Here is a 72,089-nt window from a genome sequence, read left to right as displayed (position 1 = left end):
AGAAGCAAAGCTACAGGGAACCAGGCAGAGGGCCTTCTCGGTAGTGGCGCCCGCCCTGTGGAACGCCCTTCCAGCAGATGTCAAAGCGATAAACAACTACCTGACATTCAGAAGACATCTTCAGGGAAGTTTTTAACGTGTGATATTTTACTGTATTTTTGGTTTCTATGGAAGCCGCCCAGAGTGGCTGGGGAGGCCCAGCCAGATGGGCGGGGTATAAATAATAAATTGTTATTATTATTATTATTATTATTAGCAAGTTCTACAAAACCAAGAATTATCAGTAATATTGATGTCGCCCCGTTGGAGATCTATGAAACCCAAAGAAGAGGAAAGCATCTGCACAGCTGCTGATGGGTTGTACGGTTCTGAGTTTGAGGAGGCAATGTTGTAAATCATCCTGGTAAGGGTTTTTTTTTCAAAAGCCCACCAAGCCGGTTTGAGAACCCATGTCACACCCAGATTGCCTATTCTTCTCCCTCTCTCACATGCCCCTCCTCACATCAGAGGCATCCAGGCCAAAGGACCATCTAATCCAGCACCCGGTTTTCACACAGTGGCCAACCATGGGAAGCCTGCAGCAGGAGCTAAGTGAAATAGCCCTCTTCCCATTTCTGATACAGATGCATTCTGCATCCAACAGTGGAGGCAGAACATAGACATTGTGGCTAGTAGCCCATAATAGCCTCCTCCTTCATGAATGTATCTACAGTATCCTTTTCAAAGCCACCCAAGATGGTGGCCATCACTACCTCTTAAGGGAGCAAATGCCATTGCTTAACTAGAGTTAATTCTCTTTCTAACTCATTTTTAATTTTGGGCATGAAACATTCTGCGAATGTAAACATTTAAAAATTACCCTGCTAATGCAAATTCAAATAAGAGCCATTGTTATCCTACAGCACAGTGCAGTGTTAAATTTCTTGGTGTGTTGTAGATTTTTAAAGGGAAATGCAGTTGCAGGGTATTAAGATGGTTGTAGCAGCTACGTTTGGGGAGAGGGATTCATTGCTGTCCTACCCATAGAAGAAAATAGGATACTTGGAGCAGGGGTTGTTGTTACTGTACACACAATATCCTCACATTGCCCAGTGCACTATAAAGAGGCCTTCCTGTTATAATGACACAATGATTTTGCTCCGTAACTTATATAAGATTTATAGATTCATAAAGAAAAAATAATTGTAAGTTAATTTCAGGGTCGGCTTTTGTTGGTTGGTTGTTTGCTTGCTTGTTTTGTAAAGCACATTGAACCAATGCCATTGTATATAGGTGGTTGTGTAAGAATGAAAAATTTACAGAAGTACCAGTTTTCAGAATTGCCTATCCAGTGCTTTTTCAGGAATGTAACAACACACCACTAAAATCTGAGAAGGCTAAGGAAGAGAACAATTATTCCAAGCTGCATGATCCATCAAGGACCATGCAAACTGTCGTTGAAGAATATAAGCCAGCATAACTCAATTGACTTCATTGAGAACAAATTGTCTTTAAAACTTTTCAACGTAGCTGGCTCTGGATTGAGCTTTTTCAATACAGTATCCCCCAACATTTAAATCAAATCTTGACTATTTTCCTTTCCACACAGGAAGTATCCCTAATTATCTTATGAAAATCCTCTGATACATATCCAGTAATTTAACTACTGGAGATTGGAGGCTGTTCTATACCAGCTGGTATTTCCTGTGCTTTCTGGAAATGATGCAAGGAGAGTCTTTCTTGTGGTATTTTGATATTTGTTTTCCTAGCCAATCATAGGAAGTGGAAATTAAAAATTTGATCCATTCTATACCTCAAAAGAGAAATCAGCTCAATTGGGGGGGGGGCAGTTATTAATTACATTCCCTTTCTTCCCACCACCCAAAAATAAAATATCTAATATTGTTTCCATATATGTATTGCATCTGCTAGAATGGAAGTAGTATTTGTTCTCTAATTGTTTAATCCTGTGAAGTCTTACACACAGAATATTTTTAAAGCACATTCAATATGTGTGAATGTTCAGGGATGCAGGAGAGGATATATTGTGAGATTATATCCTTATCCAACTTGTGGTAACAAGTTCCCAAAATATCTGCAGAGTTAATAGACATTCCCCTTTTAAGTTCGCAACGGTAAAGTGTGCTCTGGTTCGCAAGAACCTCTATAATAATTACTCTGGTAATTTCCCCTTTATTCCCTCTTAAAATACAAGACACGACACAGTCTTTATAAAAGTATAAAAGAGTTTACTCACGTTCTGTTCACAATATGATCCCAGAAGGCAGACAGGCTTAAAAGGTAACATACATTTAGAATCTATCTTATAGGAAGATAGTCCCTTTGTCCTCTCTTGGTTGGGAGCCAAGAGGGCATCCTTAGCAGATGTTGCTGCTTCGAAAGATGAAGATGAGAGAGAGAGAGATGGCTGCTCTCACCTGTGTTTTTATCATTACCTGCACAGGTGAGGCCACACCCACCTCTGGTCACATGCGGAGGAAGTCTGGTCCAGGAAGTTCACCTGCTGGCTGGACAGACATCTCTCCCCATGTCTTAACATGTACACTCTAGGAATGTTATAATTGACTGCTCCTGTGTTTTACATCCCACACAATACACATACTCCTTTCTACCCCTACCTACCCCAAAAAGATTCATGGGAACTGTAGTATACCCTTCACAGAGCTACAATTCCCAGCACACTGAACAAACTAAAGTGCTTTATGGATATGGTGCATACACAGGTAACAAAATAACAATCATTCTGAGGAACAGTCATCAAGCCACAGTAGCACCCTGAGTTTCCTGGGTTGTGTAACATAAGAGTGAGCATATCTCATCAGTTCAGAAGCACAAATCAAAGATGCCAGATGCAGGCTGCAATCCTACATCGACTTACCTGAGAGTAAGTCCCTTTTAAGTAACTGGAACAGGTTGCCATATAAAGAACTGAACATACAATGAAGACTGCTTCCTGCTATGGAATAGCCACACTTTGTTCACAGGGCAGCTACACAAAACATCTCCTCTTATGTTTTCCCTCTTCATTTCCCCCCTTTCCCCCAGAGCACAGAGCATCTGAAGTTTTAAAAGCTCACTTGAATAGTTGCTCATTGTCTTCAGCTGCAGACTAGTGGCTGGCAGCTACTTTTTCTTTTTTACTAAAACCCTGAGATCCGCAAGCCAGATCCATTTAGAATTATAGAACTCTTGAGTCCAGAGATTTGTTTTTAATACCTGAACTGAGCTGTGGTCACTGTCCTTACACACACATGTCCCATGCCAACTTTCTTCAAATAAATTTGAGAGGAGTGAGTCATTTTGTTGCTGCCATTGTTAAGCAATTGAGAGTCAGAAATCCTTCTTGATCTAGTGCATGATTTCCACAACTGCTGAACAAAGTGCATTTGTTGAAGTGTTTATGTCTTCCTATTCTAAAGGACCAGGCTGTAAAAAAGTATGCTTTTGAAAAAGACGTATGAAAATAAAATCATCTAAAATGGCTCCAATCCTGCAGAGACTCCTGCTGGTGGAGGGGGTAGGGAAATTTCTTTCCTGCTGCAGCTGCCTCCCCTAACAAATTCTGATCTGAAGGATTCAGATACCCTCCAAAAGAGTGTGGGAGGTGGTGCTGGGGGACAGGTAGAATAAAGGGTGGGGAATAACACGCACCCTTCTGCCTGTGGGAATCTCTACACAATTGCAGCCTATAAAAAACATAATATACTAACCACTTTCTTCACTTAGTGATGGAAAGAACCATTTTTAAACAGAGAGCTGCATAGAGTCAGGTCAGGCTAGGAGGAAGTCATGTTTTCATTTTCAGCATCTAAAGATGGATGCCTCAAACCTTTCTAATTCCTTCCTTCTCACTCTCTCCTTTTTGAGCAATCCATCTAGCTTTCCTCAGATCTGGCAATGACAAAGTTAAAATTAGCAAGGATAATTCGATCCATTAGAAGCATATGTGGCTTGATTTACAATTGCTGTGGTTTAGTGCGTCCTTGTGGGTGTTGCTGTCAAAGGCTTCATCACTTGCATCAGTGGGATTCTTTGGAGGCAACACCAAAGCAGTTCAAAAAACAGATCCATGAAAGAGCAGGTTCTGAGGTCGCTGGAACTACGAGGAAGTGAACGTCAGCACACTTTTCCAGCAGATAACTGAACCTTCACTTCAACGTGCACACACAGGGTTGCCCTGTGGTTGCAGAGGCCCAAGAAAGGTCAGTCTACCCCCATCACCGCCTAGAGGAGATAACATCCCCCCTGATGGGAAGTGGCATTTTTCTGCCACTCAGCAGGAAGGGAAGAGCACCAAGGGAAATAGCATTTGTTTGTTTCCTTTTGTCTTTTTCAGTGTAAAATGTTAACTATTTGTATAAAGCACGCAGAGGCTTTGGAATGCAGCAGATACAGATAAAACATGAGCGATCTGCCTGCCTACTTGTTTTTGTATGGGCTTTGACAGGTTCAACAAGTTCAACTTTATTCTAACAGTGATGCTTTAACCACAATGCATAAATGCACAATAATGTTCCAACAACTGAAGATCACTGTTAGAACAGTTAAGAGACATTCCATCTATGCACGGAGACATGTCTTGGGGAAATCTTTGCCATCATTTTTATGAGTAAAGCTTCGTTTCCCCCTGAGTGAAGAATCAAGGGTTCTTTACTTGCAATCTCTACATTGCAGGCACTTAGACTTGGGGATCCTTCCCAACTCCCAACTTTGATTTCAGGGGTGGGGAACCCTTTTCAGCCTGAGGGCTACCCTTCTAGGCAACTTCCCAGGGGTCACATGCCAGAGGTAGGATGGACCACAGCCCAAAGTGGGAGAAGCAATGGATCTACATACCCCTCTCCCCACCATCCAGACAACATAATTAGAGTTCAAGGACACATCCCAGCCAGGTAAGAGGATGCAAAGCACAGTCAGTGAGGAGTGTGGCCCAGGGTGGCTGAGAAGGGGACATGTTGTGGGGAGAGTCCTGTGGGCCAGAGAGAGAGACCTAGAGGGCCCCCTGGTTTGAGATTCCCCATCCCCTCCATATTTCTAGCTAGGGTTGCCATATTTCAAAAGGTGAAAATCCAAAAACAAAAGCTTTTTAAAGGAAGATTGGATTGCCATACGTCCAGATTTTCCCAGACGTTTTTGACAATTTCTGCCCAGACACCACTTCCGACTGCAGTATTCCAGGTATGTCCCCAAAATTTGGATGTATGGCAACCATATATTTAGCAGCAGCCAGTCAAACTGGGAAGAAAGGGGACTGTGCTCTTGGTACCTAGACCATACATTTCAGACACATCCAACACACATTTAAAACACACTACTTTCCCCAATGAATCCTGGAAACTGTAGTTTCCCCTTCCCAGAGAGCTAAATTTCTCATCACCCTTAACAAACTACAGTTCCAAGGATTCTTGGGGGAAAGTCAGGTGCATAGGGTGTGCTTGAAATGTGGTGGAGATCCGCCCTAGTTGCATACCACCCTCAATATGATTACCAGTTCTTGCCATAAAAGGCCCAGGATTCCTGAGAAATACTTGCAAAACTAGCCCTAGACCTCTGAGGGTATATATGCTGCATCTCCTCTTTCTGTGTGCATTCAGGCTAGAGTTTCCCTATGTGTGTGCACAACAGCTGTTTAGGATACTAAGCTCTACAAGTGCTGGCAGCAGACGTCAGCATTGTTGGACATCTGCCAGGGCTCACAGTCCTGCTTGCTGCCTCTACAGGTTCACCCAGAGTCAGCCTGCCTATGAGGCATAGTGAGGTGGCTTCCTCAGGCAACACCCCTCAAGGGGTGGCACCTCTAATCGGCCACCCAACTTTGCCACCCATCTCCCCAGCTTCTAGGGCAGAGAAGGACCAACAGTAAAGATCTGTGGAATGCCTTCCCTCCTGCTGACTTGGTGAGAGGGGAGGCATTCCATCACCCAGCTTTGCTGCCAGGCTGGAGGGGAGATCCAGAATGACCTCCCCACCTCCACCCCCCAGCAGTGTGGCCAGGTGAAGTCCTTACGAAGTTTCCCACCACACTATAGCGGTGGCAGCAGGGCATTTTGCCTCAGGTGCTGAAACACGGGCCACCCCTTGACAGTTCACCTGTCCCCTCTAAGGAAGTGAGCAGTAAGAAGAGCAACGAGGAGAAACAGCAGCCTCCTTTCACTTTGTCCTCTCCTTCAAGGCATCCATGTCATTTAGGCCCAAAGAGAGATGGCAAGCTGAGATTCCTGTGCTGCAGGGGCTTGGATTAAGTTACCCTCGTGGTCCCGTCCAACTCTACAATTCTAAGATTCTAAGTAAATGGATAGTGGTGGTAGCAGTGAGGAGGAAGGTGGGTCCAGTCAAGGAGGAGTCCTTAAGGGCCTTGACCTGTGGAGCATCTGACTCATCCTCTCAGGATGAAGTGTCTGGCATCAGCTTTGGGCTAGGTGTGGCAGCTGTGCAATTGCAGTTGACTGGGAGGTCTTGCACAACCAGCCCACCTCTCCTAAAAATCTGACTTTTTGTGAGATGAAAAGTGATGGAGAAAATGTGGGGCAGCACTTGTTTTGACAAAACATCTGGCCTTCCCACAAACAAAGCTCATTCATTAGCCAATGCCATCTAATATCTGCAAACAAATCAGGATGAATGCTCAATAGACATGTCACCTGGAAGCGCCTGTAGCTAGAGACCCCTAAGATGTGTTTAAATTTTTCGTTTGACTTCTGTTAATAAGATGAGGGAAGGATTTATGAGTATTTGACAGAGGTGGTGTAGTTCAGATCCCAATTAAGAGGGTGGGAAAACTTATTTTAATGGATAAAGTTTCATCTCAGGGTTTGTCAAGCCCGAAAGGAACATCTCAGCCTCTTAGGTTCAATTCATCATCAGTTTTAAAGCTCTTTGTACAGCCTTCCTTTTCCCATCAAAATTACTGAGCTGGATGCTGGTAACTTCTCATTTCCTCTAGTGTACGGAGAACTCTGTAATTTATAGTATTGCACAGATGCTAAAGTATATGGATCACCATCCTGTTACACATAACTTATGCTGTCAGTGGAAAATAAAAAGATAAGTGCAATCCATATTGCAAAAGCATCACAGCATGATAAATTTGCAGCCTTTTTCTAGGTTATGCATCATTTTGTGGAATTTATATTGCTGTTGCAATAATGTCTGGTGTACGCCATGAATAACTTTGTGCTAATTACATTTGGATTCTGAAGCTGGGACTGTTTATGAAGACAATATTATGGCACCCTTGATTGTGGCACTAAAATAGATACCTTAAGTGCAAAGTCTGGTGAATGAGAGGGGAAAAACCCTAAAAACTAAAAGCTAAACAAGCCTCAGAGTAAAAAGAAGGCTATCACAACAAAATACATTCATTAAACTTTCTCACCTGCTTTCCCAAGCAGCACATTCTGAAACTGGTGACAAGAAAGTTAAACAGTCATAATCACAATAGAGGTAAAAAGTCATGTAAAAACAAAACTGTTGTAAACACAAGTGCAAGCATAGTAAAATGAAATTGCAGATTAACACCAGCGATGTCCTGTGCTGATACTGAGTTGGTGGAGAACACAATCTTGCTGGGCAGCAGTCTGAGCAGCAAGTAAGACCCATTGAACACAGTATGGCTGAATAAACATGCATAGGATCACACCATCTTTTAATTTGAAGAGCTTTTTGCATTTATTTCCTTTAAACAGCAGCCATTTGTGCCAAGTTGCTCAAAAATTCTCCTGAGCAGCAAAACCTAACTGCAGCTGAATGGAAACCATGTGTCTGTATTTAAAAGTCTCAGTATTTTATTTGAAAAATATTCATAAATTATATTTTAAAAATTATTGATTGTGTGGCTTGGGGATATTTTATTTTTATGCTAATTGCACTGCTTTAAATATGCATTTTATATTTGATTTCCTTTAGAAATGTTTTCTTTTGAAACGTTAAGATAATTTTTTTATTAACTTTGCTGTGTTAAATGTGCATTCTGTACTTGATCACCTTAGTAATGTTTTATTTTGAAAACTTTAAGATAATATTTAGTTTCCTGTTAATTACGCTGCTTTGAATGTGTATTTGGCTTTCTTCTGTAATGTTTTACTCTGGGTTGTTTCATCTGATGTTTTAATGTAGGTTGTAAACCACTTTGATATTTTTATCTTAAAAATACAAAATGGTATATAAATGAAATGAATAATAAAGATGATGATGATGATAATTTAGTCATTTTAATGGCCAGGGCATCCCCCATCAAATCCTGGGGATTTTAGTTTTGTGAAAAGACCAGAGAGCTGTAAGGCCAAGACTACTCTAGTCCTACTCAGAGTAGGCCCATTGGAGTTAATGGGCATGGTTAGGTTAGGTTAGGTTTATTCATTTCAGTTGGGCTACTCTGCATAGTATTTAGTGGATTACAACCCATTATCTTGTTTACCCTTAACCGCATAAAGACAGATGTTAGCAGATAAGCATTTGTCAGAACCATAAAGAGTTGGTTGTCTTGCTACTGCACTGCTCAGGTAATGCCAAAGTGGGTACAAATTTGCTTGTGTTGTCAATCTAGGCTCAACACTTTTGATTTACTGCCATCTTTGTAAATATTTAAGCTGTGGTTGGAGAATGCACAAAGCATTGCTTTGACTCTGGTTAAACCAATACAGCACAATTATTCCCTTGACATCAGTGATACATCTGAGTAAACATACTTAAAATTATACAGTTAGCCTTAGGGGCCGGAAATTTTGCAGATCTGTATCTGGAACCTAGAGGGGTGGACAAGCAACTAGTATTTATTTAATAGCTTTAAATATTACTGTGGAATGATCTCAGGGTGGGTCACACCATTGAGAAACTAAATGCAATTGAGCAATAAATGCCAATAAATTTTACTACACTACACACTGATCCCTCCAGCTGTCACACCCATCATGCTAGCCAACATTATAATTGCAAAAGACTGGGTGAAAGAGAAATGTTCCCAGCTGGCACCAAAACTAACTAGAGCTAGTACTGAGCTACAGTTACCTGGACTTTATGTGGTGATAGTGCAACCAAGGGACCGTCTCAACTGATCTCAGATTGTTAGTAGGACAATGTAAGGAGATAAACTCCTTCAGGTTGCTGAGTTCTATGCTGGGTCTTAAATAGGTCCCATCTGCACTGTACATTTAAAACAACATGATACCCAAAGAATCCTGGGAACTACAGTTTGTTAAGAGCACTGAGGTGCTGAGAGTTGTTAGCAGACACTCCAAGTGTCTCTGTTTTCCAAGGACAGTCCTGGATTTACAGAAGCCGTCCCAGTTTCTAATTTGATCCCAGAATGTCCTGCTTTTCCTCAGGACATCCCTATTTTCATTGGAGAAATGGGTATGGAGTTATACGACCCCCTGAGTAATTTGAAGGCATCCCTGTATAGGGAAGGGTTGTTTTTTTAATGTTTAATGTTTTATTATGTTTTTATATATGGGCAACCCAGTCAGGTGGGAGGGGTTTAAATAGTAAAATTATTATTACGGAATGGGACATCCCTATTTTCCTTGGAGAAATGTTGGAGGGTATTTCCCTCGCAGAGCTACAACTTTCAGAGTGGCTCAAGAGTCAGTCCCTGATCTCAGGGAATGGTGGGAACTGTAGCCTTGTGAGTAGAAAATGGAATTGCCTTACAACTCCCAGCACCCTTAACCAGCTACAGTTCTCATGATTCTTGGGGGGGGGGACTAATGACCATTTAAAATGATATGATACTGCTCTAAATGTGGGGCCTATGTTTCAGAGGAGCTGCTACCCCTTGGAACAAGTGCTTATAGGCACAATTTTAGATTCTTAATATAAAGTACCCATACTAGAGAAACAAGTCACACCAAACTCAGTGTTGACTACTGATGAATGTAACTTGGGTCGTGATCCCACTACACATCCACTTTTAGTGTTTTAGGGCAAAGGTTACAGTATTCCTAGCATAATAATGTTCAGAACCAACTTTTTTTCTCTATTTGTAGGAGAATCTGGCTGCGCAGAGAGCTGTTGTCCAACCTCTATGACAACCATGAAGCTACTTCCTTTTCTCCTTCCCTACCCTGTGTGGCTGTGCTGAGTGTTGATTGGCTGGCCCTTGTGCTTTGAAGATTTAATGGTAAATAATGGGTTAGACCACAGAGCCTAGGACTTACCGATCAGAAGGACGGTGGTTCGAATCCCCGTGACGGGGTGAGCTCCTGTTGTTCGGTCCCTGCTCCTGCCAACCTAGCAGTTTGAAAGCACATCAAAGTGCAAGTAGATAAATAGGTACCGCTCTGACGGGAAGGTAAATGGCGTTTCTGTGCACTGCTCTGGTTCACCAGAAGCGGCTTAGTTATGCTGGCCACATGATCCGGAAGCTGTACGCTGGCTCCCTCGGCCAGTAAAGCGAGATGAGCGCTGCAACCCCAGAGTCGGTCACGACTGGACCTAATGGTCAGGGGTCCCTTTACCTTTAAGGAATTTTTATTTTTATTTTGTTTAAACATAAGCAAGTCATCCACATCAATAACCAAAACAGAAATTTGTCTGTCCGGAAGTTTCAGGAAATTGCTTTTAGCAAGCAAAATTCCTTCCTTCCCCACCCACCATTCATTTCCCTGACTCTGGCATGTTACAAATTGTAATTTTTCACTAAATGCTTCATTTGCAGGAAAGCTACTGGGTGTTCTGTTTAAAACACAAGCCCTCTCTCATACATTGCCTATCATTAAATGAACTAGCAACAATTGCAGCACTATTACCAACGTGGTAGTCTAAGATTTAATTCCAAAACAAAGTGCTGCATTATGCAAGTTTTGGGGGGTGTCCAATAAAAATAGATATTGGTGCCTGGCAGCAACCAAACATCTTGTGATAGATCATGATGCCTTTGAAAACATCTTCCATGACCAAATGAGTACAAGACTTTTCCCTTCATCTTGTGCTTTACGCTTTTCTTAAGAATATTGATGCCATTATGTTGGTACACAGCTTCTTTCCTTTTAGATGAGGGCCACAGACACATTTCTTTCAGCCATAAGGAGAATTCTTGGGTGGAATGATATAAATGCATGCCATTCCTCGACAGCTAGAGGTCATGCAGCTTAATGGATGACAGAGCATGAGCTGTAAACTAGGAAGTCCTGTGTATGAATCTCTCAAGTTATGAGATACTTAATAGCATTACTGTGCAATCCTGTACATATCTCTGGAGAAGTACATCCCATTGAGTTTAATGAAGCTATGGAATTTCAGCCTTATGCAACTCACTTGCATCTAGCTACTGTAACTGGAATCTGGAAGGATAATAACAATACTACCTTACAGGGGTTTTATAAGGATCTGTACACACTGAACGCCATATAAATGCTAAGAGTTTTTAATAAGTTACACTGGTTAATTTTGCAAAGCCAGCTGCATGGTCTGAATATGGTCAGCTTGCAGTTGTGCTCAGGGACTCTTTCCAAAAACAGTTTATTTTGAATTTTCTAGCCCTCAATGAATCAGTTGCCCTTTCATTCAAAAATTTACCCCCAGTGTCATTTCAGAAGCAACCTTAATGCAATAACTGCACTTTATCTGCAGTTATATCACAGGCTTTTGATTCTTACTTGAAACAGTTCAGCTGAATAACAGAGGAAGGATTTGAACAAGTGCTTATTTATTTTCTTTTAACTCCCACCCCCTTTAGATGGTTGTTGGATGTTTCCACATCTGCTTGTCTTTTTGGTTGCTGTCTGTGTTTTGAAGAAACATCCAATATTTTTTCAGTGATCTCATTACATTTTGTATGTTTCAAAGGAAGGTTGTTGTTGTTGTTTTACTTTAACTTTTTTATATTTTGTGAACAGCTTTGAGGTTTTTTAACCATCAAGCGCTGTGTAAATTTTAATAAAGAAATAAGCCTTTTCTTAGAGAACCACCCTTTTAAAATACAAAAGTCAATTAATGCCTATGCTACAGGCAATTACAACTCTACATTACACATATTTAGTGCATTCACACTTTACCTTTTAAAAATGTATACTTTAGAGGGAGACATCCAGCATAATGCAGCCAGATGTCCCTTTGCATAACAGGGCTTCTCCTTCCTCTTCTCCCACCTGCAATTCCAAAATCTGCTCTGGGGGTGGGATTTGGGGACTCTCTGGAGCATTTGCAGATTTGGGGCTAATGGAAGGATAAGAAAAACTGAAAATCTCATTGTGCAAATGGACACATGTTGCACAATTAGATGTACATCACTGGATCTTGCACAATATATCTTAGGTGCTCGCCTAAAAATGTAATCAGTATGGTGACCCTAAATGATACTGAGTGCATCAGATCTCTCACACACTGTTTGTACAGCTTCCAAAGTAAGTGGTATTTGCCTATTTCCAAATGAACCTTGAAGACACTATATTTTTTTTTTTTTAAAAAGGAGATTTGGAAGCAGGAAAACACACTAAAGAAAGCTACCGGAAATCCTCAGAAGAAGCTGAGAATGGTTTCCTGATGGGGCAACTGCATTTTGCCAAGATACATTTTTAAGTTAACTTTGGAGTAAGCTCAAGTCAAGCTGCCATATGGAATTATTCCATGCCGCAAAGCTGGCCCAGGAACAAATATTATTTAAAATATATATTCTGTAGGAATTCCTCCAACGGTGATATGTTTGCATTACTCCCACATGCTATCAGTTTCCAACAGTAAACATCATTCATATTCATTCATAATGGAGAATCATGAAATAACGGAGTTGTACTTGTGATTGGTTATTTTGACAACACTACAAAGCAGAACCATATTAAGTTATTTGCCTCAAAGCCTGCTGGCACCTGCAGTTTAGCATATTTACTACCATACTTTGGAAGATTGATCACAGGAAGCCAAGCTATCCCCTTTTTAAAAAATCAGAATCAGCTGTTTTTCTTCAAGCAGCCTGTCTGATCATCGCCTTCAGGATAACGGAGATATTTCTTTTGTGCTAAATGCATTTATACATTTGGAGTCCTAGTAGCCTTAGGCATCCCCAGTTGCCACTAAGATAACAACCCTCCTTTCAACTTTATCAGTAATAAACAAGTTAGGAAACAAACTGACTCTCACCCTTGCTTCCCAGGTGTGGGCTGCCACCATAGTTGTGGTGGCAGCTCAAAGTAGACTCTCTTAACTGTAGATACTTCTTTGGAGTGGGCTCTCAGTTAGATAACAATGGTATTGCTTCAGAAATATTTTCCCCAACAGCCTCAGGTCTAATTTAAAATCTGTGTGAACTGGGTTGTCTTAAGTTCTCATGAAGCATAATCATAACTGTGGCCTGGGCAGATATCATATTGTAAACTAATACTGGGCACACAGTTACCTAGTTTAGATATGACAGAAGGTGAGTGAGATGCTGCACAGGTAAGTATCGTTTGCCTTTGTGCAAAGGATAAGGGTTTAACTGCAAAAAAAATCAAGAAACCAGACGGAGACTACATATTGGTAGCTGTATTTTTTAAAGAAAAATTTCTTCACATAATAAATACATCTTATACACATTGACTTCAAATTTACTTCAGAAATCTATTTACAATATAAATAATTATAAATGGAAACAATTTTCAAGATATTGGTGACATAGCTAAGTTGGGTTTCCTACGTTACATTCCAAAGGAGAACTTCAAATTACAGATGTTATGCTACAATGTCACTAGAACATGAACATTGCAAGTCGTGGTGTTTGTGATGTTGGCAACTTTGCACTTTTGCCATACCAGCGAGTAATCCTTTCGGCCTTCCTGATCCTAAACACATTTTCTTCAGTTTTACAATTTGCTCTGAAGTGCTCCTCAGAGCTTTCCCATTCACTTCAATGGAGGATGCCTACATTCCTTTACATGCATAGAGCAGCCCATTCCATTGAGCTATCGGAAATGCCTGTGAGCGCAAAAGGAGCTCAGTATGTGTCTTAGAGTGCTGGATATGGGATAAAAGACCTTTTGATTTTGGTGGAACTCCAAGTAAATATGCTTACAGTAATCACCTTATTAACTGAACCTGAGCATGCTTATTTGGAATTGATTTCTTTTAGAATAAATGGGACCTGCTTTTAAGTCAGTGGATAGAATCCAGCTGGTCCTGCTGTTGCTGTTGCTCCAACAGAAGGCATCCACTACTGGAATAGGAGGAGGGTAGGGTTTTTTGCTGATGTCCCCTCCACCCTGCAGTCCCCACAGAAATCTGTTTACCATTAGCAGACCCCTCCCTGATGAATTCAAAGCCCATGCCCTTGCGCCAATGGAATACCACCCAATTGGTTTAGAAACAGGGTGTCTGCATATCCGTGAAAAAACAAAGCAAAATGCATCGTTATCTTAGAAGTGCTCTTGGATGCAGTTATGTTTGACCTTTAAAAAATCCCTTTAAGGAAAAATAAGACCATATCAATACTTAACAGAAAATAGTTGTGCATATTAATTTCTCTTTTCTTCTTAAAGTAAAACACTGTTCTTTCATAATAAGCTTATGTAATTGCTCGGTTTTAAGAACACTTTTTTCATTTGAAAAGTAAGCCACATGCATTAAAAATAAATAAGAGTTTGTTTTTATAAATAGCTTAAATGACTACAATAATAATTGAGCATATTTGTTTTCGCTGTTAAAAAGAGAGGTTAGTAGCAGTGACTAGAACTGGACACTTCGATTTTTCAGCCCAATCGTGGCCAAGCTGGGTGCAATTAAGGGTATGATTTCAGTGGCTTAAGTGCACCTAACTTGGCTAGGACAAGACACTTTGGCTTGGACTGTAACATGTTCCATTCACAGAACAGGACTCTCCTGCCTTCTCCTTCCCTCTGAAGCCCTCACCCCCTCAACACACATACATACATACAAACAAACAAACAAAAAAATTGGTTCAGAATAGAAGAGCACATGGCTAGGCAACTGCAGCAGAAAGTGTGGCTACCAAAACTGCGTTAGCAAAGGCATCTAATGCTCATTCTGCCACCTTCTGAATTCCAAGTCTTTGTCTTTAATGCCAGCTTTACTGTTTCCTACCATGAAGAGTGCCACAACTCATAAATGAGCCATCTTTTATCAGCAGGTATATTCTTCCCATCTGAAGCCAAGATTAAACCACAAGACTTTTCTGTCTTTGAAGTGAGCATCAGTTGTCCTTAGCTTGTCCTACGGTAGTCTCCATGATAAATACATGATATTGTTTTATTATGCAAAATAAAAATGCATTGCAGTGCCTATTCTGCAAAAACAACAAAAGCTTCTGAATTTCTCTATCAAAATATTTAATTTTCTATTGAGGCACATTCTGGAGGTAACAGTCAACCAGAAATAAAAGAACAGCCTCAGATAGATGGCAGTTTATGCTATTTTGATGGGAATGAGTAGCCTTGCTGTTTTACTTGCATTGTTTCCAGATTCTTGGAAAGATCAGAGGAAAGCCATGTGACGAAATAAGAAAACTTTTAAATGCATAAACAAATAAAGTAATATAATTCCTATCAGAATCACCCAGGCCAGAGCTAAACCCAGTCTGTGGTTTTCCTGGGAGCAGATCATTCTACAGAAGGCATCTGCACCAAAACTATACAGCAAACATGAAAGTTAGAGGAAACTGACTGCATATAAGCTCAAAATCAACAGAAAGGCTGGATTTTGGATTTCGTGCTTTAATTTTAAGTGCATTTTAGCTCTGGGGATAGATTCCAGGTTTTGGCAGATACATGAAAGAATGTTCAAACTGTGATGAAAAAGACTTGAGTTTCAGTGAAAAGAAAGCAAGTGTCCAATTAGCAAAAGAAAGCAAATAACCATTTAGTTGTTGTTTTAAAACAAAAAACAAAAAAAATCAAGCACCCCCAGGAAGTCTTCCAGATGAGGAAGAACATCACGTCAACATGCATTTTGCAGTATTTGTTAAGCACTCCAAAATCGTAGCACACGTTTCAACTGATTTGGAGCATTGAATCTTAAACCCAATACCCACCTTTTGGGTGTATTAATGTACCATTTCGCAATATTAATTGGGGGTGGGGGCATTAAAGCTCTGAAAATAAGACCAATTGCATTTATGCAGAAGACAGCCTAGTCCTTCAATCCTCTCCTATCCTTTTTGTAAAATATGCTGTACAACAGCATGTAATTTTTATTTAAAATTTGATAGAACACATAACCATTTAAAATTAACAGGTGGCCGTTGTCATAACCAGGCAGAGGCATTGCATAAGCACTTCATTGTGAAGAGATCTAGCTGAGGCTCAAGCATATGGACTTTCTAACTTAAACAGCTGCACCAAATGGATTACCTTTCAGGTCTTAAACAGACTCTAGAGTGCACTATCGGACTCTGACAACTCTTGTTGGGATCCATAGAATCTCAGCTTTCTTTTTTTCTTTTTATACAGCACACTGCTACCATAACCCTAAATGAATCTACACTGAAAGGGGAGAGTGGGTAGAAGGTAGATTTAGACTGCAGCATCATACTCTTCAGACATTTGGACAGAATGTGCAGACACTGTAAAACCTTCCACCCAGAGCATACACATGGATGCATCATGTAAGATCTAACCCAGCACAACCATGTTTGCCAGTGGCACTTCTTCATAGTGATTTATGTCAGCAGTATGTGGGTGGGGGGAATGGGCTGCCAGACTCATACTGTGATTATCAAAGGCTGTATTCAGTAACATGGTTGTATCACATTAGGCATCACTTCTTCCACATGGGATACATAGAATCGTAGAGTTGTAGAGTTGAAAGGGACCTTGAAAGTCATCTAGTCCAATTCTTTGCAATGCAGGAATCTCAACTACATTATGTGGAGCGTTTTAGGGGTTCTGGAGTCTGGGCTCGGCACCTGTCACAGGGATTTCAAAGCTAGTCAGAAGCATAGAGGATACTGCATGATGCAGAATATCATAAACACAGTCCAATCCAAAGCATCATTACTGCAGTGCCGTTGTGAGTGGATTTCACACTTTCGGCTATGAGGAAAGGCTTACAAACATCAGGGCATCATATGCTAAAGACCCAGCATACTTCCAGACTATCACAATTTTTGAGTGGGATTCAAATACATCCTGGAAAATCCATCTTGCAAAACACACTCCCCCCAAAGATCAGACATTTTCCAATAAGGAAAGTGATAGGGGCATGTAGTGGAAAGTGAGGGATAACACTTCCTTGATGCAGTGCCGTCCTACTACCCCACAGACAAAGCAAGATAAATGCTCATTAAATAGCCAACATGGACTAATCTCTCTGGAAGATGCCTCAGAAACCAGGTGGCAGTAATTCACAAAGCTTCCCGATGTCACAGCAAGGTTGTGGTTGATAATTTTAAACATTAGGAATAATTGAATCAATACCAGGTCTCATGATTAGCCCACTTGCTTGACCAACTCTGCATGTGACAGAGGAGGCATTATACTTCCCCGCATGCCAAAAATGGTTGCCGGAAAATGAATTTCTCTTTGTGTTGATACTTGTACGATAGCAAAACATTTTCACGGCAACCATTGGGGCCTCTGCATAAACCCCAATCATTCCCAAAGAGCTCTTATGGGACCACTGAAAGTTGCACTTCACTGGCCTGTTTCATATCATCCCTGCCAGCTTTGATGCATTTTCAGAATTTTCTGAAACTGGGCAAGCCAACCATTCTCCACAGTTTTGCTGAATTTTCCCTCCTTTTCCCCCACCTCCGAGTTGTGTTTCTGTTTTTCTGACACACCTGTTTTCTGACCCTCAGCCTCTCTAACATCACTTATGTTGGACTTTCCCACAATCCCTTCTATTTTTTTAGCACAGGTAGGATGAGCCTTTGGCCCTTCAGATGTAGCTGAACTACAGCTCCCATCAGCCCCAGGAAGCCTGGCCAACAGCTAGTGATTATGTGAATTGCACTTCAGCATCTTTTTGGAGGGCCAAATGTTCCCCACATCTATTTTAGCAAATCAGGAAGTTCTCTCTCCACACACAACTCAGTTATTCTTAGACCGAGGACAGGGCATGCCAAGTTGTGGGAAATTATGTTTGAATGCTCTTCCTTTTCGTGCTTAACTTCCACTATGCTCTATCTTCTACTATACTCCTTCCCAGAATGTAACCATTTCCCACAAAGTGATCACAATCTGATAGTCTCCTCTCCTGTATAACTATGCAGTTTCCAGAAGATTGAAGGGACCCATGCGCAGCAGCACTCAACGTCCTGACATTGCACTGGGGCCCCTTCTGAACATTGAGAGACCCCTGCCACTTTAAAAAAATGATCGGGTGCCCCAGGCCCCAGGAGTCAATGGCCTTGGCAGTTACATCTCTTCTGCTACTCCAAACCAGGATAAGAATGGCTCACCGCCCTTCTGTCTCTCCCTGTCTGTTTGTTGTCGTCCAGCAAGTCATCTTCCAGGTCAAATACCCATATAATAGCCAACACCCTATCAAAGAACCACACCAGCCCTCTAACTTTTATCTAGCCATTCTTTGCAGTCACTGGAGAAGCAGGACCAGTATAAATATGAAACTGCGCAGATAGCTTTGCTTTAAAATGGGGGGGGGGCTGCATTTCACTTTCTTTTTCATGGAAAGAGTGCATAGCAGTTTTTGTCTTATGAGGGTGTGGCACGTAGCCAGCGGCTTAGAAATTCAGTCGCTCTCTCTACGTTACCACACAATGAAAAATCTGCTCACTTGATGTACCCCAGAAGCTCCCAGCATAGCTCTCCACCACCACAATATAGCATCAGCTTTGTGATTCAACTGACTACTGTAACCTTAACTGAGACCAGTGCATTTTCAACAGTAACTTAGATAAAGCAACACTTCCCCAGTACCTTACAAGTATTCTCTCTAGTGCATTGTAGTTTTATCAAATGCCAGTAACAGGAAGGGTATCAAAACACGTGTGCCTGCTGTTACTACTGCAAAGATATTTTCCTAGCACAAACTTTTTTAAAAAAGAAGAGAAATGAAAAGGGGGTTGGGAAACACCCATCAGCTTCCATTGGTTATTATAACAGATGTCCCCTTATGTCCCTGTGCTGGATCTTGCTGCATCCGTAGGTGAGACGTCACATCAAAGTGTGACCCATTGCAACCCAAAGAATAGTTCCTGATGGTTTCGCTGTCGTAAAGGTGCTCCAGAGCATATCCTGTTAGCGTGTATGCATGCTTATCAAAGTACTGCCGATGGGAATTGTAATAGTTTGGGGATTCTGCAGAGTTATCCCCTGGAGTTTGATGAGGCGACACTTCTGACTGAAGGCAGTCCTTAGCCAGTATCAAACTGGATTTAGAAATTCGGTCAGAATTGGGGCTGCTTATTCTAGACAGTGCCGTGGGGCTGTTGTCATAGTCATTGTCGTGAGGGCTCATCATCTTCCCATCTTGTTGCTGTGTGTGTTCGCAGGGAGATGTGTTGGTGACACTAGGGACCCTGCAGGCATCTCCTCTCAGCTGTTGTTGCTGGTGGTGGTGGTAGCTTGCGAAGCAAACAGAGTGCTTTTTCCCTGCTCCGTTAATGGAAACCAGCTGATCGGGAGTCGACTTCCGCAACTGCAGCCTGTTTTCTTCTTCTTTAATCATTTGCTGAGTCGCTCTTATGAGAGTCTCGATTTTGCTGGGCTCATGTGGGCTGCCCTGATACTGCTCAGAGTGGTATCGGTCACCTGATTCACTAGCAGAACCAGGGTCTGGGGAACTGACAACGCTTTCTTCATCCCAGTGCCCTCTTCCTAGAAAGTGGGGTAAAACAAAGGAGAGATGCAATCAGCAACGGGCTGTACACAGTCAGAGAACAGCAGAACATTCAGACCTTATGCACATTCCGTGGGAATATAACTCTTATAACAACTACAAGTCTTCTGCAACCATGAAATGGTGAAATTAAGCCTCCCCACCACCTGTTTCTTTGACCTTGCGACCAGTTCACAACACTGAAGTATCAGCAGAAGGGCACAACTGACAGAACTCCCCTGTCATGATCCAAGTCAGCCTTTGCCAACCTAGATCTTCTTAGGCTCTAGCAACCTTCAATCCCAGACAGTATGACCAGTGGTCAGGGATTATGGAATTTGTAGTTCAAAACATCACACAAGTTGGGGGATTCTGGTTTAGACTCTAGGGCAGTGGTGGGGTACCTGCAGCTAATGGGTCACTCTAGGCGCACCAAATCAGCTGCCCAATTTGTCCCACAAAGTGATTTTTGGCTGGCCATGCCCGCCTATCACACACACCTGACATCAGGTGTGAAACAGGTAAAGCCACAGCTGCCAAAGAACAACAAAAAACGCACAGTTTAGAGTGGACTCCTCATCATTCTTTCGTTATAGGCTTCTTGGTAGTGGTGCCCTCCCTGTGGAACACCCTCCCTTCAGATGTCAAGGAGATAAAGAATTACACAACTTTTAGAAGACATCGGAAGGGTTGGAATTGGAAGGCTTTTTTATTATTATAATTGGCTTGCATTCAGCACTATTTAAATTTTGCACCAAATACAAGTCCCATTGCTTTCTGCAAAGATCGGATTCACCTGATGCCATATTATGGTATTAAATGATTGACAAGGGATGCCCCCACTTGTCAAATATGGCCAATGAGTGTAAAACTTCATTTCTGATAGAAAAAATATTCCCTAATTTTAAAGATGCTTGACACTTCAATCATGGTCACACTTTTGGAAGTCCTACTATGCAAGCAGAATTAACTTACAAGTAGCCATATAATTTGTTGGTGTTAAATGTGTTCTGTTGTATTTCAAGCATTTTTTTTATTAATTGTATTTTATAATGTTGTTTTAAATGTTGCAAGCCACCTTGAATCCCAACTTGGGGAAAATGTGGGCCATAAATACATTACAATAATTATAATGCAGAATAATAACAATTGACTGGCTGAAATGGTCCTTTTAAAAATCTGTGTCTGTCTGTCTCTCTCTCTCTCTCTCTCTCTCTCTCTCTCTCTCTCTCTCTCTCTCTCTCTCTCACACACACACACACACACACACACACACCAGTGCCCTGAATATTGATGGGTAAAATCAATTTTTCCAAATATAATGTATTTGTTTGTCATTCTCACTAATATCTAGTTTCCAAGAATCTTCTCTTTTTTTTGTGAGATTATGAGGGTGAGCAGTGAGTTTGTTTGGGCTCTGGGTGAGAGCCAGGAGGCTGAGAGGGAGGTGTATTAGAGAAGATGTTGATTTTGGTCTGTATTTATTCACAATTTGCATTAATGTGGTATTTGTTTATGGAACTGTATTTTTGCAACATTTGATTGTTGTTTAAGTTGCCTGTTACTGCTACTTTAGTTTTCTATAGACGATTTAGAGTTATTTTTATATATTAAGTGGTACAGAAATTAACTTAAAAAAAAAATTACACACACTTTCCCTTAATATATGCATTTTTGTAACCACTGGTTGGTTGGAGAACTGCATAGCAAAATTTGGATAAGTGTGAATTTTGAAGGATGGCTGTGTTTTGGTGCTCACACAGTTTTGGAATGTCTGAATTGGATAGATTCACCTTTAAATGTGACCCAAATTGAAATTCTCCCCCATCCCTACTTCCAGGTAAGGTGATAGTCAACAAACAGACCACAGATATCTCCTAACTCCATTGTTAGGTCCATAAATGGTCAACTTGAGACCATTCGAGGCAAGCCTTTCAATTCCTGGCTCAATGTTGCTACCACAACCTGCCTTCCAGTACATTTACCACTTACCGTGAATTCGGTGTATGGAAGTTATATGAGGCATGCTGTTTTCATAGGCTTCTCTGCTCTCAGGAGAAGATTTGGTTAAGGGAAGGCCAGATCGGGAACCCCACCACGCTTCCCTCCCAGACTGTGGTGTGCCAAGGAAGTATCGGCCAGCCTCACACCTGCTGCCTTCACAGGCCTGAGTGTGGAAGTGTCTGTCATCAGCCAACCTGGAATGGTCAAGTGCAAAACCATAGCAGAGAGCACTGCGGTCTGAGTATTGTCTATAGGCACAGGAGACATCGTGATGCTGAGAGTTTGGCCTTTCAATGGGATCCATCAATTGTGGAGAGGCAGTGTCGGTCAGTGGGCTACCACCCCACTGGCTTTCATGGTCTGATTCAGATCTTTCTGTATGAAATCCAGAATACTGCAATACAAAGAAAAAGGGAAAAGAAGACATTAACGGTGGGATATGGTGTAAGAAGCAATTTGATTTACTGACAACTCGGAACCCAATTCACAAAAGAGAGGAGTTAGAACTGAAGAAGGACTAAGACAAGTTGCATCCATAACTAGGCTGTGAATCAGAATGCCTGCTTTCTCACTGCTACATAGCACTACAAAGCTTTCTGCACTGAAACTAGTGCTATTTTTCAAGAAAAAGAGGGGCCATAACTCATCAGGAACACCTCCCTTGTTCTCTTATAATACCAATGACACCCACCTGAGAAGTGCTGGAACTGAGTTCCAGTGAGTTCCAGCTGGAAAAAAACCCTGATTGGAATCATAAATGTAAAAGCTATAGAAGTCAAATGGGACTGTTTTTGTCTATTCAGCCACAATCCCAATGGCCAAAATCCTTTTAAGACTCCATGAAGAGGCATCAGACCCACTGCCACCTCTAGCCCTCTCCATATAATCCCATGTTATGCAAGAGCTTTTCACAATAGTGCTCTGTTGTGTCTAGTGATACTGCTGTAACAGCAACACCCACTCACTCTGCTTTATGGGCTTACTGTGCCAATATGATGTTTCACTTAAACTCCACAAGCTAAGAAGTTTCCTTAATACTTATTTGCTGGCTCTCAGGTTTAAAAGTGGCAAATGAAGACACCATTTCCCAAGTGCTTATAGAGGCCAGAAAACTATGTTTGGGCAGTCATTTCCCCCTCCTCACCTGCAAACACTTGTTTCTAAGTTCGTTGCTTTCCCAGAATCCACAGCCATGTACTTAAAAGGCTCTTAAGTTTTTTAGGCATCACTGCTGCAATTCTATGTACGTTTACTGAAACACATGTTCAACTTAGTTCAACAGTAGTATTCATGGCACTTCTAGACTGTCACTATTTTCTGGTGGAATTCAATCACATATTCAGGTTGTGAAGTTAGTTAGTTAGTTAGTTTTTAACATTTGCTTCTGGTGTACAAGTATCTCAGGTAAATAATGCTAAAGTCTTCCATAACAAACCCACTTCCCAAAATATAATACTTTTTGCAGTAAGGAGAGCGATAGGAAAATGCACCGGAAAGTATGAGATAACAATTGCTTTGATACACCTTAATTTCACCTCTCCACAAACAAATAAGAAGAAGGTGGAGGTATATTTGGGGGCAGGAAACCAAATTAAGTTCTCATGAAGAAGAAATGAAATTAAAAGAGAGGGGGAGAAATATGAGGCCAAAATAGAAGCATGCTCTTGACCAATTCCAACCATATTTGGAAGTGGTTTCTTCTCATTTTCCTCCTGTCAACTCTTCTACAGCTGTTAACATGACTTGTTTAGTCAAATTACAAGATAAAACTTGGGACAAACACTAAGAGCTTATTTGGCCTGGAGTCGCTCCTGAAATCAGTCACCACTTTCCAGAACTAAAAGGACTACTGGCAGTAAAGGAGCACCAGAGAGTTCATATGATCTATTTCTGACCATCTCCAGTCAGCCCAGTTCTTCCTGTTGTACTGATAGCTTTCAGTGGGAGGGACTGGCAGTTCCTGGAACAAGAGTTGACATCCAGTGTGCTTATCCAGTGTGCCAGCAGAATGACAAGAGATGGGGGAGTGAGCATTGACCAAGGATGGCATTACCAGAGGCACCCATAGTGCTTCATATTAGGGACAGCTTGCATTGTGTTTTTGCCCTGTTGCTTAAGCACACGAAAGTTGCAATAATAGTACTATTTAAGTATAATGCAAGCTGTACTTCACCAGCCTCAATCTCATGTTTAAATAAGTGTGCTTTACCCACATTTATTTTGGGCGAAAGCCATGGGGTACAATCTGGAATATGCTCTGATCTGAATCGGGGGGGGGGGGGGATTGCGACTAGATCCACAAATATTATTGAAAAGCTTTGAAAGTACTCAGTTATCGGAGGTTCTGTCCCTTCCCCAGCAGAAGCCTACCCCCCGCAATGTCCTATTTATGGGGTATTTTTACCCCTCATTTTCTCAGTAAAGTTCAACAACTTTGGCTGCCCCCACCCTCCACCAATCCTGGCTACGCCCATGGCCCAGAAATGTAATTTGAGCAAACATAAGTGTTTTAGAATCACCAGTGTTCTTTTATATTTCATTTGTTTTTATATTTATTTTTTATTGGTGTTTTAAAATAAATATTACAGACTGTATTCCGTAAGCTGCTTGTTCTAGTAAGCAGTATATAAATCTTGTATAATAATGATGTCAATCCCTGGCATTAAGAACAGGTTCTGTAACTGAGCGCCCTGGCTCAAATTAAGTTATGCATTATAGCATATATATGTATATATATCAGGTTCTTTATATATCACCCTGGCAAGGTGGCTACAAAAAATCCCCATGCAGTGAAAGGGCAGATCATGTGAGTCGGCTCTAAGTGGTTTCTGGACAGCAGCCAAAAGGAGGTAAACTCTTTCATGGTCTCTCTTTTTACCTAAGCTTTATATAAATACTGAGACAAAATAGGAAAATCAATACATTTTACGAGAGTCTAGCTCCCCACTCCCTCCTTTTCTTGTTGAAAGAGCTGCAAAGCTTACATTTTCAGGCTCTTACAACGCAAGCTGCTTCGGGGGAACAGATCGGCTTACCAGTTACAAAGCTGTAAAACACTTAGGTTAAGAAGAGAGGCTGAGAAAACTGAGAATGCACGCGGTAGATTTCAGGGGAACTTAAGCATGCATCAGTATGCGCCGGATTGTAACTTTATTAAGCTGCTAAGCGCTAGCACATTCTTGCCGGCTGGCTTGGGGCAACAGCACACAAACCCTTCTCATCAGACCTTGATAGGTCTCAGTGCCAGTCTGGCCAAGGACAACAGAACCAGGCTTCCCACCCAAAGTCAAATGTGTGCTACAACCTATGTGACTCTTCTTTCAATTCCTGGGCAACACAACTGCTCTTACAAAGGAGGAGGGAGAGAAAAGCCTTCTCAATAAAGTCTCCTTTGCTATCAAAGGTTTCTGCAGTACTGGCCATTTGCAACTTTCTTCTTAATTTGTGCCTGAAACTTGAGGGGGAATCACAGATGCAGTCTGCACTGTGCTGAGAACATATGCATGCTTTTAAATCACTTTTATCTTGCTTTTTACTAAAGTAACTCTGAAATCTTACGTATGTTCATTTTGCATTCACTCTTATAGGCAGAACAGATGGCAAAAGGCTTAGATTAAAGTAACAGCACAACCATTAAACTAACCTCTGCTGCTAGTGAGTCAATGCCAGTTTGGGGGTTACTTTTAGTGATAGAAAATGGAGATATTCTCCCTTGTGTTTTTCAGAGTTGGTAAAGATTTGTATGGGTCTATTGGTATGAAGTCTGGTGGGCTGAATGTGTTGAGTGGTATCTTATGGCAACTTTGCCTTAGTGGGAACTGGATTATCACTAATCTGACCCCCCAACACACCACCCAAGTATTGCAGCTACCCTGCCATGTCATATTTTATTCCTTTCTACTCTTTGTTCCCCAGACTTTGGAAGTGTATTTTGGAGAGTGGTGGTGGTGGGATTGGCAAAAACAAAACAAACAAACAAAAAACAGATATCCTAACTTATGTAAGAAGCCCTTTCTGCAAAGCCACCTTTGGATCCAACCCATTATTTATACAGTCCTTTTTAATCAACGAAACAGAAGTTTCTAAATGAAAGTAACAGGCTGCAGTATGAGATGGTTCCCTTTTGGAGGAGATATCAATATTCATCACATGAAAGCTTAGCAATATTTCATTGACACTCATCAGCCAAGGCTATTACAGTAAATAAGTTTGGAGTTAAACAGCTGCAAATAACATTCCAATCAGTGGCTTAAACACAATTCTCCAACAGCGCTAAAAAATGAATTGCAGAAGAACCCCTGAAAGGTCAGACCAGATGCTGACCAAGTGTTTCCATTATAGAAAGAGTACTTTTCATTATACGGCCATTATAAGGAAAGATTACATTCAGATTATCATTATCAATAATACCTCTTGTCAATTTCCTGCTGTACTGTGAATAGGTGTGTGTCAATCTGTACTTATTCTGTTGTTTATTACTGTAGATCATAGCATAGGTAAGAAAATTGACATAACTCTAATGTGACATGATGAACTCTGGTGACTTTGGTACAAGTTTGATCTCAAAACATGCCCTGAGGGCATTCAGAAAACACCCTGAGTTCCTCACACTTTGCATAAAGGTCAGCACATGTACATTTAGTTGCCAGTACATACAGTCTATTCTAAGGTTACCAGATTTTTTTCAATAAATCCGGGGACAATTTTCAACTTCAATGGATTTTGTATGGGGACTGATGTGCAAATCCAGGGACTGTCCCTGGGAAACGGGGACATCTGGTAACCTTTATTCACCACCTGATAATTTGAAGACAGTGAGCAGACAATAGATAATGAGTTTAGTCATACCCCACAAGGATGATTTCCTTTCAAACACTTAATCTGCAATATGGACCAGGTGAAGCTGGCCAGGAGCTCTGGGGAAAAGGCAGTAGAACTATTGGAAATTGTTGAAATTGCTCATCTCAAGGCCTTCCTCTCTTTTCTGTTGGAACACCTTGACCAAAATGGTATAAATCCCCCAGGTTTCAAAAAGTCAGCTGGCTCTCCTAGCTCCAGCGAGGACCTTCAATCAGTGTTCACAAGGAAGGAACACACACACTCTTAAGGACAGGTATGCTATTCCTCCCCCTCCTCTGCATTTATTAATTTACTATTAGTGTGAGTCTTGCTGGAAAAATTGTCATGCTCACTTCTGGAGGCTTTAGAGAATAGGTAGGGATTCTTCCATTCTTTAGATTAAGGTATGTAGGTATGGTAGGATTTGCTGCCTGCTTAAATTGAAATTTTACTGTCTGAAACAGCATTGATGTATTCTATCACTTTCATTTCATATAATAAAGCAAGCACATCTACCTCTCCAACTCTACGCCCTGCACCAACACTTAGTACCTGCCATCTGAGACAGCCGCCTTACTCAGCTTAATGGAAGAGCTAGCCCTGCCCACTGACCTTCATAATACTCTCTGCTCACTACCTGCTCACACCTCATATGTTCAGTTTTTCCTCATCATTTAATCTACTAGAGTTCAAAACCATGCAGGCAGCCTCCATTAAGCAGAGAAGGTCTCTTCTGTAGGAGAGTTGCAAGGATATGATGGAATTTCCTCCATATGTCCTAATCACTAATACACACACACACACCACATTTGCAGGGGGGTGCAATCCCTACACAGATCTGGCTGACACAGGCCACAAAACCACAGCTCGCCCCTATACACGAAGCCAAGCCAGAGCACAACTAAGTGCAGTACAGCCATCTTCTCAGAAAAACTCTTCACAAAGTTCAAGAGGTCAAGACACAAAGACTTTAGCAACTAATCCACACCTAATGACCCACCTAAGTGGTACTCAGGATATCACTCAAGAAATCACTCAAGATATCCCTCAAGTAATTAAGGAACAAAAGAAGAAAAGGCACACTAGCCTGGGAACTTCCTCTCTGCCCAGAACATTGGAGGCTATACACCACACCCCCTCAACAGTATTTATAGGAACTCAAACACTGAGATCCTGCTCTGTTCCAGTAACAAGAAGCCGAAAGCACCAGCCTGAAGATGACGAGTGAGACCTCGTCGAAACGTCGCCTAGACACCCCAACTTTTACACGGGAAGACACCCGAGGACACCAAAACCTGCATTCCTGTACCCGTGAAAATCTACGAAAGCATATATATATATATATATATATATATATATATATATATATATATGGTTTACTAAGTAAGATTAGCAGATGGGGACACCAAGAAAATATTTTCAGTTGTGGCCCCAGAGTTAGATAATTTATTTCCCACATGAACATAGAATATATGTTGCAGGGGAAGCTGCCTTGCTCCAAATCAGACCTGTTGATCCAATTAGCTCGATACTGTCTACACTCAACTAGCAATGGATCTCCAGAGCTTCAGATGGGGTCTCTCCAAGACATGGGAGCATAAGAAACTCCCTTATATGGAGTTAGACCTTCTTTAAAACATATGAAGCACAACCATAATAATGAAAAAATCATGTTATTCATACCTGTGGATATGGAGATGTCCTAGATTTTGACTTTGTGCTCGGCAGACGTGACTTGCTTCCTTTTCTGTTGTCAGTGATTGTTGGTGTTGAGTTTGCATATGGGAATGATGGCTTTGTTGCTGAAACTTGATCCAATGAGAGCTGTAGTCCTTTATATTCTGTATCCCTGGATAAAAGGAATAAGGCGAAATTAATACCATCCAAGACAATTTGGGGTTAACTTGTATAGCTTTCATTTTATGCAGTGTCTTGATCCCTTTTGTAAGAAATCATCCCATAAAATATACATACCTGTAGGAAATGTGAGTCTCTTTCCAGACTACAGAAAAAAAGTGGAAAGGGGAGGCAGTGGCTCAGGAATAAATAAAATAGAGAATAGCAAAGGTACACATCAAACAGTCTTCCCTGGACAAGAGAATGCTCCACATGAGCAGTGGAGACTGTCCATTCATACAGAGCATTCTTCAAATGTAGTGATGAGCATAGTTAAATTTCATGCCCAGTGCTCCATATGTCAATAAGGAGTCACTGAATGCAGATGGCACAACAAAGAGCATCAAGCATTAATGAAGGCAATAAATAGATACAATTGAAACCATCCATTGGAAGGAAAGATTTATAACAGTACATAGTCACAAAATGGTCTAAGACGACAAAGAGTACACAATCACTAAGAATATATCCAAATTTCTGAGGCTTTTCAAATGACAAACAAGAGGATTCATTTATTATAATCTACACATGAGACCTGAGGGGGAAATCCCTTAAAAAACTAGAAGTGTTGAAGTTTGCTCCAAATTTTGCTCTAGTTAAGTAAATCCACCTGAAGTGTTTGTGGTGCAGGCCACTATATATATTAAAATGACAGCAGTGTGGGTCTCAATATAGACAATCCACATTTGATGGATAACTCATTAGTTTAGAGTTAATTCATTACATAACTTTAAACAAGCCAAGAACAGTGGCTCATTAACTGGAATTGGGCAAAGCCGGACCTCCAGTATAAAAGTGACAGGTCTAGTCTATATTATACCACATGCAAAAATATTTATAACTGGGAATACACGGAGCAATATAAACTATTGTGGTGGTTTGAAAAGTTGGCTTGTCTAGAGATTGACAGATGAGGTACAATCAATCTGAATATACAAATGCTTCTGGTCATTTGTCAGGTTTCTGCCTTGTGTCCGTTGGTGTTTATTTCAATGGAATGGGTGTCGAGACATAATGGAGGTTTTGTACAATGGCCTGGCTTACCTTCATAACCTACATTAAGAACATAGGACAAGCCCTGGTGGGATCCTGCTTTCCTAAAGTAGTCAACCAGATGCTTAAAGGAAGTCCAAAAGCAGGACACAAGGCCAACAGGCCTCTTTCTCAGAGACTGATCAAAGGCATGGTGCCTCTGATTCTGGAGGTGGTAGTAGCCATTGATAGTCTTATCCTCCATTAATTTGTCTAATCCCCTTCTAAAGGGGTGGGAACCAACCATCACCACTTCTTACAGCAGCAAATTCTATAGCCTCACTGTAGCTTCACATGCAGCAGAATTAATGAGTTGAGTTTGGAAGAGGTAGAATGGACTCGACTACTTCAGGAGGGGCAAAACCTTTCTGAATGTCACTTTTCTACTGCACAGCAGTCTGGCAAATGTTACACCTGGAAAAAGAGGCTCTTGTTCTGCCAACTCAAGTTCCTTCACCCTGGAGCCACCCAGTTAGAGAAATTGAACTGTGGGCTCTAGGAGGAATAAATCACTGTGCTTAAGAAATAGGTTGATCTCAGGAGAAAAGCTGAGTTATTGTACTAATCACTGCAGATCCCCCCCCCCCGCCTTTTTGTGTATTTTACTGCCGTTCCATAAACACAGACACTGCAGGCTGGCGACTGAATTTACACCAAAAGCAAAAAAAGGACCGTTTAACTTGCTGTCTCTGCCCAATCAGCTAGCAAAAACCCTGGCAGGAAGTGACAATAACAAAAGCCAATACTGTTGTGACAAACTGAAAATTTATACAGATAAAGGCCAATTAAAAAGGTAAAGGGACCCCTGATCATTAGGTCCAGTTGTGACCGACTCTGGGGTTGTGGCACTCATCTCGCTTTAAAGGCCAATTATAAAGCTACATATACATGGGAAGAGGCATAAGCAATGTGAAAACACACATAGAAAGAGATGCTCTTTTTCGAAAGCGAGAGGGTAGATAGGTGGGATGCTGCAAGCTGCAGTGATTTCAGCCTTAGCTTCTTCAGAAGAGAGATTTGCAAGTCCAACTGATGTTCCATAGTGCTGTAGAGTTGGAAGGGACCCTGAGGCTCATCTAGCCCACCCCTCTGCAATCCAGGATTATGCAGCTGTCTCATACGGGGATCAAACTTGCAGCCTTGGCATTATCAGCACCATGCTGTAACCAGCTGAGCTATCCAAGCAAATCAGAAGTAGTAGGTACTTATTTAGGCCATTTCTATACCACATAATATCTAAGAATAATGTGGTGTGCAGAAAATGAAAAGCAACAGTAGTTACAAATACATTATGGAAACCCATTAATATAAATTATTCAAAAACATAGACCAATATCAATTCCTTCTCCTTCTGACACATCTCCCTGCTCAAGAGCCTCCTGGCTCTCAACTAGGGTCCAAACAATTTCACAGATGTCTCTCCCCCCCCCCCCCCGATCTCCCAATAAAGAAGATTCCTGGCAGCAGCTTACATTACCCTACTCTCTCAATCTAGGCTCCTTGTATGGGCAGGCACCAAGGCACATGAAGCATACCAAAGGACACTTCAGACAGTTCACAAAGGCATTTAAATGTTAGCCAACTTTTTGTTCCACAAAACCCCTCAACATCACCCTGAATTGGCACCAAAGTTATAAAGAGTGAAACTTGATTCAATGTTTCAGATGAAACAATACCCTTTTAACTTGGTGTAATCCTGCCAAGGGTGCCAGCTTTTGGGGGCCGAGGCACTGTGCCGCCCCCTTTTTTTTAAGGGACCAGGCTTCCTCAATGTTCAGAAGGCCCCCATGCGACATCACACACGGGCCCCCTCAATCCTTTGGAGAAGGTGGTGCCCCTGAATCCTGCAATGTTAACACTGGGCAAGCTAGTGTGTTGGTTGTTTTTTATATATATAGCATAATTTCCCATTACTTTAAATTCATAGGTGCTTTTTAGCAGCATGTCTGCAGAGAATACACTGAAAGCCTATTAGATGAGAGATAAAACAGCCAATTTCAACACCTCCCATCTTCCCTTTAAGAATGCATCTTCCCAAAGCCAACCTTTGCATTTCTACTTTAATATCCAAGCATTTATGCATAAACAGTATCTCTTATTTGTATTAATAGCACAGAAATGTAAATCCTCACACACCAGAAGGAGAGCATCCCCCATTACATGCAAAGTTAATAGGGACCCCCAGCTGTTTCCCAGACTAGACATTTTCACCTCAATCTTCAAGGCAATCTTTTTTACATGTTGGGAGGGGGGACCATTAATATGAGTGCTGTTGGATTGAGCATCACAAGATCCAAGTTCAATTTCTCATTCTGTTACGATAAGAATCTCAAATGATCTTGGGCTAGTCATTCTGTATGAGATTTTTGGAAGCACTTGACATGGAGATAACCTGGGCTCCCATCACAGCTGATAGTTAAACCTTCCAGTGGAGATTTCACCATTGGCCTTGATGCAAAGAGAATCAAGAGATGGTTTTGTTACAATGCGCTTTTTATTTCATGGAGGATGTGAGCTGGTTTGGAAGCTTCAGCTATGAAGCAGCATAGAAACCTACTGTGTTAATATTTCTGTAAATGAAACTTCATTGAAGCTAATGAAAACATGAGGATTTAAGTCAGTTCACAGTCCCATTGACTTCAACTGGGTTAACTCCACAGAAACTCAAATATGTCTCAGGAGGCTGCAGATGGATCTTTTGGTTTCATGGCCCAATCTATAACCAACCTAAGACTTCAATGTAACGTAACCAGCTCTGTTTGCTTCATATTTACGTTAAACTTAAATACTGCTGTATTAGGCAGATTGTACACTGAAATGCCAGTTTCAGACCCCATACCTGGAGATGCCACACATGGAACCTGGGACTTCCTGCATGTGCTACAGCTCTTCCCATTTAAAAGTCTTCCTAAGTGAAAATGGGAAATACGTTGCAGTTCCTTGACATTGATACATAGCTGAGAAGTGGCTGGGAAGCGCATGGTTTGTGTGCAAGGAACAGTGGAACCCAGTGAATAGTAAGAATAATTCCCAGTGAATCTGTAGGTTCCATTCCTGCAAGGTTTTTGAGACAGAACTGAATAAACATCTTTTAGTTCTTGTATACTTCAAGATCTTGGGCAGACAACCCCAGAGGTTCATTACAATTTATGATGATGAGTATCCAGCAAAAGACACATAATAGCAATATGACCATCCAAAGAAAGACAGACATCATTAAACAGTTATATTTATTGGTATGAATTCAAAATCTTCTCTCTTTTTAATCTAAATATTTTACATCTTATATATTTGATCCTTGATTAAACCTCTTGTAAGTTGCTAATCATTAATGGGGTTTTTATTGTTACTGTGCAAACAGTTCATTCATGCTGGTGACCTATCAAATTTCACAGACATGGTCTTTAATTGGATTTATTCATTTCTAATCTGCTTAAGCCCTGGGTGCTGTAATGCTTGACTAAATATACATTCAGCACCCTTATTTAAACTGGTAAAATAAATGTGAGATTTGGACTCTGAATATATAAATGCAATTGTTATTGTGTACCTAACAGTAGCAGAGGTGGAGGGAGGAATCGTAGAAGGAATTTGAGGGGTCAGCATCTGGTGTGCCCCTAGTGAGAAAGTTAGGGATGAGGGATATAAAACTGCAAAACCTATAATTCAAGAAAACAGACTCTTGCTTAAGATCATAAATGGGCAGTCCAATGTACTTCATCTATGGTGCCAAAGCAAGATAATCAGATGCCAATGAAGGCTATGAACACCCCATACATACATTGAAAGCACACACTGTCCAAAAAAATGAAGAAAAGAATTATGGGAACTGTAGTTTATCCCCACACAGAGCTATAATTTCCATCATCCTTTAAAAAACTACAGTTCCCAGGATTCTTGGGGAGGGTATGCTTTGAATACATGGTGTGTATGCAGCCTAAGATTCCTAATATCAGCAAAGGCACTTTCCTGTTGAATCAGTAACCCTTGTACTGGCAGTTATTTTAAGGATAACCTCAGGCCTCTCTGTGTGACCTTCAGGGTCCTCCCCAGGCCTCCCCCCTCAAGTGACGCATATCTCTAGTCCTGCTCTGGACCCTCCTCGAGTCCTTTTGCCTGGCTCCAATGTGTCCTTGAAATGTGATCAAGTGTCTTGTTTGCCTGAAGGAAGAAGAGGAGATTGTGGAAGTGCAGAAAAAAACCAACCGGCTTTTATTGGGTTAAATGTAACCTATTGTACAGAGGTTGTATCCACTGCCCTGCCCACACCTGCCTCTCGACTTGCAGAATATTGTCTCTAGAATTATAGAAATGTTTATTTTGAACCCACCTATTGACCCTGTGTAGCCCATAACAGTCCAAGGAGGTTTTAAGCACTTGGAAACAACAACAAAATCTACAGTGAAATCTTTCCAGCATGCTAAAAGGTTTGCTTTGTCTGTCATTACTTGAAAAGCCAAATAAGTTTATCTTTAGATTACACATAATACCTTCAGTTATTCCTTTTAAATGAACACTTCCCAGGGTTCCATCACATTCTCTCTTCAGAAAACAAACTGGGAGAAGAGTATTATCACCATATTTTCCCCTGAAGGTGAAAGCATATGATCATCCCTGACACGTAGCATATTTTTAAATGTCAGCTCCTTGTCTTCTGACTCTGCCATATTCAGTTATTGGTAAGTCATTGTACAGTCCAATCTGCCTTTTCCTTCCCAGTGACACTATTGAGCAATTGTCATTCTATCCAGTTGCAGCAGGGCAAGAGAAGGAAATCAGAACCACTCCATCAGCTCTTAACAAGATAGCAGCTCCATAAGGCTCTTCCTCCATCAACTGACAGTCTGGTGCAGAGGGAGATGTGGGAAGCTGGACCAAAAGCCAAGAGACTAGAATCTGCTGTCTTCTCCTCTCCTTGCACTGTTTCAATTCCAGCTGACCCTTGGAAGAACTTTGTAAGAATGAATGGCAGGAGAAATCCATCCAGATGAGTGGGGTATTAAATAATAGAATTATTGTTGTTGTTATATTCCTGGGTTTGCTTTTTCTTCCTATTCTCTCCCAATCTACTTTCCTATTGTGTCCTGTCCTTTAGATTGCAAGCCCAAGGGTGGGATTGTAATCTTTTTAATGTGTGATTTTAGTGTATTTTTGGTTTCTGTGGAAGCCGCCCAGAGTTGTTGTTGTTGTTGTTGTTGTTGTTGTTGTTGTTGTTGTTGTTATTATTATTATTATTATTATTATCTGTTTAGGAAGTTTCTTTAAGAGTGGGGTAAAAGTGCTCTAAATAAATAAATGCTTTGGGGAAAACTTGGGTTTCCTTCCCAGGCTGCAACCATGTAAATCAGGGTTGGGGAACCTGTGGCCCCCTCTCTATGTTGTTGGGCCCCAAATCTCATCAGCTTCTGCCAGAATAGCAAATGCCCATGGACTAAGGGTGGGCACCAACTGGTGGGCGCCAAAAACCCACATCCAAGTCAACCTTCAATCCCGTTCAAATGACAACAATGATTTTTGATGATCCATATAAACAAATCTACTTGGTAAGAATAGACACTGCCTTAGCAGGAAATCCTGTTGGCATCCCTGGGAATGAGGCAGCCCGTGCAATAGGGATCTCCTAGAGCAGTGTTTCCCAAACGTGGGTCTTCAACTGTTTTTGGACAACAATTCCCATTATCCCTGACCACTGGTCCTGCTAGCTAGGGATGGTGGGAGTTGTAGTCCAACACAGCCAGAGACCCAAGTTTGGGAAACACTGTCCTAGATCATTTGAAAGTTCATAAGGTTTTACAGTAGAACCAAAGGTCACTTGCTTATTACTCCTTCTCCTGGCCATGCCCCCCCCCTTCAAAACATAGCAAAGCAATTCTGTCAAAGCAAAGGAGAGAGAAGAGAATCAATGCAAAAATCTACTTGATTGGCAGTAACGAGAAACAAGCCAGCCCACTGGCCCACCAGATGTGCCAGGTAAACCGCTATAACCAGCAACTGTGATCACTCCATCAGCAGCCACAGGATGTGGCTTTTTAATCACCGCAGTGACAACATTATTAGCAACAAAAGAAGCACCTGAACTTTCTCAATTAGCAAGCCTGTGGGCTGGGGATACACAATCCAAATCAAGTAATCTAAAATAATTACCACACCTAGATTCTCTAAGTATTCAGAATTAGCAAGGCAGACTGGAACCAATACCTAAGGCAGCAAAAGGAAGGAAAATAGTGGGGAGAGGGTGTAGAAAGGAGTGGGCAAAACATTCACTGACCCACAAATTTTTACAGAAATGTTATTATTCAGATTCCTTATGGTCAAAGCATGTTGTTGAGACAAAAAGAAGTGCTGAGCTCTGGGTGCACCTTGGGGCATAGGCTGACCAGAGGGAAAATGGAGGGAAAGTGCTCCCCACACACACAGTCAGTTCCACGCTCCCCATTGGTAGACCCCTATGGTCACTTGAAGGAAAGGTGCTTTTCACAGGCTCTCCCTCCCCTATAAATGTACTTCCCCTCTTCTGTGCCCCCCTCAAATACTGTTCCCCTCATCTGGATGCATATCTATTGATTGTGCTGCAATGCCACCAACTTCCTTAAATTTAAGACAATGGTACCAAAAGGGCTGCTTTTACTGGATTTCTATGCTGGCTTCCAGTCTCTTGCATCACCAGCTTTTCTCTCTCTCTCCCTGGCTACATCCTCACCACACATCTAAAGCGCACGGCTTCCCCCAAGAATCTTAAGTTCATTAAGGGTGCTGGGAATTGTAGCTCTGTGAAACACAAATTATTGTTCCCCAGATTCTTTGGGGGAAAGCAGTGTGCTTTGAATATATGGGCTCTCTCACTCTCTTCACTGAAAGCACATGACTTGGGTTGGCCTAATATAGGTATTCTTGCTCTAATATGGACCTTGGCTACTTTTACCTTTTTGTAACATAAAAACATCACACAAGTGAGCCAAATCACATAGTACTTTCTATGTCACCTTGCATAAAAGCAATCCTAGACATGTCTGTTCAGAAGTGAGTCCCATTGAGAGCAATGGGACTTTATTGACAGGTAAGCCAGTACAGCCAGAAATAAATTACAGATAGTGGGAGAGAATCTCCCCTTAACTACCCTTTAACAACTCTACTCCTGAAAACAGAAAGCAACTAAGTCTGCACTCCTGTTTGAGTGTTTATCTATTGAACCCAGTGGGATGTACTTATGAGTTAATATACCTAGGGATTGCTCTGTGCACTGCATTAAGAGGTAACAAATTCACATGGGAGTCACCTTGAGTATGCTGTCTAATACCATCCACGTAGACCTCTACCTCTGGCAGTGCCTAAATATTAACAATGATGGGATAAAGAGTGAGGGCAAAAGTCAACATTTTCATTACTCTTCCTCCCCCTTTCCCCCCTATATTTTATTAGTTTGCTAACTGAACCCCTTCTGGTCACCCCACCTAGTTCCATGCAAGTCTCCATCCCTTTGAACAAGAAAGAAATCATGGGGCTTTGATAGAGACTCTGGATAAAATTAAGAACTTCAAACTCCCAGGTTTTCCCCCCCTTTTTGGGAGCAAAAGAAAAACAGATGTCCTGTTTGTTAAGTATAAATAACTCCGTACGTTGAAACCTTTCTTTTACGCTGCATTAAACTTTATTTAATGCAGGGTGCCCCCTTCAACTGTAAAAAGGCGGAGAAGGAGCAAACTCAAGGGGTGACAAAGCCCTAAATCTTGTTCTTTCCCCTCTAGGGAAACAGAAGAAGACAGGAGGGAAAAGCTTTCAGGCAGATGAAAGAACTTTGTGGATTCCTACCAAGCTCGTGGAGAAGGATGGGCCTTGTCAACTCAAGCCCTGGGCCAAAGAGAGTTTTCTTGGCAGGACTGAAATATTTGCCTTTTTTTATGACCCCCACTTAAAGCACTTCCATGACAGGCAAAATAAAAAGAAGAGCACCTTTGATGCAATCCATCAAGCACTTATTTTTCTCCAACAGCCCTTCTCCAAGACTCATGGGACTGGCGCATTAGCAAAACTTTGGTGTGCAATGCCCCAATGTTCATGTGAGTTGACACAGGCACTCTGCTGGGGAGTAACAAGAAACCTCATGGGATTTAGTACTTACGTGAGCACGTAATTGACGCTGACGATGCAATGAGGCCGTGAAGATCGGCTGTTGTGGACAATGGTGGCGTAGCTCTGCACCCAGACCCAGCCACCTTGCTTGGCCAAGAAGCGATAGTATTTTGTGGTAACTTGACCTTTCACTAGCACTGAAAAAGAAATAGAAGGGCTGATTATTTAATGAGCAGTTACTCCATTTCTGTTTTACCTTCAAAGAGGAACTCTAACAAATCTCTACAAGGGCTCCATTTTCTTTATTATATTTCAGTGATTTAACTTGTGCCCTGCTTTTTAGAAAGCTCTGGGCAACTGGGTGGTCTCTTATCCAGAACTACTTCCCTTTAGCTTCACCAAGGTTGAATAGCGTTGAGTGGGACCAATTAGAAGTGAACTCGGAGAGATGTTGTCAGTGTTCTCAGCAAAGAAATAGAATGTGGTTTTACCAGTCCTCTATATTCATGTTGATGTACATTAAGGTCATTGGGCACATTATGTGGCACCTCTCCAGACCACCACATCGACTTACACTGTGGTCCTCCATAAGTTGTTGGACTCAACCTCCCATCAGCCCCAGCCAGCATGGCCAAGGATGGTGGGAGTTGTTGCACTCCACCTATTTTGAAAGAAGCCGCACTTCCCATTACAATTCTGACCAAAGTGGTGGCAGATGGTAGAAACGTAATGCTCTACTGTAAGGGCATGGCAACTCAAAAGCACAATCAATCATTAACAGCAAAAGTCAGTCTACTTACCAGCCAGGGTGTCAATCAAATTTAAAATGAGTCTCTGGCATGTGATTATTATGTTACTGGAGTTCACAAGTGTCAGCAGTTAGATTAAAAGGCATTCTTATGGTCTCTAGTGAAAATGCCTTTTCCTGGCAGTCATGAGAGAGACTAAAGGCTTTGTAGTGTCTACACTACTAAAGAGTTCAGCTGTCATGACCTCCTTCTCTGTCAAACATCAACATAGCAATTCTGAAAACAGACTGAGCTACAGTTCTATACACACTTACCTGGGAGTAAGACCCACTGAACTTAATGGGAATTACTTCTGAGCAGTCATAAAAGATTGTACAAAATGTTTTGCAAGCCTGTCTTTACCATGTTTACTTAAATGTCTCATTGTTTTCAGCAGCGCTTTCAAGTCAGTGCATGCAGAATGGCAGCAATTAAAAGTGCAACACACATTTAAAGCTATAGACTTATAGATTTAATTAGGATGGGTCCCAAAAGCTGTGGACCACAAACCAAAACAACCTGGATTAATTGGAGTTAAGACTTTTATGTTGCATTCATATGGTCAGAGGTAATAGAATACATCAGACCTCCTCAGAGAGGATGATCCCCTATCAGATCTTTAATCCCCTAACACTGAAGTGCAGGGCAGCTCAGGGGCATGCCACGGGAAGATCTAGAAGGTTCTAATGCTGTACCAGCCACACCCCTGCCACCCCGTCTACAACAAGCCAAAGATAAATTTATGTCCACTGAACTGTCATAAACCAATCCCCTTTCATCACCTCTCCCAAACTGGGAGTTGTGCGTGTCTAGAAAAGGGCATAGGATTGCACCATTAAACTGCATTCTATGCCCACTTACCTGGGAGAAAACCTCACTGAACTCAGCTGGATTCCCTTCTTTGTGGAAACGTGTAGGATTGTGCTGTTAAAGTGACACAAAACCCCAGTCCTTCCTGTGCAGTGTCTCCAACTTAAGAACAATTTTGCAATCACTTCTATTTAGTCTGAAGTCTGCAGTAGCAGCTAGGCCTAACCCTTTGTGTGTTTTGGAAAGACACTACCCACCTTTAACAGTACCCACTTTCCCCAGCAGGAAGATGTAGTTACAGAATACCTTTCGCCAGCTGAATTTCTGTCTCTATCACAATTGTGGTATGTATTACAGTTACAAGCACAGAGCTAGGAAAGAGCAAACCAAGCAGCAAGCCGGTTTAAGCAGTGATGAGGATCTGCTCTGGAAAAGTGCATTCCAAGCCACTAACATCAGATGATTCTTTGAAGCCCTGCCCTAAATTAAAACGAACCTCATAGGATTCACACCCTTGTAAATATAATTAGAATCAGGGACCAACACACCAAAAGAGAGAACCCAAAATTAAAGGTTGGCAAGGAGGTAGTATGGATTTCCCATCAAAATCACTTAACAAAAATTTTAAAAATTGTAATTGATTTGAAGACTAAACCCAAAGTGTTCTTCTGTTAAGAAGTTGCATTCCCACTCATGCCAGGCTTGAGAGGCGATTTCTCACAGCCCTTTCTCAAACCATGTCATTTATTCAAGCCAAATCTATTCCATCACCCACCATTAACACATCATAAAGCAGTTCAGCAGAAGGCATGAGGGAAGTGCATATCCTTTGTTGCTTTCTAAAAATAAACCTAGAGGGGTGGAGTTGGGTCTCTTATTACCTTAATAGGCCTGAGATTATTTTGGAGTTAAGGAATGACATGGGAAAACTCATCTACACATCCCCGCCCCCTCCTACACAAAAGTCAAGTTGATTATCCATGAAGCACATCTATTCCTTTAGCTTTCAGTATAATCTCTTTCTTTTTGCCATAGTGATGGGGTGACCAATGCAAAAGAGGACCAGGGCCCCTGTGCCTTACCATCACAGTGCAGGAGAGGGGCTTTCAACAGGTACGGTTTGCAAGGCGGAACCCCCAATTTCTACAAGACGATGACGAGGTGCAGGAACCCTGGTCCTCTTGGACTCAGCTGGAATCTCAACCCCTAATCCCAAACACATCATCCCTTCAAACTATCAAAGAAAAGATACCCTTTTGTCAAGTGGAGTGCAACCTGTCCCCTCCTGTGCGTAAGGCAGGCATAGGCAAACTCGGCCCTCCAGATGTTTTGGAACTACAATTCCCATCATCCCTGACCACTGGTCCTGTTAGCTGGGGGTGATGGGAGTTGTAGTCCCAAAACATCTGGAGACTACGAGTTTGCCTATGCCTGGCTTATGGTTAAAGGGCTGCGGTGGAGACAAATTTGCTTTGTGTTGGAGACTTTTTCTCCCTGGGGTCTTATTTCGATGGAACGGTGCTTTGGGGAAATGTTTCAATCGTGCTGCCTACTCTTTTTCTTTCTCCCGGCTTCCAGCAGCTACCGCAATCCTATGCATGCTTGCCCCATGAACGCAGCACGACTTCCATCAAGCTTGATTAGGATCGCACGCAGCTACGTGGAAAATACCCAAGTAAGACAGCCCACCAGCCAGCCCACTTTGACTTGGGAGTAAGGCCCAGGGAACTCAGCGCGACCTGCCTAGGCGAGGGGCTTCAAGCGTGCTAAGAGGAGAGGCTCCTTACGCAGGTGATGAGCGCAGCGCAAATGGAAAGTGTCGCAGCCGTGGACGTGGTGGTAAAGCGTCTTCTCGATCAGGTCCTGAGGCTCGTAACCGGTCAGCTCGGCTACCCTGCCAGGAAAGAGAGAGACACAGAGAAAGAGAGAGAGAAAGCCGGTCGGTTGCTTTGATTTGGCACGTCGGTGCTGCTAGGGCGAGGGAAGAGGAAGCCCCGACGCCGACCTACCGGGAATCGAGGAAAATGAGCTTCATATCCAGGCTGGCCCGGAACATGAACATATTGCTGTGCAGCTTGATCTCCGTCACGGCGCTGGGGGGCAGGGAATGGCCGACCGCCACCAGGCCGACGTTTTGGTAGCAGCCGTCGAAGGGAGACATGTCCAGGCTGTACTGGCGGATCTTCAGGTAGCCGCTGCAGTGAATGACCTGTTGGGGAGACACAGAGATCCGCTCAGGTCGAGGGGGCTGTTCCGGTTGCCCTTTGTGGTCAGCGATCTGCGAAACAGCTCGCGCGCAAACAGAAAACTCTCCGGGACGGAGACTGTCAAACAGTAAACCCGCGAAAGAGCGAGTGTGGGAGCCCCACTCGACATCGCGGGTGTGCCTCAATGTAGTAAACGCGCAGAGGATCGCGCAGCTGGTCTCCCCTCCCCTCCTTTTCGGTTCCTGTTAATCGCCTGGTGGGGACTACAGCGCCAAGGGTTGATTTTGCGCGCCTGAAGGGGCCACGCAGCCAGGCAAGACTTTGTTTATCAGTTTACAACCGATGCTTCTCAGGGAAATAAGCTTGCACGCTCTCTTGTGTCTATTTGCAGGCCGCTTTTCCGGGTCCCTATTTAGTTGGTCTTAAGGTGCGTGCCAGCCTCCTAATGATCATTTATTTCGTCTTCTGGATCAACGCGCTACTCCCCCTCTGTCATCCGAATGAAACCAGGTGACGTTCACCTGCCACTCATCTTCCTCTGTGATCAAGTGGAGTGCCTGCATCCTCCAATCAACCCGCAATTACGAGGCTTATTATCTACACCTACTGACTCTCAGCAGAACGTGAGAACAGTGTAAACTGTATTGCGTTTGAGGTCTGTGCAGGACGATTCCCCCACTTTAATTGCCTCTGGAGAGAGGTCAATATGCATAGGATTGGGGTGCGCGCTTTCACGTGTTTCCGAGGAAGTGAATTCGTTCACTGGGGCTCACTCCCAGATAAATGTGGATAGGATTAAAGCCGTGGGCTGCAGTCCTATACCCACTTACCTGGGTGTAAGCTCCACCAAACTCAGTGGGACTTAGTTCTGAGTAGACAGACGCACTGTTGACTCTCTCTCACCCAGCTTGGTCACGTGGTTTATTTGCGATGACAAAATCTATTACTACATCTCTCTGCGTGTGCCCGATATAGATCGGCTGGCAAAACACTTGGAATTACTGGAGAGTCAGTAGGACGGAGACTCGGGGCGATTGCTTGGCAGCCTCCCTTTGGATTACGTGGGCTACCTTGCAGCCGGAGGGGCGGTTAGTTCTCAAGCCTCTCAAGAAAGGCGTCCTCGACTGAATTAGGCACAGTCCAGAAGCAAGTAAAAAATCGGAAAACAGGCCTTCCCTCCTTCGGAAACTACGCAATTATTCACACAACTAAATTCCCCGCAGTCGAATATTATGCACGTGATTTAGTGCTCAACAGACTTGCTCCAAACTAAGTTAGCCCCCAAATCAAAGGAGTTTTCTTCCAGAAAACACAAGGCTCTTGGAAAACACTGCAATAACGCAATCCTAACCATGCCTACTCAGAAGTAAATCCTATTGAATTCAGTGGGGGTTACTCTCAGGAGTGAAAATTGCAGCTCAACAAGGTAAGCTGCCCCGTTATGACAGGCGGGCACTCTGAGGTCTCTTAAAGCGCCTCCCTAGGCATATCTACTCGGGGGAAAGTTCACTGGGATTTGTTCCCAGAAAGCCGTGTATACGATCGCAGACTTCAGCAACCCAACTCAAAAAAAGTGTGCAGGAAAGCAGGGAGGAAGTGCCACCACTCATGTCACCGGAGGGGCGGTGGCGTCATCTCCTAGGATGCTATTGGCCAACCCTCTGTCTGTAAAATAAGCTTTCTTCAGAGAGAAACCCATCCACTAAACAGAAGAAGAGAGAGGTGACATCAGCATATGGGGCTAAAGGGTAAACTGGCACATTTTTTGTTGGAATATTCCAAAGCCCCTTTTTTTGTGGTCAACCAAAACGTCAAGCCATCGTGAGCAAGCGGCGGAGTCCTCCTGAACTCTTCCTGGGGCTGAATTTTAAAAAGCTGGCATGGTAACTGAAGCCACAATGTCCTCATTGGTCACCTGGGGCATGGCTATGGGGAGTTATCAGGGAGAGCGCCTGCACTTCAGAAGGTATCACTTCGCCACTGAAGGTAAAGGTAAAAGGTAAAGGACCCCTGCACAGTTAAGTCCAGTCAAAGGTGACTATGGGTTGTGGCACTCATCTTGCTTTCAGGCCGAGGGAGCTGACGTTTGACCACAGTCAACTTTCCGGGTCATGTAGCCAGCATGACTAAACCGCTTCTGGTGATGGAAGTCAGAGTGCACCGAAACACCATTTACCTTCCTGCTGCAGTGGTACCTATTTATCTACTTGCACAGGCGTGCTTTCAAACTGCTAGGTTGGCAGGAGCTGGGGCAGAGCAATGGGAGCTCACCCTGTTGCCTGGATTCGAACCGCCAATCTTCCTATCAGCAAGCCCAATAGGCTCAGTGGTTTAGACCTGAAGCAAGCCAACAACCAGATCCTAAATATGTTTAATCTGAAATGTCTTCCACTGACAGCACTAGCCTGGACTTTGGCAACTTAGTTGGGAGTAAGTGCCATTGACCACACTGGAGCTTAAAAAGGTAAAGGGACCCCTGACCATTAGGTCCAGTCGTGACCGACTCTGGGGTTGCAGCGCTCGTCTCGCTTTATTGGCCGAGGGAGCCAGCGTTCAGCTTCCGGGTCATGTGGCCAGCATGACTAAGCTGCTTCTGGTGAACCAGAGCAACGCACGGAAACACCGTTTACCTTCCCGCCGGAGCGGTACCTATTTATCTACTTGCACTTTGAGGTGCTTTCGAACTGCTGGGTTGGCAGGAGCAGGGACCGAGCAACAGGAGCTCACCCCGTAGCGGGGATTCGAACTGCCAACCTTCTGATCGGCAAGCCCTAGGCTCTGTGGATTAACCCACAGTGCCACCCGCGTCCCTCACTGGAGCTTACGGCCCCCCAAAATCTCCAGGCCCAGAACACTTACAGTGAGAGCCTATGTGCATTTACTTGGAAGTAAGTTCCAACCATTGACCTCCAAGGGACTTACTCTATAGTAAGCTGGTCAGCATAACTACATAAGAAGAGCTTGCTGGATCAGGCCAGCATCCAGTTCTCACTGTGGCCCATGGATACCTGTGGGAAACTTGCAAGCAGGGCCCGCGCACAAGAGCCCTCTCCCCTTCTGCCGTTTCTAGCCTTATTTTCTCTATGCAGAGGATTTGCACAGCCTTTAAGTCTTACCGAAAGCAATTACTAGGATTTTAGGGTCTTACCCCCAAATATGCAGAGGATTGCCGGCTCACGGAATAATCCTATGCCTGTTTACCCAGAGGTGAGTCCCGCTGGGTGGGGCTTTCTCCCAAACAAGTACGCAAGGAATCTCAGCCTTCACTGGGATCAAGTCCCAGGGAAACGGGTGGGATTGGCTGCCAAGTAAATGCGCTTCAAATCGAGGTGGAGACATGCAACGCTACAACTGGTCCCGATTACTGTATTCCTATCAATGAAGGTTTCAAAGCACCCTTGTCTTTGTACTCAAGTCCGGGCGCAAACAGTTCTTCGCTCTGCCGCTAGTTGGCGCTCGTGAGCCCACCTACCTTGTAGCCTCCGCAAGTCAGCCCGGCGTTCCTCTTGGCCAAGACGCATTTCATCCTTAGGAAGAAGGAGCGCTCGATCTCGTACTCTAGTAAACAAGGGGGCACAATGCGCATGTCAGGGAAGAGGCTGCTCTCTGCCGCCGGCCACTGCCTTCCTTCCCACCCGCTGCTTTACTCGGTGAACTTTACCCTGAACGAAATGGGAATGGTACGGCTGGTGGGCGGTGAGGACGGCGGTCATCTCGTCGTGGTCGGCTGGGTGGATGTACTCGTAAATGCTGTTGCCTGTCAGCTCCACCTGCAAGAAGGAGTCATCGGGCGCAGGGGAAAGAAAACAATAGAATTGTAGAGTTGGAAGGAACCCAATGGATCATTTAGTGTTCAACCCCCTGCTATGTCTTTCTTTCCATCGATGACGACGCAACGTGTCCCCATTCTATGCCCAGGGTGATCTCAGCCACCTTCAGCCCCTTAAGCCACTCGACGGAATTGAGCCTTTTCTCTCTTCGGGTTCTGGTCTGGAATCTGAAGCACCCACGAAGGACGTCAATTCACACCATGAAAAGGAACAAGGCTCTTCGAATTAGATGGACAGTTCAGGTTCAGTTGCAAAATGGCATCTGCACCAAGCAATTGAACACCTTAAACCAATAATGGGGTGGTCCTGTCCAGACGTTGTTGGACTCCAGTTCCCATCAGCCCCAACCAGCATGGCCATTCCACATCCAGCCTTGGACCTAAGGCTGAGCACACCCCCACTGAAGGAAAACTTATTTCTGAGTAAACATGCACAAGACTGGCAGCCAGTAAGAGGCATGGTTGCCAATCCTCAGCAGGTTTGCTGTGCCTTTAAATGTGACTAGAAATTCAACAAGTAAGTTTTGCCTGAGCTGTAAAGGGAAATATTGTTAATTGAATGTATATCCCACTCTTTTTCTTGAAGAAGCCCAGGATGCAAGATGGGTCAACGCTTCACCTCCTTGTCATCACAGAATTCATCATGCACAGGAGCTCAGCCAATCTTCTGAAAAGAGATTTCTGGGATTGTACTATGGGCGTGCCAGCAGTAGCATAGCATGGGGGGGTCACAAGAGCAGTTGCCCCAGGCACAAAATTGTTAAGGGTGTAAAATTTCAACACCTGGTGCTGCCTCGGTAGGGTTGCATGCTTCTTTTGCTAGGCTCCATTGGCAAGAGCTTCTCCATGTGAACCAGGAAGTGACCTCTCCAGACAACTGAACAACTCTTCTTATCTCTGTGGCTGCAAACTCCTGGACACTGTTAAAAAGTTGAATGTGCATGCGAACTCCATCCATTTCCCTCCCACCCACCCCTCCTCATGGCCCTGGGTGCTGGCAACCCACACTATGCCACTGAGTGCCAGCATGCCCCAGGTCTACTCAATTAAACACTATGTGAATGGAATGGACTTCCAACACAACGGAAATGTCTGCTAAGCTCCAGTCCTGTTCATGTTCCTCTGCAGCAAAGTGCCACTGAACCCAGTGAGGCTTCCCAAAAAGTACATCACCCTGAGATCTGTGGATGAAGGGTGGTATACAAATTTAATTAATAAGTACATTTAGGATCAGGCTGTTAGGATTGCACATCAATGTGACTTGAAAGCACCACCCTGTGCATGTTGACTCAGAAGTACATCTTACTGAGTTTGAAAGGATGTGCTTAAAAAACACTCCTCCAAATGAATGGGACTGACTGGTAAATGGGGCTAGGATTTGCACTGGCAAACAGGTTTGGCTTCACCTGCCTTGCTCGCCAAAAGCAGCGGAGGTGAACTGTTCATGTCTTGCATGTGAGGTTCCTGGCCTTGAATGTTGCTCATCAAACTGGCTCCCCCTCCCTCTTTGCCTGGATCCTGTGCATGCCTGCACATTCATAGCATACCTGCGACAAACCCAAATGAACAGAGGCGGTTTCGGAGATGTACATGATCTTGCCGTCTGGAGCTACCACAAATATGAAACCGTCCAAAGTCTGCAAGAAAAGGGGCAGAAAAGAGCTGTGTGTCAAGTCCGGTTTATGAGATGTTGGTCCTCGCCAACCCTTCTTTGCTCTCTCCTCCAGGCCTTAACAAGTGAGGAGTGAGGAGCAGCCTCTACTTTCAGGCTGCAATCCTTATACACACTTACCTGGGAGTAAGTACCACTGAACTCAGTGGGGCTTACCTGTGAATAGAAATGTATAGGATTGCACTGTCAGAGACAAAAATGGTTTGATAATGAGTGTGAAATACAAAAGAAAGGCCTTCATTCAATTTCCATCACAGTTAAAAATCTGATCCTAAATCCACAATCATCCTTGTCCCCAGGGAATCCTTTTCCTGTATTTAGGCTGATGGGGTTTGCATGGGGAGAAAGTGGACAAGGAGAAGAACCAAATTTCCTAGACTGTCTTTCTGACGCAACTGTGTAGACTGTATATCTTCCTTCTGATGTGATACTCTCAGAATTGCTGACCTCACTTCCCACTTCCTCCTCCTTCTTGGTCCCACCTTAGGAGGAGAAGACACCTTCAGTTTCTCTTTCTCTCTCCCCTAAAGGGGGGTCTCTCATCTCCAAGCTCTCTTTCAGAGAATCTCCCATTAACCAACAGTTCACAGGACTTTTCGGAGAATATATAGCAGTAGATATCTGACTTCAGCTTGTAGTGCAAATATAAACTCACTCCTTGATTCAGAACCCTCAGCGGAATTGAAACTATCCTACTGATTTTAAATGGAATCAGAATCAGTACCGGTGCTTATCTCAGTCGTGCATTGATTCAAACGTTGCTGACGTTGCCCTTACCCGTATTATTCTGGACGATATGTTTTTGAATTATATAAAACCACATAATGATCATTAACAGCTTTCCAGTACAGTATCTCCGGAGATCATATGAGACAGATTATTTGCCTTGCCCCTTTAAACCACGATTGTCTTCTCGGAAAGTGTCCAGAATCCCAGGCGGAAGGGCCTTTTCTGTCACCTGCTCCCTGGCACTATTAAACTGGCAACGACAGGGACCGAAATGTGACCCCGCCCTCCAGCAAATCCTGAAACAGACTTGCCATAGGCCCCCCACTGAAGTCAACGCGACGTGTCCCCTTATTTATCAGGGAGAGAAAGAAAGGACATTTTACATGGCTGGGGCCCGACAGATCTGCAGGTCGCTCCCCAGGGGAGCTATCGCCTGCAAACCTTGAGTCTGGTTCAGGAACTCGTAGGAAAGAGCATCAAGCCCGTGTTTGTCTTCTATCACGAGCCTTCTATGGCCTTCCTTCCCAGTCTGCCGCTATCTCGATTGGGTTGCCCGGGCTCTCCCTACAAAACCTTAAGGAGCTGCATTCCGGACTAGTACCTGCAAAAGGTGAGATCCCAGCTCGCGCCCAACGTTGTCCAGAGGGCTGGTTCGACTCGCGTGGCCCCAGGCTTCTCCAAGTCCTGTGGAGACATCGCCGCGTTATTCGAGATCTTCGGATGAAGGGCGGTATACAAATTTATTAAATAATAGTAATAATAAAAGAGAGGCAGGGCAGCAGGGTCCTAATGCCTGATTTGGCAATGAGCGGTATATATTAATTAAATAAGAATAATAATTCTGTGGTTTCTGCCTGACAGTACAAGGGGAGATGGGGAGGGGTCACGAATAATGAAACTATAAAGATCTTTCCCCGCCCCCTACTTTCCAGCTCAGTTGCGCTTCCATTGACTGGACTTCAGACGTTCCAACCAGACACCACTTTATTGAATGATAATTCGATTGAAATAAATGCGGGTTTATGTTTTTCTGGATTAAATATAAATAGAACAACCTCTGCTCTGACTCGTGGCCTAGAATGCTTTTGCTTCTCGAATCATTGAAATCCTACCAACTGGCTCTCTGGAAAAAAATCTTCCCACGTTCACACATCCGTTTCACACACAACGAACCAATTTCTGGTACCCAGAAACTAGTTTTTCTGCCAGAAATGTGGGGAACAACTAAACCCATTCCCTTTGGAGGGCCCTGGAAAGAGAGAAATGCCGTGGAAACGAACATCACGCGGGTGCTCAGCTTAGCCACAACTATTCTATTCAATGTTTAAAAAACATCAGACTGGGTGTGAACAAGCAGCCAGCTCCTGTAAACACACAAACCGTCGTGTGGCCATTCAGCTCTCCGAATAAAATAAAAGAATAAAAGCAAAAGCGGTTATTATAGTTAATAACCTCGTCGCGTCTTTTTTGTAGATTTCAAACTGAGGAAATTTTATTTGGGAGGCGAAGGGCTGCTTCCCAGCCACGAAGGAAGCCTTGAAATTTCCCCTCCTCTTCTCTGGGCTTTAGTCCTGTCCCTGGAAGGAGCGTTATTCGGAGCGAAAGTCATAGGATCGACATACAAATCCCAATTAAAACCGTGGGGCTGCATGACGTCTGAGAGCGTCTCCTCGTGAATTAATTCCACCACCTCCACCCCACTTTTCCTCCCCCCAATGGTCTCTTCCAGGCCCCCTGTGTCGGGAACTGTTCCCTCTAGTGGGAAGGAGACCGGCCTCCGCCTCAAGCGGCGGTAGAACCAGGCAGATGATCCGAAAAGTCTCCTGGAACAACGCCTAAACGTCGCCAGCGTGTAGAAAAGGACATGAATGTGTCTGTGGAATCGCGGTTTTTTTTCTTTGTCTGCAAAGCCCTTGTTCCTGGCATTCCTCCTTATCTCCCCTCCCTCCTCCTTGTTGTCTTTCCCCCCGACAATACTTCTGAAACGGCTACAGCTCCCGGTTTAAATTGAAACCATTGGATTGGACCCGCGGTGCCAAGCACAGTTTATGCCAAACCAACTAGTGGTCACAATCATCAACAACCTCAAGCAGAACCTGTGCGCTGTGGATCCGGGATGCTTTGCTAAACTAAGACACACCTGAGCTCGAAGTGCCACTGGAATTACTGAGAGGATGCGGGTATCAAAGGGGGGAGGGAAGGGGTCCAAGGGCGTGGTGGCTCAGCTGGGTTGTGGATCGCATACAACCCCGGACACGCCTCCTCTGCTGCTCATTCAGATTCTCTCGCGCCTGGATTCCAACGCACGTTTCCTTGCAAGTGCCCTCGATGCCGCCTCATCCCATTACACCCCCTAAGTGGGCTTAGAATGGAAAGCAAGCGGCCCAAGAGCCGCCTCTTGTTGTTGATGCAGCTAAATCCCGCTAACGATCGCGCCGGCGCTACGCAAACACCGGGCCTTCTTCGCGCAAGCCTTCGCCCTTCCCCTTTCTTCGCCTCCCCACTCTTCTGCCAGAGAGTCTCCCACGCGTTTCCAGGGACTCGCTCGCGTTCGCAAGCACGTGAAAACTCGTGAAAGCGACCGAGCCTGAAGAAACGCGAGGGCAGAAGCTGAGCTAGCTAACAATTGTGGCAGGCGCTCATATAAGATGGCATTTTATACGTTCAGTTCTTTAGCAGTAGTGCTGGAAAACACTGGAGAGGATCCGCCCCGGACTCAGACCTGTCTACAACTCGGTTAAACCAAAGAGCGCTTGAATCTAAGCCGATTGGCTGCACATTCAGAGCAATTCCTCTGTGAAGGTTACTCCCAGGTAGAAGTGCTCCTAGCCACGTTGACTCCTGAGTCAGTCCCACTGAATCCAAGTGGGACTGACTCCTGAGTCAGTCCCACTGTATCCAAGTGGGACTCAATTCCCAGGAAAGTGTGCGTTGGATTTACGCCTTAGATCTATAATTTACACGCCCGTGATTTACACATGCACATATACACACGTCAGCGGACCATACATCCAGATGTTCAAGGTCAGCGGGGTAAGCCGCCTAAAATCCTGAGCCGTGAAAATCAAGTCGTTTGGCCTTTATAGGTTCTTTTTGCGCTCTCTCTGTCTCTCTCTCTTACACACACACACACACACACACACACACACGGTCTCCCAACTCTGACAGTGCATCAGCCCTGGGCATGTTTACTCAAAAGCAAGCCCAATCGAATTAAATAGAATTGACTCCCAAGTAAGTGGGATACTGCCGAAGTCCCTAGAGCCCAGCGATTATTCAAAGCTAAGACCGAGGGCAATCGAAGTCGTATTTCACTTTGCCAAAAAGACCGAGGACGGTGCCAACGAGGGGGAAAGCGGACCTGGAGCCACCCCGTTCAGATTTTCCCGGAATCCACTCGGCCTCCTCGCCGGCCTAGCCTTGGACTCGCCAAATGGAACAGGACAGACGAGTCCTCGCAGGAGTTCACCTGTAGCATATATAGACTGCCTCTTCTATTCTAATAGCAACCATAGTCGCCAGATCCTAGGAACTTAGGTCCCTTCGCCCCCCCCCCAATAAAATATTTGAGGGGGCAGGCTCCTCTCGCAAGTTGCGCATAGTGTGCGTATGCCGCGTCTTGTGATTACATGGGGCGGGGCTTACCTGCCCCTCCCCCCCCAATATTTTATTCAGGTTGGCATCTCTGCTTCTAGCACAGGTCTTCCCAGCTCTATATGGTCCATAAGGACCGGCATCGACTGCCTACATCTTGACAGCAGTGTTTCCAGCGGTTCCTTTTGGAACCGTTCTGTTATAGTATTGTGGTGGTTTTATTTGGTTTTAACATTGTGTTTTCTCTTGCTGTACCCAGCCCTGGGACCTCCAGGTGACGGGCAGGTAAGAAATGGTACCGATAAATAAAACCTGAAGCTTCCAGAGTGTGAACCCGGATTCTTCATCAGACTTTCCGGCGGAAGTCCGGGGCTCCACAGAGCGAGATGAGCAGGAGGATTCCCAAAACTGAGCCTGGTTGGCTCACCACATTTGATATGAGCAAAGCTGGAACCATTATGAAGTAAATCTTTAGGGGGGAGCATTAATTCCAGAGTCTAAAACGACCTAACTAAACTTTCTGCATGCTAATTGCGTCCTCCGATTCCCCTAATAGTGAACGCGCACAGGGGCATCGGACCCTCTGCGCAGGTCTTCTGGAATTCCGTAACAAGGTACGTGTCCAGCTCTTCTGTCTCCCGACTTCAGGTCTGTTGGGACACGCCTAATGGCTGGGGATCTCGCGCAGGTGGCCCAGGTGCGCAAGAAGGCAGGACGCCTGAACCTTTCGTAGTGGCTCAGAAGCGGAAAGGCGAGCAGGTGCGTGATTTACCAAGCCCTCCGCTCTTGTCTTCTGCACAACTTTTAAATGTCTAGGAGCCGGGTGCTACACACACACACGCCCGCTTTGCCAACACCAAATATTGGGAGGACGAGATCCCAGCGGATTTCAGAGAACACCCCTTCCTAAATCCCACCTGGCCGCCTACACGTGGGAATCGTTCTTGGGGGAGTGGGAGCGACGACGGAAGTGGCTGTCAGGGAAGGCTCCAAGCTGATCCTTGCTCGGAAGTAAAGTTCAGCGTGGCTCAAGGAAGCTTCCTGAATCCCGGGGCGCCTAGAATGACTGGATTGATGCGCGTTTGGAAATGCCTGTTCTTGGATTCAGGGGCGCTCCCTCCTGAGGGTTTCAGCCTGGAAGTCCAAATCCGTGGGTGTTTGCTTCCTTTAGAAGGGAGTCCCCTGTGGCTCAAGTCCCCTGTGTGCCTAAGTTGTTGGCTGGTTAAAAAAAAAAAAAGGCTCGTGCGTCGAGGTTTGACTTTCTATGATGGAGCCTCGAGAGTTTATGCGCTCCCTCAGCGCCACGATTAAGAGAAAGGGCGTGGCTACCCTACCCAGCTACATTCAGATAGACGTAGCTGCCTGCTTAAATGAGTATTGGATCGTCTGTTTTTTAAAACAACAACCAACTCCTGTAGGGTTCTTTTCTCTTCTTCGGGAAACTGAAAGTACTGAAGCCTGAGTGGCCGAGGGAAGCGGGAAGGTCTCAGACATTCACAGGTTCCTTTCGTTTTGATGTGTTTATTAGCGGAATTAAGAAGAAAGACGTAAAGACGTGGGGTTTTTTGGGGGGAGGGGAGCTGCCTGGATGTGCAGATCTACAGAAACGTATTAAGGAGTTCTGGATTTAAACAAGCAACGAGAGTAACGCTGTCTGTGGGCATACACACAGACACACCTGTCGACTCACGAGACCCTCTCTGGGCGATCCAGACGTTCCCATTCCAATCTCTGCGCTTTTCTCAGTTGCTGATTAATCCGAATGCAAAGGGGGAAAGAGAGGGGGGGCTCCTATTTCTCTTAGGCTACTAAAAGTGGAGCAGCAGATCCTGCCCCGGCGGGTTAATGAATAGCCTGCCTGCATTATAGGTTAACTTTTGGGCAGAACCTGCAATTCTATTCTCTCCCGCCTCCCCGCCCTGCTCTGCAGCTCTTTTGCTCCTGTTCCGGGTGAACTCCTCCCTCCAGCCGAGCCAAGTTAATATTTTCTAAACAAGCGCTTTGCTCGCCCTTCCGAGCACTTCTCTTCCAAACTGAGCCACGTGAGATTTAGGAGGGGGGCAGGGAGCGAGAGCCTTCTACTGGCCAGATGTCTCCATCCTTTCCCATGAATGACTGGCCGCCATCTGACCATTCTCCGATCCTTTGGTCTCTGGGATTCCTTAAAACCTCGCCTCGGTGGTGGGTGGGCGACTTTCAGCTTTTTCAATCCCCAAGCCAGGGGAGGTGGAGGGCGTCGAGGCTGCTGTCTTATCCGCTTATTGAGAGAAGAAGCCCCACTGAGCTCAAGGAGACTTAGTTGTCGGTGTATTGTAAGTCACTCTGAGTTACCTTGGTAAAGAAGTGACCAACAAATTTAATTGACGGGTGGTGATAGACTTGCACTGCGACTCAAGCTGAGTAGCACTGACATCTCAAACTGACTTATCTCCCCTAGTTGCTCCGGTCTAAAACGTCCCATTGATTCAATAGCACTTAGCGCTACAGGAACACCGGGATCCTATGAGCGTCTACTCAGAAGTGAATCACCCAGAATCAAAGGAGACAGAGGCCAAGGAGAGAGTGGATAGGCTTGCCCCCTAAGTGCGTTTGGATCACAATCTTGTGGCCGGAGATGTTCACCCGGAAGTTGCGGCGCAATCCTAATCGCGACTAGTCAGAAGCAAGCCCTTGTCAGCTTAGTTTTTCCCCTACCCTCTTCCTCTGAAATGAACAACATTTTAACCCACGGATCCTAAAATATTTATCGTAATGACAGTTCCTTTGGAATCAAACTTGGACTTAATTCGAAACGTTTCAACTAAGTCTTCCGCTTGCATTTATTGCGCGTTAAGACACGCTGAGTTAAAAGGGGGTACTGAAAAACTGCAGCTTCAGATACATTATAGTTCGGTGTCTTTTATTTTTAAAGTATTCCCCCCGCCCCGATTTTAACGTTGAGTAAAGTTGCTGGGGGTGCACTTGACCTACCGCAGCCAATCCCCACCCCTTCAAATACTGTAGTCTGATTGCATTTTCTTCTTCTTTTTCAAAAGTGAGAAACCCAGATCCTCTCCCCCTCTCTCTTTGCCTTTGGGATTAGGTTGGTCAGGAGATGTAAAGGTTTCTTCTTGCAATTTGGAGAGCCTCGCTGAAGCAGAGGAAGAAGAAGAAGGAGCGAGAATTGGAAGAGATGAAGAAGGAGCTTGGAATCTGAAGGGGGGATTTTCCCGGCTAAAGTGGTGGAAGATAAAAAGGGAAAACATAATCTATTTTGGAAGATTTCCAAGCTACGCTACATTAACCTTCCTAGGTAAAAAAAAAAAGGGGGGGGGAGGAAATCTCCGTTCCGCGCTTCGCCAAGCCTGGTTTATCATATTTACATAAGTAGCCTTAAGAAGTGGGTGGGATGTATCTATTATGGCTCTAACGAGCTCACATTTCGCTTGAAAAGCCGGGCGAAGTTCCACTGCTGCTTTCCTCGCGATTCTGTTTGAAGGCAGACTCCACTCCCCCCCCCCCCGCCGCCCCCTGCTCGCCTGCATCTTTCCCATCATCTCACCCCCGGATTACCTTCACGGCCCGCCTACCGAGGCTTTGTGATTTCTGGAAATGAGATTTCGATTTCTAAAACAAGAAACCAATTAGTAACCAAATGAGGCGGAGGAGATCCACACCAATTGACCTAATCCCACAGGCACCGTTGACTAGGCAGGCGGGAGGACGGCGAACAGCCACCCCTCCTACCCCCTCCAGAGGCGACCAGGCAGCTGCCGGCATCGCTGGCCGGACGACGAGCATCGATCGCGCATGGGGGAGAGCCGCGCGGAGTGGGGCAGGAGGATGGCGTTTTTTGAACCACTTCTCCTCTGGCCCGAGGGTCGTCTTCTGATCTCTGAACCCTCGAGACGGAATTTCGATCCGGATTAAGAATGCCTCTGAGCTGCCATCCTAGGCGCTCTGCACTTCAGTGGCACAATCTTGCTCAAAAGTGTGGGCTACTAGGGAGAGCTTGAGTGGAGATGCGTCGCCGCCGCCTTTTTTTTGCGTTTGGTCCGGGTGAAGCTGACAGAAACCGATTCGATAAAGCACACACCATTGTGCTGGTTTGTGCAACGCAAACTAAGAAAGTCTCTCTCTTTCTTTCCCATTCCCTTCCCTCTCTCCTCTTCCCAAGTCGCTCACCGGCGCGCGGCCATTAATATTCAGAACTCGGGTTTCTTGCAACCTGCCTACTGCTCGAGCTGTTGCACCGAAGGCAGAGAAACTACATTTGGAAGCAGCCTCTGCGGAGAATAAAAAGACAAGGGGAAATCTTTTCAAAGTAGACAAGGTGCGCGCTGCAGGCAAGGTGTGCAGAACTAAAAGGGGCCTCCGCAGAATGGATCTCTTCTAGTCCGACTGGTTTCTCTCCTCCCCCCCCCCTGCCCCCGCAACCCACCCGATCTAAGATTCCTCACTCGGATTCGTATGCTTACAGTATGACAGTGGAAGACCAAACACAGTCCTAAGGAAAGCCACCCCAGCCGAGGGAGGGAGAGAGAGAAGAGAGGACATCTCTAATCAAGGCCAAGTGTTTGGGCTCGCCTCTCCTCACTCACCCAGCGGGATTCCACTAGTTACAAATAAATAATGGGAAAGAGTTCATTTAACAGGAATTAAACCTGTTTTTTTTTAAAAAAACAAAGAAACAAAAACACCCATATAAGATTATTATTATTTTTTCCAATGTCTGTATCACTTTTGGTATTAGCAAACAAAAATAACCACATGTCTGTTATTAAAGGCACAAACTGAATATGAAAGGCTTCCCTATATTATTACATTTACTTCTATTATAATGAATCACGAATACCCAGAAAACATTTTCTCCTGTGTTTGCAACTTCAAGAATGCAGTTCCATGCAGCAGGTCAATCTATGAGGAAACCGCTACAATAGTGATAGTAACATTAAAAGCTGAGAAAACACCTATGCATGTGTAGGTGAAGCTGTAGACCATTGCTGTACTACTACTAAACATTACTAAAAATCTGCTACAACATTAATGTCCCTGTAGTAACAGCATTGCCCCATGTTTCTCACTGCAGTATTTTCCAGTAATAATAGCTGATAGCATTATTTATTTTTATTATGAAATGGTTTGTGTTGCCTACTACAGCCTGCCCCACAGCAGGAGGGATATAAGAAGCAAAACAAGTTTTTAGTCTTATTCATACCAGAGGAATTCTTCTTAGGATCTGAGAGAATTTTACTTGCCCCACACCAAGCCAACCTAGAATTACTGTCTGTGTGCAATGCTAACACTAACAAATAGTGTGATCTGGATTTTATCTGCCTCTGTTCCACAGTTTCCCACCTATCCTGAGGGATTCTGATTTGGATTTCAGGAATCAGACACAAAATCTGCTTTCCTTTTGTAGTCATCCAGAACAGATTGTTCTATTTGCTATGCACCCAGTGCCCTAAAAAGCCTAACAAAGCCACCTACCCAGTCAGCAGCTGTGGGGAAATTTGAATTGGCTCATCATTTCACCGCCACCTCTACACTTCTTATTCCAAGGCAATTCGTCCCAAAGTAGACAAAATGGGTCTTGTTCCCAGGTAAGTAGGCATAATGACTGCAGAAGGGAAACTCAGAAATTACCTCTACAGATTTCAGTTGAGGCCTACTCCCAAGTAATAACATATAGAAAGCTGCAACTTAAAATCCCACCCATAACCCTGTTAAGCCCAAATACTGCAGGAAATGTTGAGATGCAACACAGCTTGCCTATAGGTTGTTGGCTTTGCATGGGAAAGAGTAGATAGACAGAAGAATCTGCAAGCATTCTAGGCTGTCCTTCGACCTGTGCTGACATTCCTTCAGCTGCTGGACGGAAACTCTTAGCGCTGCTGACCTAATTTCCTGCTCCTTCATTCTCAGCTTGGGAGAGGAGACATCTTTGTAGGCCTCTCCCGCTGAGAACAAAGAGCAAGCATGGCTCTTTGTGCATCGCCACCTCAGATTAGAGCGATGAACGTTCCCATCAAACTTCCTTTACTAAATGTAGCTTTATTACTTTCCCAATTCGGCGTCTCTCTGAGCCTCTCTCTCTCTCAAGGTAAAGTGCGCTTCTCCAAACGAGACTCGGTGTTCAGTTCAGCTTTGCTGGTGCATTCAAAACTCCAAATGCCACCCACTGCCAGATTAAAGAACTGGTTTAGGCGGGGTCCTTAACCCACTGGTTGGAAGGGAAAGCAAGTATCTTTGAACCCAGTACTTCGGAAAGGTGGGTTAGTGGCTGCATTCAGAAATGTTGGGAAAGGGGACAGGGAGAAGCTCCACTCTGTCACTGCACTTCACCCTCCCAGGTGGGTCATTCGAAAAAGAGGTGGTGGTTGGACGCATGTTAAGCGCATTCGGAAACCTGGAGCGAAAGGTTTGAGCGAAGGGTTTTATCACTCCCTCTGCGAGAAAAAGTCCTAATGGCCTCAGGGAGACTAGCTTCCTCGTAAACATACAATAGCACCGATAGGCTGCGATCCTATGCATGCTTTTCTGGAAGAAAAGCCCATTGGACGCGGGGGGGCCCTTATATATCTGAGTAAACATGTCAAGGATTGCTCTGAACGTTATTTTTTTCAGGACCCCAACCCCCCCAAAATATTCCGATTTTCAAATGTGATTTTCTACTTTGGGGTGTTTCTATATCCAGTGGCTTTTTAAAGGGTTATTGAAGGATCAGGCTAATATTTGACATGTCTAATACTGTAGTGTTTTTTGTTTGTATTCAAAGCGCGTCCCGTACACATTCTTACAACAACATCGCAAGGCAGGCCAATACCACAGTCTTCACATATTTCAGCCTAGAGCCTAAGAGCTGCGTGTCCCCTAAGACTTCACAGTACACTATCTGTGTGTCAACGCTCTGCATTATACCTAGCCAGAATCCAACCTTTATTTATTATTAGACCGCGGGGAATAACCTCATTTCCCTTCGTACCATCCGACTGTGCAGTGATCTTTCCACCCATCTTTCTTATCTAGAGTAGTTCGCTGCCCTTGGAAATTGCAGCGTTGGCTTCCTGTAAACCTCTATTTCCGGCACCTTTCTAGATCACGCATCGTCCTACAGACCTGAGAAAAAATGTTGTTACCATTGCTACAGTGCAGGGCTCTTTACATACCGATAAGCAAAAAAATAATAATGGACAGGTCCCTGCCTCCACGGAGTTTACAATCTGGAATAAACAATGAGGAACGCAAAACCGGAAAGGCAGGGCTTGGGTTGAGATGAGCAGAATCCTGCCGCCGCGTTTATTTAGTATGAAGCAGGTTCGGTGAGAAGCAGGGATGAGACCCTGGGCTTCCGAGCCACAGTTAGGACCTTCGGTTTGTTAATTCAAGGACAAATTATCCGACAAACATATTCTTTGCTGTCATCAAACTAATTAAGGCAGAATGCATGGAACTTGCTTTGGACTTATTTCACTCTTGGGCCGAGTTTGCACTAAGGGCTGTGCCCAAGTCTAGGATCTGGGAGTCCTGGGTTCAAATCCTCAGTTGGCTAGGAAGCGCACGAGGTGATCTTGAACCAGTCACTGCCTCTCAGCGTGACCTACCCCACCCACAGCGTTGTTGTGAGGATAAAAGGAAGAGGGGAGAATTATTTGCACCGCCGTTAGCTCCATGGAGGAAAAGATGGAATATAAATGCAACAAACAAAGCCATAAATAAATAACGCACAATAATAAAATTACCCTAAAGTTAAGTGCCAAGGGGAATGGTTTTCCCTGACACAATCTCCATCTATATACAGGTGTTTTATTTAGAGCGGGTGTGGGGAATAGTTGGCCCACTAGGGTGTTGATGAACTACAACTCCCATCAGCCAGAACAAGCCCGGCCAATGGCCAGAGGTGATGGGAGTTCTAGTTCAGCCGCATCTGGAGGAGGACAAAAGGCTCGTCACCCCTGGTTTAGAGAGACGGGGGAGCATTCCATCAGGTGAGCAGCCTGAAGCGGTACAGCTACTTCAGGAGATGCAACCAGCACCCAACGTTATACGTATATCAGAATGAGTTTCGCTCAGCAAACACGCTGCAGCACGATCTGCTCTTGAATGTGGACACAGCGCAGCCCTGGACCAAAGGAAGTGGCTGCAGTAGACATCTCGATACCTTCTCAGGTAGTCAGCCCGCCGTGGGTTTTTCCTAATCTACAGAAGAAAAGCTTGTCACGTTCTTTCTAGCCGAAGAGGCTCGGGCTGAACCTCAGCGGGTTAAGGATCGCTTCCGTGGTCATTCTATCCTTCTAATTCTCCAGCAACAGTCATATACTTGAGAGCCACTCTCCGTGTCTGTCCTGGTCCCTCAAAAGCTGGACTGAAGCAAGCACCTGTCTTGGCCCACTCCGACCTCTAGTCTAGCCAAGGCCTCCTAACAGCGCCTCTTCTCTGCTCTACCGCTGAGCCGCGGCCCTTGTGCTGTAGCCCACCTTGACCTAAACCCAAGTATTGCTTCTTAATTGGATTGTTGTTGATGAGAAAGGAGTTACGGGAGGTTTCCCCCCCCTCTCTCCTCTCCCCCGTCTCCCTCCCTCCCTTCTACTGAGTGCTTAAATAAAAGTGCTTAAACAATGCCATCTTTCCAGATGGCCTGATCTGCTTTTATTCTCGACGGCAACAGGAGATTCACGGCTGGCATGCGCGGCACTTTCAGGTTGCCAAGGCGCTTCCAAATCCATCGATCCGGGTTCACGAGAGACAGAAAGCAGGAACAAGCCCGCGCGGGTCTACTCGGAAGTTAAATCCCACTGAGTTTCTCCCAAGCTAAAGCAACTTCAGTCAGAACTGCAGCTAAAGCTAAAAGTCCCATGAACCACACTGGATTTCTCCAAGGAGCAGGCAGGCAGTTTTACAGACATTTGGCCGACTGTATCGCTTTCAATCCCAGTCTCTGGGAAGGGTTTCCCCCCTCGCTTTTTTCTCTGAGGTCAGCGCTCTCGGGTTGACTGTTGAGATTCCTTACAGGAGTGTGTCCCTCGTTTGGAGACAGTTCACCAAACGAAAACCTGGTCCAAATCCAGAATGGTGGTTGTTTTTATCTCGATCATCCCCACCTCGCCCACCAAGTCTGCCCTGAAACACACAGGTTTGCGTTTAAACTGTGCAGTCCTATACATGCCTGCTCAGAACTTTGAGTTCAGTTCCGTGAGACTTACAGCCAGCTAAATTCGCGTCTAAGACTGTCGATATAGATCAGATGAGTCTTCCTATGGAGCCAAGGTACCGCCACGTGAGGCAGAGGTCTTCTGAGAATGCATTCTGCGCTTCTCGGAAGTTTGCTGATTGACTATTTTGCTTATTAATGCTCACATTAAAAATAACAATACATATTAATCTGTCTCTCCTCCGCTCTGGACTCAGAGGAGAGCAGCGAGGACAACTGTGGCGCATCTGCTTATTCAGACTCGGCTCAGTCTCCCTGAAGGCTCCAGACGAGGAAGGACTGAGTGGAGTTTGCCACATCCCAGGCTTGGCAGAGGCATGCGCAGTCTTTGACCCAACCCATTTCCCTCACCACGTGGCGGCCCTTCAGCCTCTCGGTTTGTCGAGGAGACCCTGGTCATCAGGCGGCCATTTCAGCCTGCAGCTTAGAAAATGAGCACCTTTTAAACCCCCTCAGCAGACACTTCACCACTTTCTCGCTTATTTTAAGGCTTCGAGGATTAATATTAATTCTACCCAGCGATAATATCCAGTGTCTTCTCCTCTCCCCACAAAGAAGGCAGGAAAGCAAAGCGCTTGACTTCGAACTGGGTTGAATTGAAACACACAAATTCGAGTATTCGAATCCTAGGGGCTGGAGCAACCTCGACAAAATCAGGCATGCCTCCGACACCGCCGGCCGGATTATTGGGGAAACTGGGATTATTGAGGAATGCCGCAGTCCTAAACACATTTACCCGGGCGGATAGTAAGTCTCATTGGGATTTACTTCTGAGTAGATGTGCATAGGACTGGGCTGTAAATGACTCGCACACAATCAGAGGAAAGGGGACTTGGACTGTCAGTCCTTTTAAGCGATCGTTTCAAGGGACCTCAAATTTCCTCGTTTCCGTGTATTTATTTAGGATGGTGTGTGTGTGAAGGGTGTGTGTACTCTGATTACTGAGAACAAAAACCAAAGCCCCACACCGAGGAGGCTGACTTTTCACTTCAACAGACCCGGGTTCTGCCATATTTAGGTATCCAGTTCACGATATTTGTTAACTAACTTTACGCGGGATCGGCTCAGATTCGGCCTTGCAGAACCATCAGTTGCTAGCGACCTCTACAAAATTTAAGACCCTGCCCATTAAAAAGCACAAATCAGCTCTGTTTTACATGCATATAAAAATGTACGCAGAAACAAAGTGCTGTTTGTCTTTAATAATAAGTGGAATCCGGTGGTTTAATATGCTGTGATTTAAATAATATCAAACGGTGCATCTGTAAAACGTTTTATCCACACAAACCCAACTGCCATACGTTTTTTTAAAAGAAATTCGTTAGCAAGCAGAACAGATATGGATTCATTCAGCCTTGGAAAGCAGAGTCGTATTTTACCAGGAAAATAGACAACCCGATTAAGGATGAATATGTTCACTTACCTGGGGGAAAAGTCCCATTAAACTCTATAGTATTGCTCTGTTAATCAGACCCATAAAACGATTCCGTTTTTCATGCTAACCGTAACAACAGAGGAGGAAAAAAATTAACATTTCGTCCTGAAATCTTTGGGGAAAGGAGTGAGGAGGAATTATTTCACCACCTACTAACCTCACGACTGATGAAAATATCTGCAAACAGCTTATTAATTAATACCATTACCGCCACCACCATCATTATTTTATTCTGGCGATCGAGGCGGGTTTCCGCGAAGAAATTACGGGTTTTGCCAATCAGCCTGACCTCTGCTTTTCTCAGCCATAAATCTGCTTTTGGAGCAGTTATGCCGGGGCTTTCGTTCTGCACTTCACATTTCAAGTCCACATCAAAACTGGAATCAAACAAAGGGAGGCAGCTTAAAGGCTTTTAAATGAGAAAAACGTCTGTAAGAAAATAAACACTGAAACCCAATGCTCAATCATTTCCCTCAGCAGCAAGAAAAACAGCATTAAATCACCGATCCACGTGGGAAAGGGGGTTGTTGTTTTTTCTTCCTTTTCTCCCCTTTGTTGTTTTTGCTTTAAATACCGCCTCCCAACTAAAACAAGGCAATGGATTTCAATACTGAAACGCTAAACGCATTTATTTATTTAACAAAATAGTAGCTGTAAAATGATGGAGTGTAGAGCTGCCGAGCTGCATTGCTAAGCGATTTTGAGTAACCCTAAGCGGAGCGGCAAGAAGCTGCCGGTGCCTGTTCAAAACGCATGTCCCATTCAGTTTAATGGGGCTTTAATGGGGCTTACTGCATGGTAAGTGGGTATAGGATTGCAGCCTGATCGCAGCGTCCAGAATCCAACTAGTGATTGAGTGACAGTACTTCTAAATATGTATGTTTTCAAAATTTTCGCATTTCCTTATTTTTCCTATCAAAAAATGATGTCAAGCGCCTGTTTAATCCGCCAGCCCGCCCACCCCAAAGGAGATGGGATGATTTCGGTAGTTCTCACGTCGATGATAATTATGAAAATGTTCATTGATTTCAACTCACCCAGTGTTCTCCTATTTTTCCGATTGTTTGAGATATATATGTGGGGTTTGTGTGTGTGTGTTTCTGGTCACGTAGTGCATAACGTACACACAGATACACCCACGCACGCACAATGCACACACACACACAGATATTTTCATAATTATCATCGACGTGAGAACCGCGCGGAAATTCCCTCCACGCGTTGCTGCTGTTTTAACTTGCACTTTTACTTTTGAAACACCGCAAAAGAAGTACAACAAGGAAGTTAGCAATCCCTTTTTCGATGTAAGGCCTGCGGAAAGGATTGCCTATCTCATTCTTGCTGTCGTTAACCTTACAGCTCTTTTTAAAAACAACAGCAACAAATGATTGTTCTAGAGAAGAAATGAATACTTAGAGGCAAAAACTCTGGACTTTTGGACCGCTATTCTCCTTCCTAGTGGTCCAATTCTTGTAGCCCTTTTCAGACAACGGTGCAATCCAGCTCTGTCCAGTCCACACCAGACCATTCCGCACAGCTAAACAGCTTTCTTTCCTATCTGAAGAAGTGTGCATGCACACGAAAGCTCATACCAATAACTAACTTAGTTGGTCTCTAAGGTGCTATTGGAAGGATTTTTATTATTTTTTATTTTATTTTGTTCCCATGTACTTGAGTTCTCTCCTCTTGAAAGACAGGTGGAGGGGGAAAATGAATCAAATGCTTCACAGTTTCAGTTGCAATTTTTAAGCAAGACTCCTACTGGATCATAAAAAAAATAAATTACGAAATAAGCGAGAGAAATATCAAGCCCTCACACACAAAAATACCGACAACCTACGAGCCTTTGGGTTTCAAGGTTAGCTCTAATATTCGTTCCCCAGACCTCTCGGCGTTGCCTGCGTGGACCCTCCTCGACCCCTCTGTCTACCTGCCCCTCGGACGTACCAATCAAAATAGCCGTATTATGTACTTGGGCAGCTATTGCATGATTTCCACAAACCAATGTAACTGGGTCTATAGTTAATATCTTATTTAAATTACCAAAATTTCACTGAGGGACAGCCCCCATGGCTTCAGTGGGACTTGCTTCTGAAGACACCTCCTTGCCCCGTCTTTAAAGCAACGAAGGCCACTCCCTGGTTTGGGCATCGGATTAAAACGTTTCTAGAAATCTATCCGCTATGGTTTGTAAACCCTTCCCTATTTGGAGGACCTCGGGCCGTTCGATCTAATCTTGCACAGGTGTAATGCAACAGCTACGTAATAACTGCTGGCCCTCAAGCATCTGAATGCAAACGCTGCTTAGGAAATATTTTAGACAAGAGAGACGAAAAGACGCGTGGCATGCTCCTAAATCGCTGAGCTGTGTTTCTCTCCTTAAAATATTTTACCAAACTTTAGTAATGTTTGGGCAAATAACAACCGCAACAACAGCTCTCTACAACAGATGGGGCATGGAAGCAAGACAGGCTTGGTGGTCTTCTGCAGCATTTCATTCTGCGAATAATGCAACCCTTGCAGCAGGGTTCCTTTAAAAATGGTTCTGTCGTTCAGCTACTTGGCCTGATTTGGCTCAGCCAAGAGTCCTTCGATCCCTAACAGACGGTCCCCGAACTGGGCGCTGACGTGGAAAGCCTAGCAAGGCTTCGCCATGGCGTCATTCTCTCGTTTGGCTCCGTCACTTACTCCGTCGCTGCTTGTTTCTGGGGAGGAAGTTAGCCGGCTTCTCACCTTTAAACGTGCTTTTGTCCTTGGAGGAGAGGAGGGGGTGAGAAGAGGAGGAGGGATGTCCCCCCTCTCCCATTTATTTGTAAAAGGATCAAGGCCAGAGCTCGTTCATAAACACAGGAAGACGAAACGGAGTCCTGAATTTGACCTTTGCCCTCCAAACCGGCGTGAATACGAATTCACTTAAGATCTCTGGGGACTCGGAAGGAGAGAGATGCGGTAGGTTTAGCCAAGTCTGGCATTTCTCTTCCTTGCCTTAACGCAACATCTGGAGAGCTCAGGAAAAGGCAGAAAGCGTCATTCCCACCCTCCAAAAAGAGAATTGGTGCAAAAATAAATTAATCACCTACTACTGTCTGCGATTGCGTGCCACGGCGCGTCCATTCTCACAACACGCCCAGACCCGGATCCTAAGCAAATCCCACCCTATTCCGCTGAGCATTTCAGGGCCTGTGAAAAATTCGGGAGAGAGGCGATGTATTTGCCTGTCTTCAAGAACCAGCCAAGAAAAACAAGTCAAAATCCAGAAACCAGCGGTAGCTCCGCTTTTAAGTGAACCTGCTGGCCTTTGATGTGCTAAGGCTTCGATCCCAAGGCGTACTGGGAGAGGGAGAGGGAGCGGGAGAGGGAGCGCCCTTAGACCTGGGGAAACTAGTCCTACGTTGTTCAGCCGGGCTAAGGTTGCCAGGCCGCTTTAGGTCAGAGGCCCAGCACAGTTGATGGGGTGCTGATGGTGCCCCGTGTACTTCAGAGGAAAGAGATGGCTTGATAATACGGGGGAGGGGGGCGGTGAGCCCGTGGCCCTCCAACGGCTGCTAGACTCCAGCTCCCATCAGCCCAACGTCCAATAGCCAGAGGTGATGGGAGTTGTCATCTAGGATCTGATTCCCCCATCCCTGCCTTGCCGTAGTAACAATAATGGTTTGGATGCCGCTGGTTTGTTTCTGCGTCTGCTTCTAAAGCTCGCTTTCCTCACCCCACCGCTGTTCTCCTTCCTCGCCTTCCTTCAAGTGGCAATCCTGAACTTGCTCAGTCCGGACCACACACAGATAGATCCTGGGACTCCTTCCACATGGATACAACCATTCCGCAAGGCAGCTGTGCCCGAGACCCTGCTTGGCGCCACTGAAATCGATGGGGCTTCATCTAGGCGGCTAGGCTCAGGCCTGTAGGCCCCGATCGCTACTAAAGAAGTAAGGAAGACCCTCAGCCGAGTCCGAAGCCCAATTAGCTCTTGCAGGCGAATTCCCTCTGCGCCCCTTTCCCAAAATCAAGATATGCAGTGATTTTAACCAAAACGCAAGCCATCGCATAAGACGCCTTCCCCATAACCCTTCCCTACCTTAGCCCACCCATATAAAGAGGATGGTTGAGGTGGGGGTGGGGAGAAAGAGAGAGAAGGAGGGAGAGAGAAGCGGGTGCGTGCTCAGGAAGAAGTTAAATTCCCCTTGCCTGAGGTGGGATTTATTTCCTAATCGCTGGATTTAGGCTTGCTGTCTAGTGACTGCAGTGGGCTTGGAAGCTCCTGGGTTCGCGCGGTGCCCAGCACGTTGAAGATCGACCTTAATAATTAAAAAATAAAAAATGTGGAGGGAGCCCACTTCGGGCAAGCACCGGAGCCCCAATCCAGGCCAACCTTAGCCATCCGTAGCTGGAGCTGAACACCTTTCAGTAAGATTTTTATTGAGATTTCCCCATACAATACAAGAATATCACAGCTGCCTAAGATAGAAAACAAGAAAAAGAAGCAAAAGAGAAAGAGACAAGAGAGATAAAGGAAGTCCGAGCCCCCAAAACTTCTCTCGCTGCCTCCGAGTGTGGCAGACGCTGGGGCCATTACCCCAGCAGCGGATCTGGCTCGCTTTGCCCTTGACCACCTCGATTCCCTGGCGGCTTTCGCTCTCCCTCCTCTCCCCCCACCCCTTTCCTTTCTCTTTCCAGACATTCGCCGGCTTACAAGCCAGGGGGAAGCTGGGACAGAGGATCAGCCCTTCTTTGCCTCCTCTGATTGCTCGCAGCCGACAAGCAACACCATATGCTTCTTCTGATCGCACAAGCCCGCGAGGGAGGCGCCGGTAATTGCGCAGAGCTGCTGCAAAGCACGCTCCGGAGGAAGCCCGCCGGGACCGAGGAAGCGGGCAAATCGTGGCTAATCATCTTTGGAGGAACCCCAAGGGCCCCCCACGGGCCCAATACTTCCACAAGTTCCACGTGGACAGTCGAAAGGAGCCGCCTTTTCGAAAGGGGGAAAGTAGGAAGGGAGGGTGCGCATAAAAGGTCTTCAAAAACTCTGCGCCGGAATGATAAGGTGACTTCATCGCCTTTGCATCTTCTCTCCCTCACCCCAAGAGTGATTAGCACCCTTCTCCTAAACACGGATATTTGGGAGCAGCGGCTCAGTGTACAACACACACACAGGCTGGATTGCTTTCCCAAACACAGAGCACTATCCAGCCGAAATTGAGCGCGCTTTAATCCCATCAACCGCGGCATAAAGGAATGCGGCACGTGTTGTGTATGCTGGTGAAGTTACCGGCTCTAGCTGGATCATGCCCACCTTGAAATCAAGGGAACTTCCTTGCAAACAAACGAAAATATGTATGTGCAGAAGGGGAATCTGGAGGTGCCTTGGGTATGTGCAGGACGGTAAAGGGAAAATAATAATCATCATCCCATCCCAAACTGCCTTGTTTTCATCTAATGCTTGTATAAATTGCAACATGTAACTTGCTGTTAAGTATGGGTGCGATCCAGCCAAAGTTAATTGTGTTTAAATCCCTCTGGTTTCTTTTGCTGCTCTCTGAGCATGTGTTTAACTCCCCCGCTTTCGGAAGCTAAAAAGAATGAAAGTTGGATCCTGTTTTACGAAAACAGCCTGATGCATATTAATAAGTTGAACTGCACGTTGCAAAATATGCAGAACGCACAGCTGGGTCACAAGCCCAGTTATTTTGAAGTCCCCTCAATTTCAAAGGAACGTTTTCTGAGCAAGTATGATTGTAGACTTTCTGGGAAATAAATTCCACTTCAACTTATTTCCAAGTGAATTTGGTCGGGGCTGACTTTCTGTAAAAACAAACACCTTGCGCTTGTGTTCTCCTCCATTTCATAACTGAAATATCCTGTGGATGCGATCGCCTCACTTCCCCAATAAAAGTACATATGTTCTTAAGGCTATAGCTATCCTAATGATTTGTTTTCCTTAACTCCGCCGGGAGAAATTCCAGCCCCCTCCCCATTTCCTATACCCCCTGGTTCCTGTTTATCGTTACAAAATATTGGTATCATCCTTAGTGAATTTTTCTAACCCCTTGCCTGATTTAAAAATAGCCACTGATCTTATAACGCCAAATATATATTTTAGATTAATCGGGATCATATTCATATCCCGATTCCATGTAGACGGGAAAGGAAGTCTCATTTGGTGACAGCAGAAAACACGAGGGGCCCTTAATCCAAAGAAGAGTTTGCAGGGAGCGACGCAAGGAAGTCCCACGATTCTCTTCCAAGTTCAGTCCCAACATATTTGGGATCCGGGTTTCACGGGAGAAAAGCCCTTGGCTTACTGACGTTTTTAAAGTACACAGGATCCTAGAGTAACAGTCTGATCTTTTTGTTGTTGTTTTTTTAAAAAAGCAAGCCGAACATTCAGCTAGGCAATGGGAATTTCCTCTTAAAAGCCGTTGCCAGAGGGGATCGAGGCCGATGTTCCTGGCTTTTCTTTGGATCCCCCCCCTTTGAAGTTTGTCATACCTTATTATTCAGGAAACCTGTTCTCCCCCCCCCTTTTTTAATCACACTACTCCAGAAAAACACTCCAGCTATTTCCCCCATCCGAATCACCCGGAACGGGCAGTTAACGCGGCCTTGCTTCTCTTACGAAGAACTTTTAACACCAGGAAAGACTGTTTTTGTTTTTCGCTGACTACACCGACGGCCTTGATTCATGCCTTCTCAAAAACCTGGACCCTCGACATCAGTTCCAGATGTGCCACGTTCATGCATATTCAAAAGAGGCATTTAAATTCGTCGGCTCCTTCCTCCGCCCCCGCACCTTTCTCCACCGCGACGCGACGCATCTGTCCGCGGCTGCCTCCCTTTTTTTGCTCGGCACAGAAGCCCAGGGGCTGCGCGCTGTCGATCCATCCATGCAAATATTTAGCCTCGTATTAATTCATTTCCCCCACCTTCTCCTCCCTCCTGCCCAATTTATCTATAATAAATATGAGAGAATTGCCCTTTTGAGCAACGCACGTGGCTTCGCCGGGAGGGAGACGCGGGGCGGAGAGAGAAAATGCATTGTTTGTTTTACTGGAACAAGCAGCTGAGCTCTGAGCCTCGACGTGTTGACAAAGGTGCCAGCGGTTCCCAGCCAAACACATCCTATGTACCAAAGGGGAAAGTGTTTATGGGCAGGGAGGGAGAGAGGGGGAGCGAGAGAAGAGAAAGATTTATTTTTGAAAGAGAGTGGGGAACCACTCCAGAGAGCCGTCTGGTGCGAAAACTACACAGGCCAGAGGAACAGGGCCACGAGGCGACTCCTCGACGGCTCCCCTAGTCCGCTCTTAAACTACTGGACCAGATGAGAGGAGGAAGAGGCCAGCACTGCGGGCCTCCTGGGCTATCAAGGACCTCCCCCCGCGCGCTGATTAGGAAATAGGGGTGGGTAGCTGAATCCCGCGACAATGGGCACCTACCTTCGGGGAAAACCACCCGCATCTTCAGGTAGCTGGTGGTGAGCCTGATGATAGAGGCTTTATCCAGCTGCGAGGTGATGGCGGAAGGCAAAGGCAGCAGTTTGGCCAGTTCGTAAAACTCGCTGTTTTCTTTCTCCCGCCTAGTCCGGGCCGCATTTTTGGACTTCTCTTTCATGGTGGTTTCTTCCCCTTTCTTTCTGACAGTGTAAGCTCCACAGATGCATCCAAAAAAATAAACAAAAGTGTGCGGGCGGGCGCCTCGGTCAGTTCCAGCAAAGCATCGTGAAATTGTTTGTTGCTTTGTTTTGAAATCACAAAGTCATTTTAAATTGCGGGCGCGCGAATGCTTCAGCTTCAGGGTGCGGGATGGTGATAGGTGCAAGACCATCTATTATTATTATTATTATTATTATTATTATTATTATTATTATTATTATTATTATTAAGGAGCTGATTATCAATGGGCTGTAAAAGTTGCGAATCCAGCTCTGGGAATCCAAAAGCGACTGGCAGAGAGGAGAGCGGCAAGATGGCTTCAGAGCTCAGCAATCCAGTCAGGGGATCCTTGATGCTTTCTTCCTGTCGTGGCTGAAAATGTAATTCCGGGCAAAAGAGACATGATAGCGTCTCTTCAAACGTTTGACAATCTCCAGGCCTCTCTAGCTCTTCCTCTCTCTTTGCGGGGAAAAAAGTGGCCGGGTATCTGCAGACGCAGGGACCGTTCCTTCAAGCTACTGTGAAGACAACAACGGCAGGGAGGTGAGACGGGGAGGTCGAAGGGTTTAATTCTCAAGGGAAAACATCGCACCTTGGAAGCATTCTGCGGTGTGTAAGTAAAGCCTTTCCCCGGAGGGAATGAGGCTGACATCCACCTGGGAATGCTTCCCTGGCAGTGAGTCCCACTGAACTCAGCGGAGGCTTGCTTTTGGAGTCACGCACCTGTAGGATTGCAATTTTGCGCACACTTCCTTGGGTGTAAGCCCCGTCGAGCCCAGCGGGACTAGCTTCCGAGGACTGCAACTGGGGCCAGTGAGTGTCGCTTTCAGCACTGGGAATAGGAGGAGGAGAAGGGATCAGATGGCCTCCCTTGGAAGCGGCACTGTTTCAAGTGGTGCCCATTCCTCCGAATAATCGAAAGCAGGGGGAACGCTTCGGCTCTGCGTAACTCCATTAAACAATACATCACAGATACAGAGTCTTTAAGCAAGTAAAAACAAAAAGTAATCACCACCACCACCATTATTATTTAGGGCCCAGTCCCATGCAGATGTTCTTATCACACTCTGTTGATATCAGTGTTTCTCAGATTCTGTTCATTTTAACAGGATTCGCGCAGATTTCCCCAATAATTTGGGCCCCTTGTTGCTGATATTCTTAATTATTACTATGGTGTCAATCTCCCATTTCCTCCTAGCAACCAGTTCTTAGGAGAAAAATACAATCAATGGTGCAGCCAGAAAGAATTGTAGTGTTGGAAGGGACACCGACACCGAGGGTCATCTAGTCCAACCCCCTGCAAAGCAAACGGTGCTTCCGATCCAGAAACCAGTTAGGCCGGATTCCTTCGCTTAACGTAGTGTCCGGTCTTGTTTGAAAGCCATTTGAACCAGTTCAGCTATTAAATCCGGTACTCTGGCTTAAACACTTTGAGGATGGCGGCACCTGTGGATAATGAAATCAGCTAGTCCCTCCTCTCCCCCCTCCCTCTATTTGGATCTCAATATGGAGAAGGAGGGATGGTAGGATCAAACAGAGACCTCTGTCGCTCTGCCCTTGGAGAACCCTCCGCAGCTGATCCCGTTCGGGTCCCTTGCAAACGCTCCTTCCAAAATCATTCTCTTGCTCTGCTACGCCGAGATCCTTCGAAGGGAGTGCTCCCACCCGCTTCCCCCCAAAACAGATTTTCGCAGCAAGGGAGAGCATCAGATAACCTTTATCTGAGCGCCACATTGGGGGGGGGGAGTCCGGATGATGGTTGGCCAAGTCCGAAGGGATCGCACCTCCCCGCTCCCCAAAACAGCCTCGGGGGCCCTCGCCTCCCACGCCCTCTCGCGTGCCCTTCGGCCACTTACCTTCTGTCCCCGCGCCCAAGATGACAATCTCAGCGCTTGAATGAAACTCAGGAAGATCCTCCCAAGGTGGAGAAGAAGTTCGCTTCCCCTGCCGCGGGCAATGGAGTTTTCCTCCGTCCCATCTCGCTTCGGTTTCTCCCAGGTTCGCCCTGGGCTCTAATCTGGGATGAAGAGGGGCTATTAATGAAGATCCCTTAATTTCCGGCTGAGAAATGCCTAATAAACTTCTGGATAGCCAAAAGGGCTTTTTAGCACAACTTCATTTCTCAGTCCTGCTTTCTTCTAGCCCGGCCTTAATGCCACTCACAGAGCTAGCTCGCTTCCTATTGGAACGGGGCTCCGAAAGGCCGGCCTCTCACTGGCTGGGCGGCGCAGTGACGTCACCGCATGTCGGACACACCCCTTTTTACCCTTGCGCGCGCCGCGTCCGGTTTCTGACCTCCGCGCTCCGAAGGAGGGGACGCGCCAAGAAGCGGCTGGATCGCTCCGCTCCGGAATCCCAGGGAGATGAGAAGGAAAGCACCCCGACGGCAGCTCTTCGACAGCCCTGGGGAAAGAGCACCCCGCTCCTATTTCTGCTCGCGCCAGGCTCATGTTAAACCACTTTGCTTCTTGCAACTGGAGAGACAGGAAGGTTTTGGGAGTCATGGTCCCCGCTGGACCAGCGCTCTTCCAAAGAGGCAGATCCCTTGTGCCTGTGAACTTGGAGGTATCGAACGCAAATAACGCCCGTGGGAAACTCAAGGAAGAGTGAAAACGTTTAATGGCCTCAGAGTCAGACCCTAAACTTA

General features: G+C 44.8%; 1 protein-coding gene across 2 annotated transcripts; it reads right to left on the bottom strand.

The window, feature by feature from the left end:
• Positions 1-18,359: 18,359 nt before the first annotated feature.
• SIM1 (SIM bHLH transcription factor 1) lies at positions 18,360-71,572 on the bottom strand. Of its 2 annotated transcripts, XM_081904624.1 has the most exons (12): positions 71,299-71,572; positions 69,227-69,960; positions 48,182-48,264; positions 46,727-46,816; positions 45,012-45,120; positions 44,823-44,908; positions 41,153-41,352; positions 40,931-41,037; positions 37,595-37,742; positions 28,231-28,396; positions 21,697-22,102; positions 18,360-19,703 (listed from the first exon to the last, which is right to left on the bottom strand). In XM_081904624.1, the coding sequence occupies exons 2-12, from the start codon at positions 69,399-69,401 to the stop codon at positions 18,964-18,966; spliced, it is 2,310 nt and encodes a 769-aa protein (XP_081760750.1). In that variant the 5' UTR covers positions 69,402-69,960; positions 71,299-71,572; the 3' UTR covers positions 18,360-18,963. The 2 variants fall into 2 exon arrangements, with proteins under 2 accessions (XP_081760750.1, XP_081760751.1); XM_081904625.1 differs by lacking the exons at positions 69,227-69,960; positions 71,299-71,572 and adding an exon at positions 61,957-62,022.
• Positions 71,573-72,089: the final 517 nt, after the last annotated feature.

This window comes from Podarcis melisellensis (assembly GCF_964234715.1).
Source record: "Podarcis melisellensis genome assembly, chromosome: 3".
NCBI classification, from domain to species: Eukaryota; Metazoa; Chordata; class Lepidosauria; order Squamata; family Lacertidae; genus Podarcis; species Podarcis melisellensis.
Note: the sequence above shows the minus strand (reverse complement) of the source record. Positions and strands in the feature narration are given on the sequence as shown.

Excerpts from the sequence above, each read along its gene's own strand:
- SIM1 (XM_081904624.1), bottom strand. The coding sequence starts at position 69,401 with ATGAAAGAGAAGTCCAAAAATGCGGCCCGGACTAGGCGGGAGAAAGAA. Across the intron at positions 37,743-40,930 it reads GCGCTGCGCTCATCACCTGC|TGCTAGTGAAAGGTCAAGTT; the intron begins GTAAGGAGCCTC and ends TTTCTTTTTCAG. Across the intron at positions 19,704-21,696 it reads TTCCATACACCGAATTCACG|GAAGAGGGCACTGGGATGAA; the intron begins GTAAGTGGTAAA and ends CCCACTTTCTAG.